This window comes from Panicum hallii, chromosome 8, assembly GCF_002211085.1.
Source record: "Panicum hallii strain FIL2 chromosome 8, PHallii_v3.1, whole genome shotgun sequence".
Lineage (NCBI taxonomy): Eukaryota > Viridiplantae > Streptophyta > Magnoliopsida > Poales > Poaceae > Panicum > Panicum hallii.
This window is the reverse complement of record NC_038049.1, coordinates 25456541-25528629: the sequence shown is the minus strand read 5'-3', so window position 1 is coordinate 25528629 and position 72089 is coordinate 25456541. Positions and strand designations below refer to the sequence as shown.

The window sequence follows — 72089 nt, the reverse complement described above, 5'->3', positions numbered from 1 at the left end:
CAACTTTACCCACAAGTCGTGAGCTACGCTAGTGGTTCATCACACTTCCTTAGGTGAGATGGCTAGCAAGCACACTACGAGACCGTTACAAAGGATCACGTTGGTAAGGCGTAACCGCTAAGGATTCTGGATCAGCGACGATGGGGCCCACCTCCGGGGGTACAAGACACACAGCACAGACCAAGCCGGAGGAGCAGGGACCATTGAAGCTTACCACCCCTCTTGCCCACGCAGGTAAGTTACTCCCGAACCAAAATGACCTAATTAGTAAGTCAAGACCGTCCCATACCAGCCTTGTGGTTGCGCGGTTGTCCCAGGTTGTCGCTCTATGAACCGGTCCTTATGGAGAGTGGCCAACCAAGCACTAAGCACCGTGCTGGCCCCCTAAACCATGTTTCTAACAAAAACATCTTTTAAGGACGCACAAACCACTCAAGCACACAGCACAGAGGGTTGGCTCCAGAATTAAGTTGCATAAGACCATTAATCAAATTAATTAAAAGGACCCAGATTTGTTATAGCGCAGCAACCTAGCACAATTAACCAAGAATGCAACCCAAGGGATATATATATAGGATATAAAGGTGGCTAGAAAAGTCCTTATAGGCATACAGAATTAAAATGCAGTATGAAATAGTATTTAAAAGTGATAGGAGGTTCATGTTATACTTGCCTTCCTCGTACTCTCCCGGCTGCTGCTCGAAGTGCTCGGAAGACGGCTGCTCCTGGTACTGGTCCAAAGGCTCCGCGTCTACTCACGATCATCAAACATAGCCCACACATACACACATGCATAACAAGAACAAACTATAAGAAAACAGTACAACATTACATAGAAACAGCACACAAAACTAGTCTAAAGCTATTCTACGCATTACAACGATCGCGTGCATATAAAGAACACCTAAAACGGAGCTAAAACGCGAAAACTGCGCTTAAAACGGGATCCAGGGACCTATTTGTAAGAAAAACAGAGAAACCAGGGGCTTCTGGGCAAAACTCGGGGACTAAAACGTAATTAAAGTCTAGATCTAGGGGCTAGCACGTGAAAAGGCATGGCTTGGACGGCGGGTTCAATTTCCGAGAAAGGCAGGGGCTTAAACGAGTAAAATCAGGGCTGAACTGCAATTACTTTTGACTTAAGATGGACCGCGGGTTGATTTCCAAGAAGGGCAAGGACTCTTTAGCAAAAAGACCACCGCTGACCGGTATCTCCTGTTCTGGGCCCTCGGATCTTGATCGTGCGGGTGAGATTAGCTCCACTAAGCGAAGGGGTACGCGTGGATTCTATCCGTTGGATCCAGATCCGGTGGTCCTGACTCGTGCCCAGCCCGATCTAATCCCGACTGCCCACTTTGGATCGGACGGCTGGAGAGGAAAGGGGATGGGATCAGGGCCGGTGGCGGCGATTGCTCGCCGGCGTTGCGTTCCCGTGACGGGGGCTCGCCGGACTTGGTCAAATCCGGTCGTCCGGGGGTCGAATCGACTCAGGCTCGGGTCTAGGATGGACTACACGACACGCGTAACCCTCATGGGGCATCGGCTGGGCTTGGCGGCTCTCTGGACGGCTGGAGCGGTGGCGGCGGCGGGTCGGTGCGGCAGAGGCAACCGGCGATGCGCGTTCCGAGCTTGAGAACGGTCTACGATCTACCAAAATCAGCGCAAGAGAAGGGGGAGGTGCCGTAGTGCTCACCGAGAGCTCAAATCGGGCTGTAATGCGACGGCGCGGAGGCTTCGACGGAGACTGGCGGGGGAGGAAGCCGGCGCTCGTGGAGGGTGAGCCTCGGCTGCGCTGCGGGGCTCCCGGCTGCTCGACCAGCGGCGCACGCAGACGAGGAAGGTGGTGCCGGGGCTAACAGACCCGAAGAGGTGGCGGCGAAGGCGAATTGCGGCGGCGGCGCAGAGCGGCTACGACGGCGGCGGTCCAAATCCGAGCGGCTACGAGCGGCGCCGGAGCTCGGTTGCGCTGGGGAAGGTTGCTACGGCCTAGGGCGACCCGAGAGCGCAGCTAGAGATAAGAGGGAGAGGGCCGGCAACCTCGGCGTGCGTACCCCGATCCAACGGGTGCCGCGGATTCCGCGGGTGGTTGCCACTCGGGCCTCACCCGAGCTCGGGTGACTTCCAGAGAGTTCTAGGCAGGGGGGTGGAGCGGGGGAGTGGGCCCAGAGGGGAAGGGAGCGGAGCGGGGCCACGCCCAGAGACGGCGGCAGAGTCGGCGGGGAGAAACAGGGGAGGCCGCGAGGGGGAAGAAGAAGCGCCTGACAGGCCGGGACCAGCGGTCAGTGAGAGAGAGAGGGGGTGGGAGGGGGAGCCAGCGCGCGGCTCGGGCCGGGAGAAAAGGAGATGGGCCTGCTTGGCCCACGCGGGGAAAGAGAAGGAAGGAGGGAAAAGAGGAGAGAGCTCGGGCTTGGCCCATGCGGGAAGGAAGGGAAGGCCCGGGATGGAAAGGAGAGAGAGAAGGGAAGGGGAAAAGAGATGGGCCGTGAGAGAGGAGCCGGCCCAAGAGCTTTTACTTCTTTTCCTTTTTCCTTTCCTATACTCAAACATTCCAACAAACTCATTTGAATTCAAATAATCTTTGAATTCAAAGCCACACCAATAAAACCATGCACCGGCATGAATGCACAAGCAAGTTGACTTATAGTAAATTTTAATTACTTGCATTATAAAATTACTTTAAATGCGACAAAAATTAAAGAAAAGCCTGAGAAATTTATTTAAGCCCGAATAAATTAATTAAAATTTGAGGAAATTACCTTAGGGTGTTACAGTCACGCTGTAGACATACGTCCTGCACAACGAATGTGCGTATGGACCTGTAGTCGCTTGTGGTGGCCCAATTCCATGACCTGGAATATGAGGGGAATGGTTGCCCGGAAAGTTAAGTTTCCGAGCGGGTGTGTTAGGATCCCTTGCAAGGTTATGAAATTCGATTCATTATCGTCCGTTTCTCGTGAAGATTGAGACTACTTGATACTTCTGCCAAATAGAGTAATAACAGTAACAATTAATAGAATAATTTTGATATGTGCTTAATATCTACTTTGCTTGACTAGTATAGGTGCTTACCTAGAATGGTTAAAAGAAACTAGAATCTGAAAGCTAAAATATGAAAGTAAGGATATACTCTTTGTTGCTTTTTAGCAAAAGAAAACTAGAGCCGTTCAACCTATCATGGTCTACTTATGGGCTAAGTATACCCAATGTCGGGTAAGCCTTGCTGAGTATTAGTATACTCAGCCTTGCTAGTAATATGGTTTTCAGGTATGTTGTTCGTGACGCAAGAGGATAGTCTGACTTGGCCCAGCAATGTTCCTCTTGGCTGGTCCGTGGAATAGGATCCGTCCCCGGCCGGCAATGACCCTTCGATGTAACGCCATGCTTTGGACTAAGTATGGAGCCTACCTCTGCGACGTATGTAGTCGCGTTGTTTTTCCACTGCTAACTCTGAACAGTGTCTGGTAAACTTGAATTTTTGAATAATACTTGTATAAATTTGTATTAGCTAGGATGAAACAAAACCTCTGTGTAATAATGTTTAATTATCCTATGGTGTAAAAGTTGCGAGCTGTTGTAAGGCTGGACTCCTCTTCGTACGAGGTAAACCTACATCGATCCTGTGTAACCGTGGTTGAATCGGGCGGTGACCCGACAGACCAATGAGTTGTTCCGTTTGAAGTGCGCTGAGCTTCTATCGTCTGCCTAAGCGAGGACTAGCGCACTTGAGGCGTAATAATTCAAGCGGTTCTGCCACAGCTGGTATCAGAGCTGTAGGTTTACGCTTACAGCCAATACCAGAGATATTAGGGAATCGAGGATTGCAGCAGCTCCTAAAAGTGCTTTTTGAATAAAAATTTGTTTAACAAAAGAGTTTATAAATTACGTTGGACTCGTTAAGGTTTGTGCTTAGATCGTAAAGCCCTAAAATTTTATATGGGATTTATCAGGTGGCTATTAATATATATGTATAGTACTATTCTAACTTCCAGCACTACGTTTCTATACAAAACTTACTTTCGAGCACAATCAACCTTATATTCTGTCACGATGCAATCGACGATGACGTAAGAGGGTAAGGATCCTCAGCCAACTGAGAGAGATTGGCCTTTGCGTTGGTGATGTGAATCGAACGCTGTTTCTCAAGCAGTGGCCTACTTGAGATGCTACCAATATACCAACGATAAGTTGATTATATTGGGAGTATATGGTTAGGCACAGGGTATGGTGATCGCTGTTCATACCCCCGTGTTATAGGGTACCCCGGTGAATACGTTGCAGATGTAACGTATATTAACGTCGTCCGTACAGCAGGAATTATATGGATATTGTTTCTATAGAGAACAGTAATGTTTGAGGACGCTTTCATGACGTGTTGGCATGAAAAGTTCGTGATATACAACTGTGGTTTTCTGCAGGTACATTAACCATGATTAATAGGTTAAGATGGATAGGATTTATCGACTAGTTATTATAGAGAGAGACGTATGTATTGTGCCACCGAAATTAACCACGTAAGTCCAAAGGTATTTGGCAGTTGTTTTTGGTTGTGAGGTCGAATAGAACGTGCATGCATGCTCATGATTAAACAAAATAAATTAAAAGGCTTCTTGTTATAAGGATAGCTAGAGTGTTATCCGCACCATGTTCAGAAGCAAATAAGGCACTTTTCGCAGCACAGCAGCTTCGCGGCACTGCTCGCATTTGGTTGGATCATTACTATGCCATGCAGACAGAAGGACATGTAGTCACATGGGAAGAGTTTCGGACCGCCTTTAGGACGCATCATATTCGTGAAGGACTTATTGAGCGAAAGCTCAATAAATTCTTAGCTCTTACCTAGGGAACCCGCACCGTAATGCAGTATGCACAGGCTTTCAATCACCTGTGTCAGTATGCGGGTTATCATGCAAATACCGATGCCAAGAAGCGAGATCGTTTCCGTCGAGGCCTGAACACCAAGCTCAAAGAACGATTGAATCTTGTGAGGGTAGACACTTTCAACGAGCTGGTCAACATGGCCATTACTCAAGAAGTGTAACATTCAGGTAGTTAGAAACCTAGATACTAAGTTTGGATATCTTAAATGTATGCTTACTTTGATGTATCTGAGTGGTACAGAGAACTAGGGGTATATTTGTAAATTATGAATTCTATAAGTCTCTATGTGCAATTGTGTAAAAATGCTATTAAATGTCAAAATCAAATGATCATAGAGAAGAAAAGCACAAATATTAAGTTAAAACCTAAGAGAAATAGACTTTGTATGAAACTAAGGACCTATGTGTAATTAACACAAAGGTATAAGGGTTTGCATGGGAAATGGTTGGAAGATAAAAGTCAAATTCAGTTTTACTTAAGGACTAATGAGTAAAAACATAAGTAATCATTACATTTCAGGAAAAACTTGTAAACATACCCAATGTTTGATCAAATTATTTGAATAAAGACAAAAGTAATTCAAATTCTACCTTTATTCATAAACTTAACTTAAAAAGTTGTAAACTTTGATTTTCTGAACCTAAGCCCTAAAGCAATGTTGTAGAGTTTGAAAAACTCTACAACTTTCATGTTGACCATTTTCTCATTTGACCTTTGTAGCAGTGGGTAATTTTAATTTACCGAGAGGTCCCTACATTTTCCGGAAATCACAAATTAGTCCCCCGGACCTCTCCCCTCTCTTCTTCCTCCTCGCGCACGTGGGTCCCTGCTCTGCTCGCCTACCGCCGGCAGCGCTGCCCCTCTGGCCGCCGCTTCACCGCCGCCGCAGAGCCACCTCCTGCTGAGAACTTCTCCACGCGTCGCCTCCTTCCTTTCCCGGTCCAAGTCCTCTCCCCTGGTGGCCCCTTGCGCGCGCGCCACGACGACCCCGAGCCTCCGCCGGCCGCCACCTCCTCGTCGCCGTGGACAGCCCACCGCCGCGCCTTAACTTCCTCTCTCTCGCACGCAACAGCATTCCCTTGACTCCTACATTCTATTCTTTCAGTACCAGTGCCCAATTCCGAGCGTCCGAGCCACATTCCTCCGCCGCCGTCCTCTTCTGCTCCGGCCACACACGGCACGCCCGTGGACAGCCAGCACCAGCCCTCCTCCGCTCCAATCCATCCTCGTGCAAGTTTCCCCGTTGCTTGCTCATGCTCGACGACCCTCTGTTGCCTCCCAATTTCCACCGGAGCTCCGCCTCCGACGAGCGCCACCGTCGCCGCCCTCGGCCTCACCGTGGGCAGCTCGCTCCGGGCACTCTTGCGCCACCACAACCCTCTAGCTAGCACTACATCATCCCTGTGAAGCTCCACGACCTGTCCGTTGGCTCTATAGTCTAGCACATCTCCCTCCCGACGATCGCCGGTATTCAACTTCGCCGCCGCCACCACTGTCCTCGTCGATTACCTTTGACCCGAGGCATATCCTTCCAATTAATTGCACCAACATCTTCCCCATGACTTACTGAAGCTTGGGCGCAGGTCCCTTGCCGACATTGATCACCGAAACCTCGTCGTCGACGGTGACCCCTCCGCCGCCACCTCGGGTCCTCGTCGAGATCCCTCTTTCCGGCCACCCCAGCCCTCGACAAGTGGCGCAACAGAACCACTGTAAGCCTCTGAGTACTCTCCTGCCCTCAGACCTCACCGCCGGTGACCACCGTCGCCGGAACAGGACCACCCCCGCTTTGCTCTGCTTCGGTTCACAGCCCAAGGACCTCGGGTTAGAGGGGGTTTTCTGTAAAGCTATAGACTCAGCTGAATAGTGCCGAAGGACCCCCTTGTGTAATTTTATGCTGTCAACTTAGAAATGCTATATCTATTCGAGGATAAATCATAAAAATGTAAACTAAATTTTATTGGAATCCTTAGATAAAGATCTACAACTTTACTTAAGGGATGAACTTCAGTTTCTAAATGTTTAATGATCTAATTTAAATATTAAGTTTAGTTATTTGTAGGCTTAGGAAATGCATAGTAATTCATAGAAAAATGATAAAATTTTGAAACCAGTTGTGTTAATTTTATTTTAACATGTAGAATTGAAGAAAAATAATTATCCCCATATTTAAGTATTATTTTCTTAATGTACAAGTTTAATTAGAAATAATGTATAGTTCATCTTATATAATTAAGTTTTATAGATATTAAATGCTCAAAAATCATGAAAATATGTTAGGGTACTGTTCTTTAATAGTGTAACATGTTATTAAATTTTCAACCAAGGATTAGGTGTCAAACAAATTGGACATAATATAATTAGTCCATAATATAATAATAACATAAGGTTCATGTAAATAATTAGTGTAGTCAATGAATGACGCTTTTTAATATAATTGTTAAGGACCACACCACCTATTGTTCCATGCCACTAGTTAGATACTTAGCATAATTAACTTTGCTGTTTAGTGTATCTAAGTAAGATAGTTAGTACTCGATAAATGACTGCCCAGTACAGGGTAGTTAGGTTGTTTGTTGAAATATAATATTCTATTAATTGGATTGCAACTTTATTGTGAAATAACATAAAAGTGTATGCATTCCATAATTTATACCTTTGCACGTCATGTAGACTCGACCACTCTCGCTGACGGAGATTATCAGCTAATCCCGGAACCAGAAGGAGGTTATTCTGAAGACCCCGGGAACCTCCTCACGGAATTCTCTGAAGCTCCGAACCAAGGTTCGGAAGATATTAATTTGACTAACCCCAACCCCACCAGCGAAGGCAAGCCCCGGACATAACCCCTACTTTATTACACTGCAACCTATACTATTTATATATATCTTTATGCATTACGTTCTAGGAGTTGTTTGGAAACCGTAATTGCATAATTCCAGGGACCTATGTATTGAATACTAGAACTTGAGTTCGAATAGCTGCTCTGCTTATAGGACCGGTAGAAGTCGAGTGATTTCCTGTCACTCGCGCGACATAGGAATTGTAATGTTTACATTCCTGTTATCATTATAAGGATGATGGACGGGAGTTTTATGAGGTATCATGGTTGAGATGATACCCCGTTCGTGTTGTGAAACTTGATAAGGTCGCAGTGTGTGGTAGCGGTGGTTAAGCGTTTGAAAGTACTAGCCACATGCCGTGAAATATGGTAAGCGGTAAGCCTAGTAACCAATCGGCCCGAAGAGTGGACATACCCCCCACCACATGTATTTGCTTCTTTTGGTTACTTTGTTCGACGTGTAGGAATACGTGTTGCTGGGCAACCAGGAGTACGGGTTTTGTAGTCGCGCTACAGACGTACGTCCTGCACTTTGGAAGTGCGTATGGTCCTGCAGTCGCTTGTGGTGGCCCTGATCCACGAGTCGGAATGAAAGGCAAACGGTTGCTTCGGAACGACCCTTTGGTGTTCCAAGCGTGTGTGTTAGGTTATCCTTGCAAGGTTTTGAAATTCGATTCAGGAATCGTCCGTTTCTCGTGGAGATTGAGACTGCTTAATCCCTTTGCCACATAGAGCAACAAGAGCAATCTTGTGATTATGAAAGATGATGTTTGATTAAAGATTCTACCATGTTTGAGTAGTTATAGGTGCTTACCTAGAATGGTAATCAACTAGAACCTGAAAGCTAAAAGTTGAAAATAAGGATCTACTCTTTGTTGCTTTTCAGCTGAAAACCTTACCCAAAACCTGAAAGCCTTCATAAGTCTAGTTATGGGCTAAAGTATACCCTATCACGGGTAAGTCTTGCTGAGTATTAGTATACTCAGCCTTGCTTTTGTTGATTTACTCCAGAAAATCCCCCTGATGAGCCAGCTTTCATTACACCGTGGCCCTACCCTATGCCTGATGGTTGGTCCGTCGAGTGGGATCCGTCCCCGGCCAACACAGATTCCGCCGAGTGATATTATGCCAGAGGTAGCATGATATCCGTAATAACGTCGTGTACAGTGTTCGTGTTTTCAAACTCCGCTGCTGCAACTTAAAACTTAAACCGTTTTGTAATAATGTCCCTCGTGGACACTGATGTTACTTTTATATGCATATGTAATATATCTGCCTGTAATGTAAAGTGTAATGGCTTTTATATCTCTGGACTCACCTTCGTGTGAGGTACCTTGTTGGATCCTGCGTTCGGTGGTTTATCGGGACGTTACCCGACAGGCCAATAGTTTTATACCGTTTGAAGCACGAGGTAGCCCTTGAGAGAGGACTCGCGTACTTGAGCCGGTGTAATTCAGGTTGGTTCTGCGACAAGAAGATTGCATTTCAGCCCATAGGGCTGAGAAGAAGCGGAAGGTACCCACTGGACCCTTGAGTGCTCAACCCCCGAGGTATCGGTTAGTCCAAAGTACATCTCCACGGGGTCCACCCCGAAATAATCAGTCAGGAAGATGGGTAGCTAGACCCCCTCAGCAGTCTAGATTCAACGGGCCACCAGTGCCTCAGCTTCAATAGCAGCAGCAGCAGCAAGGATTAAGGACGAACTTTCCGCAATTCAGCCAGGGAAACAATAACAATCGTTGTTTCAATTGCGGTAGTTCATCGCATTTCATCAAAAATTGCCCTCAACCTAGGAAATTATTCCAAGGGCAGACATCCAACCCGAGCAGCAAGGGCAGGGGCAAGAAGCAAGTTGTGCAAGTCCGCCAAGGGAGCTTGAATTTCACCACTCTCTCCGAACTTCCTGAGGATGCACCAATAATGACGGGTACTTTCACTATACACCATCAACCCGTAGTTATACTTTTTGATTTTGGTGCAACTCATAGTTTTATCAATTTAAAGTTTGGAACAAAAGTAGACTTGGATTACTATCCCACTAAAGGAGCATATATGATAGCGACTCCTGGCGGTAAAATTTCCTCAAATCAAATTTGTAGAAATGTGCCAATTCAGTTGGGTAGCAATCTGGTAAAGATAGATTTACTTGTGTTAGATCTAGAAGGAATGGATATCCTACTAGGCATGGATTGGATGACTAGGCACCAAGTATCACTAGATATCTCTTTCCGAGCAGTTGAGATAGACTCACCCTACCAAGGCACTACTATTCTCTATCTCTCACCACGGAAGTGCATCAACTCTTGTGCCTATGCTGTAGAAGGGATCAAGCTAAAGGACATCCCTGTTGTATGTGAGTACCCAAATGTTTTTCCAAATGATTTTCCTAGGATGCCTCCAGATAGGGACATTGAGTTTGTTATTGAACTACAGCCCGGCACAACCCCCATCTCTAAGAGGCCATATCGTATGCCACCCAATGAGCTGGTAGAATTAAAAATTCAGCTTCAGAACCTCCTTGATAAAAGTTTTATTCGTCCAAGTGCTTCACCAAGGGGATGCCCAGCCCTATTCGTGAAGAAAAAGGACAATAGTCTAAGGCTATGTGTAGACTATCGCCCTCTCAATGCGGTAACCATCAAAAATAAATATCCTCTTCCCCGCATTGACATCTTGTTCAATTAGTTAGCTGGAGCTAAGGTATTCTCTAAAATTGACCTTTGCTCTGGATATCACCAGATAAAGATTACGCCTAGTGACATTCCAAAAATGGCATTTTCCACCAGATATGGACTTTATGAATATCTGGTTATGTCTTTTGGTCTTACCAATGCACCAGCCTATTTCATGTATCTTATGAACTCAGTCTTAATGCGAGAGCTCAATAAATTCGTTGTGGTCTTTATCGATGATATTCTAATCTATTCCAAAAACTTAGGAGATATCTCCATGTCGTTCTTCAGAGATTGAGAGACCACCGTTTGTATGCCAAATTCTCCAAATGTGAGTTTTGGTTGGATACAGTTAAATTTCTAGGTCACACCATCTCCAGTAATGGTATATCCGTCGATCCGAGTAAAGTTCAGGAAGTACTGGATTGGAAGCCTCCTACTACAGTCCATCAAATCCGCAGTTTTCTTGGTCTAGCTAGCTATTATCATCGTTTCATCCCTGACTTTTCTAGAATAGCCAAGCCCATGACAGAACTACTGAAGAAAGGAGTTAAATTCTCATGGAATGAGAAATGTGAAGAAGCATTCCACACCCTAAGAGCACATCTCACTACTGCTCCAGTTTTAGCTCAACCAGATAATTCCAAACCTTTTGACATTTATTGTGATGCTTTGGGCATTGGACTTGGTTGTGTACTTATGCAAGACAACCGAGTAATTGCTTATGCATCCCGAGCACTCAGGACTCATGAACAGAACTATCTACACATGATCTTGAACTTGCAGCTATTATTCATGCACTTAAGATTTGGAGACATCATCTGATGGGTACTAAGTGCAACATTTATACTGACCATAAGAGCCTCAAGTACATTTTTACGCAAGCAGATCTAAATATGAGGCAAAGACGTTGGCTGGAACTTATAAAGAATTATGATCTAGAAGTGTACTATCATCCAGGCAAGGCCAATGTGGTTGCAGATGCACTTAGCCGCAAGGTGCACTGCTCTTGCTTATCTGTAGAAACTTTTAGTGAAACTCTCTACTGGGAAATGAGAAAACTCAACCTCGAGATCATTCCTCAAGGAAGTTTAAATCATATCGCAGTTGAGGCTACACTCAAGGATAGCATCGTCATGGCACAACAGCATGATGAAGGTGTAAAAATCATCAAGCAGATGCTAGCCCAAGGAGAAGAAAAGTACAAGTGTTTCCAATTGGATCACAAGGGGATTCAATGGTTTAATGGATGTATTGTTGTACCCAAGGAGCATCAGCTTTGCAAGCAGATATTGGACGAGGCACATCTGTCCAAGTTTTCCATGCACCCCGGCAGTACCAAGATGTAACAAGACTTGAGACAAAACTTCTGGTGGACTCGCATGAAAAGAGAAATTGCAAAGTATGTCTCAGAATGTGACATTTGCCAAAGAGTTAAGGCCAGTCACTTAAAGGTTGCTGGCGTTCTTCAACCTTTACCCATTCCTTCTTGGAATTGGGAAGATATCAGTATGGATTTTATTGTCGGTTTACCCAACACTTCCCAAAGGCATGATTCTATATGGGTAATAGTTGATCGATTAACCAAAACCGCCCATTTCCTTCCTGTGCATACTACTTACAATGCTAAAAAGTATGCCGAGATCTATTTAGACCAAATCATTCGTTTCCATGGAGTACCTAAGACGATCATTTCTGATCATGGAGCACAATTTATTGCTTGTTTCTAGGAGCAACTTCAGCATTCTCTTGGGACCAAGTTAATTCGAAGTTTCGCATATCATCCGCAGACTGACGGACAAACAGAAAGAGTAAATCAAATCCTGCAAGATATGCTTAGAGCCTGTGTAATTCAGTACGACAAGAATTGGGACAAATGCTTATCTTTGACGGAATTTTCCTACAATAACAGCTACCAATCGAGTCTCAAGATGGCTCCCTTTCAAGCATTGTACGGTCGTTGATGCCGAACTCCTTTGAGTTGGTCTCAAACCAGCGAACGTAAAATCTTTGGACCCGATCTTGTTACTGAAGCAGGAGAAAAAGTGAAGATCATTCAAAGTAATCTAAAGGCAGCCCAATCCCGACAAAAGAGCTACAACGGACAAACGAAAGAAACCATTACAGTTTGAAGTTGGTGATTTCTTATATCTCAGAGTATCTCCTATCAGAGGTATTCAATGGTTCGGCATAAAAGGAAAACTCGCTCCTCGATATGTTGGACCTTTTGAAATTCTTGAAGTGTGTAGACCCGTAGCTTATCGCCTTCAATTTCCTCCTCAACTAGCAGGCGTTCATAATGTCTTCCATGTGTCTCAACTTAGGAAGTGTATCAAAACCCCTACCGAGATCATTGATTCACAAGCCATCGAAATTGAATCAGATCTATCTTATACTGAGCATCCAATCGGAATATTGGATACCAAGGAAAGAAGCACAAGAAGAGAGACCGTCAGGATGTTTAAAATTCAGTGGAACCATCACACCGAAGAAGAAGCGACTTGGGAAACTAAGTCATATCATCAACGCAATTTTCCAGACTTTCTTAAAACCAATCCACATATCTAATCATCCGATTCCATCCTATTCCGGAATCTCGAGATGAGATTCTTTTTAGGGGGGAATGCTGTGACATTTAGGTATTTAGGAAAAAGGCATGCTAATTTTTAGTATAATTTGTGCTTGTTAGAATGAAGTGTGTATTGCTTTGATGAATGCTTTTAAAAAAATAATTGCAAGTTAAAGGGTATTTTTGTAATTATGGAAAAATTAGGGTTCTTTTGCCAAATGCGATTGAAGGTAGAGTAATTTCAAATTATATGAAGGTTAGTTTTGTAAAGGCAAGAATTAACTTTTAAACCACTGTAAGAAGTAAAATTATCCTAAGGTTTCATTTGGAGTGTGAATTTTAAATAGGTTTTATGTGGAATTTGATAGTTTGTCGGATTTTGACATAGTTTCAAAACCCTAACTCTTACTTTTGGGCATATTTTCATTTGGGCTATGGTTTGAAAGGAAATCTTACTTCACCATGAACCCCTTAAACTTTTGAAATCTTTTGAACAGGTCCCCGTCGTCTTCCTCTCTCCCCTTTCTCTCTGCTGCTCTGCTCCACCACCCGCCGCCCCTCGCCGGTGATTCCTCGCGCTGCCAGCTGCCCCTCGCCACTCTAACCCCACCACCTGGCCCTCCAGCTCACCCGCCGCCGCTCGCCCGACCCCGCTGACTTTTCCCCGCCCCGCCACGTCGCGCCGCCGTCGCCCACGGCCGCCACGCGTGCCGCCGGCCACCAGCAGCTGCTCCAGCTTGCCCGTGCCCCTTCCTGGGTCCGCAATACGTCCAGGAGCCTTCCTCGACTTCATTTACACTCTCACGCGCCCGCATTTTCGCCCCTCGGCATCTTCTCCGCTCGACACCGCCGCCAGACCACCGCCGCCAGCTCTACTCACCGTCATCAGCCACCTCCGCCGCCCCACGCCCGCAATTTCATGCTCCACTGGCACCACTACACCCCACTAAAGCTTCCCGACCAGGTCTTCTCCATACCCTCACGTTCACGCCACTAGAACGCCACGCCGGCAGTCCTGTCCACCGCCGCCGCTCGGCCTCGCCATCGTCCCGACGCTCCGCCCCTCTCGGCCTCACCGGGCTCACCAGCAGCACCACATCTACGCGTGGAAGCTTCCTAGCCACTTCTTCACTGCCTTCCTGCACTCCGGCTGCCAGAACGCTGCCGCCGCCTCGGGACCTCGCCGCGCCGGCTCGGTCCTCCGTCGAACCGCCGTCTCCGCACCTTCCTTCTCCGACTCCGGCCACCCCCAAGCCCATCGTGAGCTCCTGAACCTTTTCCCCCTCGCCGCTGGTGAACCTCCTCACTGGAATTTGATCGCCGCCGTGCTGTCCCTCGGTTCAAACCGACTAGGGACCCAATTGCAAGCTTTCTTTTCTTTTTAGGGTTTTCTCTGCAAAATATCTGTACCCCCCTCAATTAAAATCAGCCAGTTTTGAAAATTGATAGAAATTTGTAGAAAAATCCAAAAATGGTCAAATCTATTCCATTATACTCTAGGAGTCTAAATCTACAACTTTTGTTACTAAAGTTTTGTTTGAAACTTAGTATTTTAAGTTCTATTTTAAACTCTATCAAAAGTGAATCTTTTAAGTATCTTTTACATGTTAGCTTTATTTCATGCAATTTTTGGTATGCAACTTGTATGTGATATGAGTGAATTTGTGTGTAAATTTCACCATCAGTACTGCACTCTAACTTGAACTCATTTAAATATGTGCAAAGTAAGCTTGAAATGAAGTAAAAATTATTCAAGCATGTTACTGATGCTTTCATGCTTAAATCTTTTTACCATGAGTTTTTCTGATATTAAGTAATTCATAGTAAATTTTTGATAATTTTATAGCACCGTTTCACTTAAGATTTTGACTTAAACTTGAAATATGAATTTAATTCAAATAACTTAGTTTCTGCTTTCAAAAATTTATGAAAAATTTATGGCAAGCTCATCTGATAGTGGTAAACATACTTATAAAAATTCAAAGCTAAAGCCTCTGTAGATTTCAAACTTAAAATAAAACTTGTTGTCCTACCTTTGAATTTGCTCATTTTCATACTACTATTCTGTTAGGTTTAAAAATATGAAAAATTAACAAAAGTCTTGTATTAACTTCAAGTGTATGTAGTTAAATTTCTAACCTTAGTACTCCTATGCTTGAAGCTATATAAATTAATTATGATGTTAGTAAAGCTAATTGGTTTAATTTATAATAAGTAAATTTGAATTTTTAGGATTCAATTCTACTATTTTGTGATGTTTTGAATGTGGGTTTTGGATTGCAACTTTATCGTGAAGGAAAAATTTGGACTTAATAAGTCACTTAATTCAAATCGTTGCTTATCATGTAGAATCGACGACGCTTGAAGATGGAACCTACGAGTTGGTTCCGGAACCCGAGCAGGGTATATCTAAAGACCAAGTGAATATCGCCGAAGATCTTACTGAAGCCCCGAACCAAAATTCAGAAGTTATTGACATTCCTGACCCCAGCCCCACCCAAGAAGGCAAGCCCCGGTGCAAAACCCAGCTTTTCAAATTATGCACAGTATTATATTATATATCTATATTGTGCATTAAGTTTTTCAGAGTTGTAATGAAACCCTAGATGCATGAAACTTAGGAACCTATGTAATATTTTTCTTAGTTTTTACCGGATAGATGCTCTGCTACTAGGACCGGCAGAAGTCGAGTGATTTCTTGTCACTCGCGCGATATAGGAGTTGATTGTTACCATTCTGCAATCACTATAAGGATAACGGACGGGGTTATGTACGATATCATGACTTGAAAGAGTACCCCGTCTGGGTTGATTTAAGTTTGATAAGGTCGCAGTGTGTGGTAGTGGTGGTCAAGTGTTTGAAAGAACTAGCCACATACCGTAAATATGGTACGCGGTAATGCTAGTACCTGATTGGCCCAGCAAGTGGACTTACCCCACCACTCAAATTTTGGTTTTTGTCGCACACACGCACCGACGTGTGGGAGTACGTTCTGTCAGAACCGGGGCCACGGGACTGGGTACATAACGTAGTTTAAAGAGGTCTAAGAGATTAAGTCCGTCTTATCTCTTATTCATCTTGTTTATCTCTTATTTATTCCGTTTAAATAGGAGATAAGGCTAACCAATACAGGAGGAATCTACTCGAGATATGTTCTGATACAATTCCTCAGCTGGTGTTGGTTAGTATCTTTGTAACCCTGCCCTCTCGGATATATAAGGGAGGACAGGGACCCCTCTCAAAACACGATCTCTAGATCATTCTACACCAAAGGCAATACAAACCACCATACAGGACGTAGGGTGTTACGCATCTAGCGGCCCGAACCTGTCTAAACTTTGTGTTCCTTGCACCTTCGAGTTCCTGATCTCGGCGTCTCCTCACCTAAAACTTACCACCTTGGGCATATCCCTCGGTGGGCAGCCAGTTAAACACCAACAGCTGGCGCGCCAGGTAGGGGAGCGCGTTGAAGATCCACCGGCGAACTCGATGGCATCTTTCTAGTTCACCAGGTGGCGGATTGCTACCTTCACGCATGTACATCGACGGATCGATTCATCGAGTTCAAGATCGGATCATTCAGCGAACGGCTACATCGATCTCGACTACTCGGCTCGACTTCACCTCGCGCTGCAACGTCGATGCACCGCGGCTGTCGACCTCGACGACCTGGCTCAACTTCGGCTTGTGCCGCAATATCCGTGCGCGGCAGCAACAAGTTCGACTACTTCGACTTCGCGAGGACAATCGGCAGCTCGCCGATGACTACATCAACTACTCGTCTCGACTTGAAAACTAATCGGAATCGGTTCTGACTAGTCGAGCTTCATCAACAAATCGTCGCAGCTTCATCAACGAGCTCCACGGCTTCGTCGACATTCGTCCACGAATCAAGCTAAGTGATTTATACCTTTTCTGACTTGTTCTTCACAAGATCGGCTACCTTTTTGGGTACGCCTCTTGACGGGCATGAAACCCTCGGGGGCTACACCATGATCAACTACTTATCCGTGTACAACTCTCGATGGGCATGAAACCCTCCAGAGCTACACTTCGCCCCCTATCTTTGCGCACTGCGCATCCTCTTTGTCGCATGACGACTACTTTCTGCGCGTGTCTCCTCTTAATGGTCGCTAATCTACTCGGGTAGCACATGCCTTAATCCATGAAACCTCGGCTCTTCTGTCACGCCTAACGCCTCTACGCGTACACGAGACAAAGATCTCATACACGCTATGAGCAATGGCTAAAACAGGACCAAGTGCTTAAACGTAACAGGTGGACTGCTCGAGAGATTTAAATGGCCTAAAAAAGAGCTCGTCACAGCAATTTTTACACCGAATAAATTTTGGTGTCTTCACATTATTACTGAGTACTACTCGGTATCTTCGCATTATGCTACATAATGTGTGCATTGTCTTTTTTCAGGTCAAGCTTTGGCAACAACCCTCCAGGCAGCGCGGCGTGACATCGCAGTTCCGCTAGTTCCCAGGCTTAGGGGCTGGGCTATGCGCACTACTCGACATGGCTCCTTTGGCTCTCCTGGCTCGTAAGCTCGGGGGCTAGACGCCGCAAAACTATTCGAAGACGATTCATATGAAGACTGAGAGTGCAGAAGAAACCTTAAGTCACCGCGTGGTTAAATAAACCAGTGGGAGGCTTAATTTCACTATGCAGACGATGAAGAGTTTTTCTCAGGATTTCAGAGTAACACCAATGCCACGATTCTTGGATCCTTTTTCCCAAATTTGAGAGATTTGGATTCAAGGCTCGGGGGCTGCGGGATACGTGGCATCGACTACTTATTTTTTCGAATTTATTCGAAGAGTAAGTAAGGAAGATTTAAGCTTAATTTGACCCTCAGCCTGATTCTCCGATTCAACCTAAGACTCGGGGGCTACTCCATATGGAGTGCGATTTTTCAATCGCACACCATAGCAGAAATAAAATTCGGGGCATGAGCACCTCATAGCTTCGATGCAGCCAAGCAAGTACTCGAAGAAGGATTTCAAGATAAAGCTTCAGAAGAAGTCGAAGACTGCTTCGAAAGTACTCGATAAGCCTGCAGTACTCAGCTACGAAGAGCTCGGGGGCTTGTCAGACCCGGGGCCACGGGACTGGGTACATAACGTAGTTTAAAGAGGTCTAAGGCTGCGTTTGGTTCGACGTCGGGAGCCAGCGTTCGCGTTCGGAACGCAGAATCCGAACCAAACGCATCCGACGGAGGTCTCAGCTTATCGAACGCAGCTGCATTTGCTGTGTACAAAAACGAACGCGCGTCGGAGCTGCGTTTCGAGCGTTGTGGGCGAACGAAAACCTCCGAAAATTACCCGCATGCCATCGATTATAGGATACCGCTTCGATCTTCTCCTTTTCCCTTCTATTCTTTTCTCATCGGTCTCCTCCCGACTCGACTTGTTCCGCTCGTCGCTCAAAGCCCCGCTCCACACCACGCCGCGCGCGGGCTTGGAGCAGCCTCGCCGGTCGCCGGCGGCCATCCCTCGCCGGCCATCTAATCCAGGGCCCGCACCAGCAGAAGCTCCCAGGAATCCGGCAGCTCCCCACCTCCCCACCGTAGATGTCAGGCCGGCTAGGGTTTGTGAGTGGGAGGCGGCTCCCTAGCCGGCGGCTAGCCGTCCCTTGGATCTTCCACGACTCCGGCAGAAGCTCCCACGACGCCGGCAGCTCCCCACCTCCAGACCGTAGATCTCGGGCCGGCGGCGGCTCCCCAGGCGGCTGCGGCTCCCCAGGCGGTGGCGGCTCTCTATCCCAGGATCTTCCACAATGCCGGCAGTTGTTCCCTGGACCGCGCCCCTCACTCTCAGGTATCTCCGATGCTCACAAATAGAGTCAATATCCATCAGGAAGAATGTTATTTCTGCATGGAAGATAGCTTAGCCTAATATTAACATTAACCAGAGATGGGCATACCCTAATATTAACACCACTAACAGCAGTGACATCATTAAGTTGATCAATGCTTTGTTCCTGGAAGGCTCCAGATGTCTTCTGCTTTTTGCTGATGACAAAAGAGAACTTTGCTTAGGCATATCCACAAAATGTAAGTAGTATAGTACATTTAGACTGCAGTTAACATTTTTATTAAAAAAACCTTGAAGACTGCGTAGTGCCTGCTGCTTCTGATGATTTCTTCTGCCCACCCGATTTCTTATTACTCTTCGCACCTCCACTAGCATTCGATGTAGATGAGTTTGGGGGTCCCTGACAAGACAGAAAGATGAGTCATATACAAATTACATGCAAACTGGCATCAAACAATTGCATAGTTGTCATTAAGTATGAAAGACATGCAAAAATCTGTAGTCCTACATAAAAAAGGGAACAAATGTGATCACACAGAGGGGAAACAGTCCTACTACTATTTCATGTCTAAATAAATTATCAAATGTTTATCATTAAAAAAATTCATTTGGACTTCACCCCATCTGGATGAAGGCTGTAACGAGGCAAATGGAACTCATAGCTGGGAGTTTGGCTGACAACAGAACTAACAATTGGAATATTATATACGTGACTATATATCGAGTGATTCTGCATGGGTTCATTTGCTATTACAAAGCCTCTCATTTGCAACTACTGCAAAAGCAAATGCTCTCAGAAGTCAGAAGTTTTAACATACTACACTATACTGAAATTTGACCCAGAAAATATGACCTTATTAGATCTATTTACAAGGCAACATGCATGTTTTACTATCTAGACCCTTATTCCCTGCCAGTTCAACCAACACCAAGAAGCTTGCTTCATAACCATGTGCAAAATTTACAGTCCTGAAACTATCCTGCATGCAACAACTGGAACCTATGCAATAGATGCCCAACCAGCCAACAATGTCAAACTATATGGTGCTTAAATGTTGGCAAATGACCCAAATAATGGTGGTCTGGGGTTGGTATTTGTCTGAAATTCAGAATAAGAACAAAACTTAACTCCAGGACACTACAATGGGTCCAATATTCCAAACCTTGATTATAGCAAATATGCTAATAAACCAAAGTGCTGGGTATCCTAGGTGAGTCAATGCACAAACTTCTATTCGAAAAATAATGAGTGATCTAGCAAACATACATTTTGAATTACTATTTCTGTTTATTTTTGCATTAAATGGGAAATTCTAATGAGAGAAAAATATGGAGTATATAATACAAATTTCATAAATGAGATTTACCTGATGTCTCACTGTCTTAGATGACCTTTGATTTTTTGTATGTTCGTGTCTTGCACTGTCTTACACTGGAATCACCAGTTCATTTCTATTTTCTTAACATTTGGAATAATACATCGATTGCTTGTGAATGAAAAAATAGTTGATTGCGGTCCTCACATTAGTGATGGCTGAAAAGGCGGTGTGGGATAATGCCACTTTGAAGCACTTCATTGATATTTGCAAGGAGGAGCTTATTCTTGGGAATAGACCAAATGGTTGTTTCACTAGAACTAGTTGGAAGAACCTTGAGGATAAACTTCTTGCAAGAACCGGGTTGAAACTAGTGAGGTCACAATTGAAGAATAAATTGGACAACATGAAAAAAGATACACCGTGTTCATGGAACTGAAAAATGCTGCCACTGGGCTTGGATGGGATGATGCGAATCAAACTGTTGAGTGTTCTAGCATGTGGTGGGATGAACATCTTGCGGTGAGTTAAGTTTTCTTTTTTGAAGGGAATTCTATTTGCCTTTGTTATATTTCGTTCCTAACCTTGCTAAATTTATTTTACAGCGATGCAACAACCCAGAGAGAGGTATCAAGTGTGTCCATGTCAAGTTTCGAAAGCGGGGGCCGAAGTACCTTGATGATTTACATCTGCTGTTTTAGAAGGTGCATGTCACCGGTGCTTCTGCCTCATGTCCGGGAGATATTTCTTCAAGTGACTCGAGTGATGAGGAACCAGTGGAGATTACTCCCATTGAGAAACCAAAACCAGCAGGAAAGAAGCGCAAATAATTGTCTAGTCCGATTGAAGAGAAGGAGGAGAAGAGTCTATTTTTCCGGATGTACAAGAACACATGCATGAGGATTGAAAGTGCAGTTGATAAAATTGGGTCAAGTCTTGAAGCATCATCGGCTCCTCCGCAATCCAGCCGTGTTCCAACTATTGCAGAAGATATGAGAATGGTGAAGGATTGTGGGATTCAAGAAAAAACTGCTTTGATGCACACAGCTCACTTATACTCATGAAGCCTGAGTTTAGAGAGTTTTTTGGTGCGCTTGAAACAAACGAAGGAAGGTTTGATTTGATTCAGAGGGAGCAGAGATAAAGAAGGCCACATAGATCAATTTCTCTTGTGTTTCAACCATGTATTTGCTAACGTTCTCGTATGTTCGAACAATTGTCTTGTATGTTGGAACCAGTGTTGTTTTTTATCTTCGAACCAGTTTTGTTATGTATGTTGGAACCAGTTTTGTTATGTATCTTGGAACCATTTTTATCTTGCATTTTTTGAACAATTTACTTTGTTTATGTCGATGGATGCGAATATGGAAGAGCTGGCTAGAAAAGGGCAGCAGTCTCTTCTTTTACTAAATGAGTTATCTCAACATGCTGCGCTTCTTGGAAATCTGGCTGATCTTTACAATGAGCGATATGCTAATAAAGCTGAATATAGAGCAAAAGAAGATCCGGAATCTGGTTATGATTGGGTCATGAAGTGCTTCAAGCGTCCAAGATACTTTTACAAGATGTTTCGGATGAGTACAGAGGTTTTTATGGCTCTTCATGATTTATTGGTGTCTTCATATGGTTTGAAATCCTCTAGAAATGTTACATCAATAGAATCATTAGCAATGTTCTTATGGATTGTTGGAGGGCCTCAGTCATTTTTCCAAGCTAAAAACCGTTTTGTCCGGTCAACATGGACAGTTCATATGAAATTTAAGGAGGTATTGACGTGTTTACTTAAATTAGCAAAACACAACACCAAACCGAAGGATCCAACATTTAGCAATGAACATGAGAAGTTGAAAGAACCTCGTTTCTGGCCTCATTTCAACGGTGCTATTGGTGCAATAGATGGATCACATATTCCGGTTATTGTTCCGGTTGATGAGGTAATTAACTACACTTGTCGTCATAGATATACATCACAAAATGTACTTGCCATATGTGACTTTGATATGAGGTTCACATTTGTGGTTGCTGAATGGGCGGGTTCCGCACATGATACATGGATCCTTAATCATGCATTGGCAAACTTTCCTTCATTTCCTGTACCTCCTAAAGGTAAATTGTCCCTTATACACTTTGATCATCATTTTTTACAATGCTAACTTATTTTTCATTTTCAGATAAATTGTGGCAGAACCAACCTGAATTATACCGACTCAAGTACGCGAGTCCTCACCGAAGGGCTACCTCGTACTTCAAACGGTATAAAACCATTGGTCTGTCGGGTAACGTCCCGATAAACCACCGAACTCAGGATCCAACAAGGTACCTCATACGAAGGTGAGTCCAGAGATACAATGCCAAAATATCTTACACCACAGGTAGTTACATTACAAAAATGTACAAAGCATCATTAGCTCCCACAGAGGAGAGATTATTACAAGACAGGTTTTAGTTTTCAGTCAAAGCAGCGGAATTTGAAAAGCGTAGCCATTATACACGTCGTCATTACAGATATTATGCTAGCCCTGGCATAATATCACTCGGCGGGATCGGTGTTGGCCGGGGACGGATCCCATTCTACGGACCAACCATCAGGCAAAGGGTAGGGCCACGGTGTAATGAATGCTGGCTCATCAGAAAGATTACCTGAAGCAAATCAACGAAAGCAAGGCTGAGTATACTAATACTCAGCAAGACTTACCCGGAATTGGGTATATCTTAGCCCATAACTAGACTCATGACGGCTTTTAGCTTTGGGTAGGGTTTTCAGCTGAAAAGCAACAAAGAGTAGATCCTTATTTTCAACTTTTAGCTTTCAGGTTCTAGTTGATTAACCATTCTAGGTAAGCACCTATAACTATTCAAACATGGTAGAATCTTTACTCAAACATCATCTTTGATAATCACATAATTGCTCTTGTTACTCTATGTGGTAAAGGGAATAAGCAGTCTCATACATCGTGAGAGGCGGACGATTCTGAATCGAGATTCAACCCTTGCAAGGTAAACCTAACGCACACGCTTGGAACACCACAGGGTCGTTCCGAAGCAACCGTTTACCTTTCATTCCGACTCGTGGATCAGATCCACCACAAGCGACTGCAGGTCATACGCACTTCCAAAGTGCAGGACGTACGTCTGTAGCGCGACTACAAAACCCGTACTCCTGGTTGCCCAGCAACACATATGCCTACACGTCGAACAAAGTAACCAAAAGAAGCAAATACATGTGGTGGGGGGTATGTCCACTCCTCGGGCCGATCGGTTACTAAGCTTACCGCTTACCATATTTCACGGTATGTGGCTAGTACTTTCAAACGCTTAACCACCGCTACCACACACTACGACCTTATTAAATTCATCAAAACAGACGGGGTATCATCTTGACCATGATACCTCATAAAACTCCCGTCCGTCATCCTTATAATGATAACAGGAATGTAAACATCACAATTCCTATATCGCGCGAGTGACAGGAAATCACTCGACTTCTACCGGTCCTATAAGCAGAGCAGCTATTCGGACTCAAGTTCTAGTGTTCAATACATAGGTTCCTGGAATTATGCAACTAAGGTTTACAAACAACTCCTAAGAACTTAATGTATAAAGATATACATAAATAGTATAGGTTGCAGTGTAATAAAGTAGGGGTTATGTCCGGGGCTTGCCTTCGCTGGTAGGGTTGGGGTTAGTCAAACTATTTTCTTCCGAACCTTGGTTCGGGGCTTCAGAGAAATCCGCGACGAGATTCCCGGAGTCTTCAGAATAACCTCCTTCTTGATCCGGAATCAGCTGATAGTCCCCGTCAGCGAGAGTGGTTGAGTCTACATGATATGCAAGTTGAAGTTTAATGGATGTATCCATTTTCATTTCAATTTCCGATAAAGTTGCAATCCAAATAAAAGAAAACTATATTACAATAAATAACCAAACTACTCTCTACTGGGCAGTCATTTATCAAGTATTAACTAAACTAACTAGTCTCGTTAGGCAACAGGGTGGTTACCCTAAACATCCGATTAACTATAATAAGTAGTATATCAGTTTACTATAAGCAACACTAAATACACTTAACAAACTCTATTTATTTTATTAGCTAAATATTGTAATTAATCTTAGGTTATTACTTAATTATGGCTAACTTGGATTAATTAACCAAATCTTGAATTAATAAAAATAATTAGTACTTATGAAAATTATCATAGGTGGGTTTTATTGAAATTCTACTCTAAAGGAACTAAGCCACAAAATTAAACAAGATTATAATTGGAATTTTCAAGATATAATTATAATTGGAGTTTTACACTAAAACTAGAGTTCAGAATTTAAGAACATCATGAATTACTCAAGATTAAAAGTCCAGAAAAGTTTCAAAATTTTTCATGCATAACAATTATTATTTATGAATTACCTTTGAATTTAAGTTTGAAATTTATAACTCAAGTTATATTAGGTTTCTGTTTCTCAAATTTTTGTCTTAAATTACTCCTGTTGTAACAAAGCTAAGATAAATTTTTCAGCCCTAAATATGAAGGAACACATTTGGAATTAAATTAAGTAACTTTTATCAACATATAACAAAAAGTACTCGAAACCTAAGCAAATGAACAGTAAAGTACTCGAACTTTTTACACAGAGCTATACATAGCACCTACAATCTGTGATCCAAATTTCAGCTTTAACACATGCCTACAACATGAGATACAATTAAAACACTTATTTTCTAATATTTAATCTACATCAGAAAATATACACCTACAGCTCAAACTTCCTAAACAAAATAGTCGAATTTGACTTAAGGATTCCAACAAAATTTAGTTTGCATTTTTATGATTTTTCCTCGAATAGATACAGAATTTCTAAGTTGACAGCCTAATTTACACAAAAGGTCCTTCGGTCACTATTCCTTTGAGTCTAAGGCTACGCACTTAACCCCCTGGTTTTCTTTTCCTTCTAACCCGAGGTCCTTGGCTGTGAACCAGAACAGAGCAAGGCGGGGGCGGCCGTGTTCCGGCAACGGTGATCACCGGCGGTGAGGTCCAAGGGCAGGGAAAGGCTCAGGGTCTTACTGTGGTCTCGTTGCGCTACTTGTCGTGGACGGGGATGGCCGGAACAGTGGAGTTCGACTCGAGCCCGAAGTGACGGCGGAGGGGTCACCGTCGACGGCGGAGCTCTGGTGGTGAATGTTGGCCAAGATCCTGCGCACGAGAACCAGTGAGTCCTGGGGAACGTGTACGTGCAACTAATTGAATGAAAACACGTTGGATCAAGGGGAATCGACGGAGACCGATGCGGCGGCGGCGAGGAGAAACGCCGGCGAGCGTCGGGAAAGCTCTGTGGTGCACTAGAGAGCCAATGGATAGGTCGAACAGCTTCAGGGTGATGATGTGGTGCTGTTTATGGTGTTGTGGTGGCTCGGGACTGCTTGAGTGGTGCTGCCCACGGGCGTGCAGTGAGCGGCCGGAGCGGAGGAATGTAAACATCACAATTCCTATATCCCGTCCGTCATCCTTATAATGATAACAGGAATGTAAACATCACAATTCCTATATCGCGCGAGTGACAGGAAATCACTCGACTTCTACCGGTCCTATAAGCAGAGCAGCTATTCGGACTCAAGTTCTAGTGTTCAATACATAGGTTCCTGGAATTATGCAACTAAGGTTTACAAACAACTCCTAAGAACTTAATGTATAAAGATATACATAAATAGTATAGGTTGCAGTGTAATAAAGTAGGGGTTATGTCCGGAGCTTGCCTTCGCTGGTAGGGTTGGGGTTAGTCAAACTATTTTCTTCCGAACCTTGGTTCGGGGCTTCAGAGAAATCCGCGACGAGATTCCCGGAGTCTTCAGAATAACCTCCTTCTTAATCCGGAATCAGCTCAAAATCTCAAAGGGTACTATTTTATTTTGAACTTTTGAACACAACTTAAATTATAAACTTTATGTGTTAATTTAAACAAAATACTCTAATGTTTGGGGTCTCTTTGTAAGTTTTTCTGCAGTAATCATGACTAGCTCTTTTTACACTTTAGTCCTTAGGTAAAACTAAGTTTTACTTTTATCTTTTTACCATTTCACATGTAAGTCCTTATATCTTTGTATTAATCACATAAAGGTCCTTAATTTCATATAAAGTCTATTCCCCTTAGGTTTATTTAACTTTTGCTCTTTTCTTTTCTATAGCCATCTGAAATTTGACACTTAAGAACATTTTTACACACTTGCACATAAGAATTTATAAAACTCATAATTTACAAATATACCCTTATTGCTTTGTACAACTTGTATACATTATAACATGCTTACATATAATACACCCAAACTTAGTATCTAGTTGTCTAACTACCTGGATATTACAGCCTTCCCCCCTTAAAAAAAGAATCTCGTCCCGAGATTCCGAAGCTGAATAGAACCGAATGATTAGATTTGGGGATTGGCTGGAAGGAAGTCTGGAAAATTCCGTTGAAGATAGGACTCTGTTTCCCAAGTCGCTTCTTCTTCGGTGTGATGATCCCATAAGATCTTATACATCTTAACTGCCCTTCTTCTGGTGAATCTTTCCTTAGTATCCAGAATTTGAAAAGGTTGTTCGATGTACGATAGATCGGGTTCAATCTCAATGGCACATGTCTCAACGATTTCCGTGGGTACTTTGACACACTTCTTAAGTTGAGAGACATGGAAAACATCGTGAATAGCAGCCAATTGAGACGGAAGGCGAAGCTTGTAAGCCACTGGGCCACAAACATTAAGAATTTCAAAGGGTCCGACATACCGAGGTGCTAACTTCCCCTTTATGCCAAAACGTTGGACACCTTTGGTAGGAGATACTCGGAGATAGACAAAATCTCCTACTTGGAATTGCAGAGGTTTCCTCCGTTTATCTGCGTAGCTCTTCTGTCTGGACTGAGCAGTTTTAAGATTAGATTGGATAATCCTAACCTTATCTTCGGCTTCAATAACTAGGTCCGGTCCGAAGATTTTGCGTTCACCGGTCTCTGACCAACTCAAAGGAGTTCGACAGCGGCGACCATATAACGCTTCGAAAGGAGCCATTTGAAGACTAGCTTGATAACTGTTGTTATAAGCAAATTCAGCTAGAGCAAGGCACTTGTCCCAACTTGTACCATAGTGAATAATACAAGCTCGGAGCATGTCTTCAAGGATTTGGTTAACTCGCTCAGTCTGCCCATCAGTCTGGGGATGATACGCAGAGCTTCGAATTAGTTTGGTCCCTAGAGCTGATTGCAATTGCTCCCAGAACCGTGCGATAAATTGGGGTCCTCGATCAGATATGATGGTTTTTGGAACCCCATGCAATCGAATGATTTGTTCCAGATAGACTTCGGCATACTTCTTAGCAGAGTAAGTGGTATGCACAGGGAGGAAATGAGCTATTTTTGTGAGTCTATCAATGATTACCCATATGGAGTCATGTTTTTGAGATGTGTTGGGAAGACCGACAATGAAATCCATGCTAATGTCTTCCCATTTCCATGACGGAATGGTTAATGGCTGAAGTGTACCAGAAGCCTTGAGATGACTGGCTTTGACTCTCTGGCACGTATCACACTCGGATACATATTTGGCAATTTCTCTCTTCATTCTGGTCCACCAAAAATGTTGCCGAAGATCTTGATACATCTTGGTGCTACTAGGATGAATAGAGAATTTGGACAAATGTGCTTCGTCGAGGATTTGCTTACGAAGTTGATGATCCTTAGGCACAACAATCCGATCGTTGAACCATAGGACTCCTTGATGATCAGTGTGAAAACACTGATATTTAGCTTCTCCCTGGGATAGCTTGGATTTGATAATTTTGACACCCTCATCATGTAGTTGTGACATGACGATTTTATCCCGCAGAGTAGACTCAATGGAGATTAAGTTTAAACTACCTTGGGGAATAATCTCAAGATTGAGTCTTCTCATTTGATGGCAAAGAGTGTCATTAAAGGTGGATATGGTTAAGCAGTGACAATGTGACTTGCGGCTAAGTGCATCCGCAACCACATTAGCTTTGCCCGGATGATAGTGTACCTCAAGGTCATAATCTTTGATTAACTCCAACCAACGCCTTTGCCTCATATTTAGATCAGCTTGAGTAAAAATATACTTGAGGCTCTTATGGTCTGTGTAAATGTTACACTTAGCACTCATAAGATGATGTCTCCAGATCTTGAGAGCATGGATAACTGCTGCCAATTCAAGATCATGTGTTGGATAATTTTGCTCATGAGTCCGAAGTGCTCGGGATGCATATGCAATAACCCGGTTGTTTTGTATAAGAACACAACCAAGGCCAATTCCAGAAGCATCGCAATAGACATCAAAAGGTTGAGTACTATCTGGCTGAGCTAGTACTGGAGCAGTCGTCAGAAGTTTTCTCAAAGCGTGAAATGCTTCCTCACACTTATCATCCCAACGAAACTTAATTTCTTTCTTAAGTAGCTCAGTCATGGGTTTAGCTATCTTGGAGAAGTCTGGAATGAATCGGCGATAATATCCTGCCAATCCAAGGAAACTTCGTATTTGATGGACTGAAGTGGGAGGGTTCCAGTCCATAACCTCTTGAACTTTGGTTGGATCAACCGATATGCCTTGACTAGAAATAGTATGTCCCAAAAATTTCACACTATCCAGCCAGAATTCACATTTCGAAAATTTGGCATAAAGGCGATGATCCCGTAGTCGTTGAAGAACGACACGTAAATGATTAGCATGGTCTTCTTTGGTTCTGGAGTAGATCAGAATATCATCGATGAAGACCACAACAAATTTATCGAGCTCCGGCATAAATACAGAATTCATGAGATACATGAAATATGCCGGTGCATTGGTAAGTCCGAATGACATAACCAGATATTCATAAAGTCCATATCTGGTTGAGAAGGCCGTTTTTGGAATGTCACTAGGCCTGATCTTGATCTGATGATAACCAGAGCGTAAGTCAATCTTAGAGAAGACCTTAGCTCCGGCTAGCTGATCGAATAAAATGTCAATGCGGGGAAGAGGGTACTTATTTTTAATAGTAACCGCATTGAGTGGACGGTAGTCGACACATAGTCTCAGACTATCGTCTTTCTTCTTGACAAAAAGAGCAGAACAACCCCAAGGTGAAGCACTGGGGCGTATATAACCCTTATCAAGAAGATCTTGGAGCTGAATTTTTAGTTCTGCTAATTCGTTTGGAGGCATGCGATACGGCCTCTTGGAAATTGGAGCAGTGCCCGGTTGAAGTTCAATGATGAACTCGATGTCTCTATCTGGGGGCATTCCAGGCAAGTCGTCTGGAAAGACATCGGGGTATTCACATACTATAGGAATATCCTTGACTTGGATATTTGTGATGGTATAGGTGCAAGGATGCACACATTGCGGCTGAGGCAGATAAAGGGTGGTGATCCCATAGTATGGTGAATCAATTTCAACAACTCGGGAAGAAATATCTAGCCGGACTCGATGTTTAGTCATCCAGTCTGTCCCAAGTATAATATCAATACCCTCCAAACTTAGTAAAACCAAATCAGTTTTGATTTCTATACTACCAAACTGAATTGGCACACTTTTAACCATTTGGTTAGAGGTGATTTTTCCTCCAGGGGTAGAGATCATGTATGACCCCTGGATAGGACAAGAATCAAGTCCTAGTCGGGTACCACAGTTGTTACTAATAAAGCTATGTGTTGCTCTAGAATCAAATAAAGTAACAACTGGTTTGTGGTGAATAGAAAATGTACCCGACATGACAGGAGCTCCATCTGGAAGATCTGCAAGAGTGGTGAAGTTAATTCGTCCTTGCCGGACTTGCATCACCGACTTCTTGCCCTTGTTTTGGTTTCCCTGAGTAGAGCTTTGCCCGGGATTAGGCTTCTTGGGCCGCGGACAATCTCGGATGAAATGATCCGCACTCCCGCAATTGAAGCAGCGATAATTGCTACCTTTCTGTGGCACTTGTTGAATACTTGGCCGTTGGCCAGATTGTTGTGCTTGTTGCGGGGGCACAGGAGGTCTGTACCTTCCTTGCTGCTGGGGCGGCCTGAAAACCAATCTACCCGTTGGGGCATTGCGCTGTGGTGCTTTGGGCGGCGTATTGGGAACAACCCGACACCTCGGTGGTTGAGTGCTCGAGGGTCCAGCAGGGTTCTTCCGCTTTTTCTCGGCATAATGCGCCACAATGCAATCTTCTTGAGTTAAGGCCATATTAACCAACTCACTGAAAGTATTAGCCCTCACAAGATTCAGGCGTTCCTTGAGTTTGGTGTTAAGGCCCCGGCGGAAACGGTCTTGTTTCTTGGCATCATTATCCGCATGATACCCCGCATATTGGCACAGATGATTGAAATTCTGTGCGTACTGCAGAACTGTATTGGCACCTTGAGTAAGAGCCAGGAACTCATTAAGTTTTCGCTCCAATAGTCCTGCGGGAATATAATGCGCTCGAAAGGCGACCCGGAATTCATCCCATGTGATGACATGCCCTGCAGGTTGCATGGCATAAAAATTGTCCCACCAGATTCGAGCAGCACCACGAAGTTGTTGAGCAGCAAAGGAAGCTTTGCTAGAATCCGCACATGGTATGGTCAGGAGAGCGAACTTTGATTCAATAATATGGAGCCAGGCATCGGCATCTAATGGTTCTTCCGCCTTACTGAAGAAAGGCGGCTGGGTACTAAGAAAATCTTGGTAACTAGCCACAGGAGGATTGTGATCATCACGGCCTCCTCGGAATTGATGCTGCTGGTTTTGCTGGGCTTGTACCAGCAGGTTGAGCAGCTCCGTTTGCCGAGCCATGACTTCGGCAAGGTTGGGAGGAGGTGGTGGCGGTTGTTGGGAACCGCTGGCCTGATCAGCCCGGAAACCTTCCGGGGTTCCACGTGTGGCTCCAACCATCTGAAACAAAGGAGATGTCCATCATTAACCATATAGCCTTACTCCCAATTTCAGAAGATATAAACAAAGCACATACTCCATTCAATCATCTCATTTCAGAATCATAAGGATAATGAACAGGATGATAAAACAGGAAACTTATATTACAATATTGGTTCTTTTGTTTTCCACATCGTACATCCGAAAGATCTCTACGCAGGCCATCTATGTTACAACAATTGGCATGAGATTTAGCTAAGTTACATACTCCTTAAGCTATTACACTCCCCATAGGTTACATCTAGATAGTCGATGATTTGCTAAACTAAAAATCGTCAAAGTTGCCTACAGAAGATTGACTGCCAGAAGAAGAGTGATGGGGACTAAGAACTGGATCCTCATGCTCAGAGTCAATCTCTGAAACACCCTCAATCTCTTCTGGATCTTCTTCTTCTTCTTCAGGTACTATGGGTATAGCGGGAAGTATCGGTTGCTGCTGCAATTCCTCAAGGTGAGCCTGGGCATCATCAGCCACAAGTATCAGATCATGAATTTGTGCCTGTAGGAACGCAATAACAGTATCACGCTGAGTGATAATATGATCACTCTCATTGATCTGATCTTCACGATGGAGGATTGTCTCATCTCTTGCTGCAATAACTTCATCCTTCTGAGTCACCAAAGCTTGTAATTCTTCTATTTGGGTTACTTGATGGTCAGCATTCCGATAGTGACTTTGAGCCACACCAGTTATCTGACTCACCCCATGACGCAGTAGCATCTGGTAATGATATTGCACATCCATAAACCTAGTAACGATACGGATGGTTTCTTCAGCCAGATCTCCTAGCAGATGACCATGATGATCTGTCCGAAAATCCCAGTCCGAATTACCCGGGTCTATGGTAGGAAATAACCCAATAGGATATGCAGCAACTTCAATCGAATGTTGATTGCAAAAGAGTTTGATAGCTTCTAAAGCAGCAGTTTCAAGAGTATCCACTAGACGATATCCAACCACTTCCACTTCTATGGGAGGCCATAAGGAGCGGAAAGGATGTTGAGGAATTATCATCTTAACCCTGCAGCGGGGAACTCCTTCTTCACGATACTCTACCCCATCATACAGAGGAGGCTCTATATAATGAAACATACTCAAGGATTCCCACAAAAGACGAGGAAACCCTTCCCAATGTAAACCATTGGTGTGAAAGTGCCCCTCCTGATCCCAAAAGGTATTAGCAGGAGCAGCCATCTGCGACAACAATGCAAATGGTAAGATATTTTTACCCTATTGAGAAAATTTACAAGGTAAAATTGGATTAAGATAGCTGATTCTGATAACAGCAAAGGCTGGAAATCAGATGGATGCCTAAGATACTCAACTAAAGATTCTTACTTACTCAAACTAAGAAAAACCAATATGTTGCCTATTTCTTAGGAAACATTAATTTAAGCATTCGATTTAGTTGATTAATGGATTATGCATGCACGTACTAACCGATCTCACAAACAAAAATTAACTGCCAAGTAATCTTGGTCTTACGTGGTTAGTTACGGTGGCACAATATAAATACGTCTCTCACTATTAACTAGTCGATAAACCCTATCCGTCCTAGTTTCGGAATCGTGATTAGTGTACCTGCAGAAGACCACAATGCATATATATATATTCAATGGACCTTTCATGCCAGCATGTCATGAAAGCGTCCCCATTCATTACTGCTCACTATAGAAACAGTATCTGTACAATTACCGCCGTACAGACAACGTTAACATACGTTATTTGAATAACGTATTCACGGGGGTACCGCAAAATGCGGGGGTATGAACAGCGATCGCCATACCCTGCGCCGAACCATATACTCCCAATGTAGTCAACCGAGGTTGGTACATTGGCAGCATCTCAAGTAGGCCACTGCTTGAGAAACAGCGTTCGGTTCGCATCACCGACAGGAAGGCCAAGCTCCCTCAGTTGGCTGAGGATTCTTACCTTCTTACCTCCCGATCGAAGATGTCGTTACATAATTGTAAAGTTGAATTGTGCATGAAATTAAATTTCAACTAAAAAGTAATGCTGGGAGTTAGTCATATATATATATATATTACAGCCACCTTTAATTCCCATAATAGTATTACCCTAGGGCTTACGTACTATACATAATCCTTAACGAACCAACGTAGTTCGCAATTATTTGATTAATGAATTTTTATACTAAAAATTACTTTTTAAGGCTAATTATATCTCCAGGGTACACTTGTTAGCTCTGATATCAGCTGTGGCAGAACCAACCTGAATTATACCGACTCAAGTACGCGAGTCCTCACCGAAGGGCTACCTCGTACTTCAAACGGTATAAAACCATTGGTCTGTCGGGTAACGTCCCGATAAACCACCGAACTCAGGATCCAACAAGGTACCTCACACGAAGGTGAGTCCAGAGATACAATGCCAAAATATCTTACACCACAGGTAGTTACATTACAAAAATGTACAAAGCATCATTAGCTCCCACAGAGGAGAGATTATTACAAGACAGGTTTTAGTTTTCAGTCAAAGCAGCGGAATTTGAAAAGCGTAGCCATTATACACGTCGTCATTACAGATATTATGCTAGCCCTGGCATAATATCACTCGGCGGGATCGGTGTTGGCCGGGGACGGATCCCATTCCACGGACCAACATCAGGCAAAGGGTAGGGCCACGGTGTAATGAATGCTGGCTCATCAGAAAGATTACCTGAAGCAAATCAACGAAAGCAAGGCTGAGTATACTAATACTCAGCAAGACTTACCCGGAATTGGGTATATCTTAGCCCATAACTAGACTCATGACGGCTTTTAGCTTTGGGTAGGGTTTTCAGCTGAAAAGCAACAAAGAGTAGATCCTTATTTTCAACTTTTAGCTTTCAGGTTCTAGTTGATTAACCATTCTAGGTAAGCACCTATAACTATTCAAACATGGTAGAATCTTTACTCAAACATCATCTTTGATAATCACATAATTGCTCTTGTTACTCTATGTGGTAAAGGGAATAAGCAGTCTCATACATCGTGAGAGGCGGACGATTCTGAATCGAGATTCAACCCTTGCAAGGTAAACCTAACGCACACGCTTGGAACACCACAGGGTCGTTCCGAAGCAACCGTTTACCTTTCATTCCGACTCGTGGATCAGATCCACCACAAGCGACTGCAGGTCATACGCACTTCCAAAGTGCAGGACGTACGTCTGTAGCGCGACTACAAAACCCGTACTCCTGGTTGCCCAGCAACACATATGCCTACACGTCGAACAAAGTAACCAAAAGAAGCAAATACATGTGGTGGGGGGTATGTCCACTCCTCGGGCCGATCGGTTACTAGGCTTACCGTTTACCATATTTCACGGTATGTGGCTAGTACTTTCAAACGCTTAACCACCGCTACCACACACTGCGACCTTATTAAATTCATCAAAACAGACGGGGTATCATCTTGACCATGATACCTCATAAAACTCCCGTCCGTCATCCTTATAATGATAACAGGAATGTAAACATCACAATTCCTATATCGCGCGAGTGACAGGAAATCACTCGACTTCTACCGGTCCTATAAGCAGAGCAGCTATTCGGACTCAAGTTCTAGTGTTCAATACATAGGTTCCTGGAATTATGCAACTAAGGTTTACAAACAACTCCTAAGAACTTAATGTATAAAGATATACATAAATAGTATAGGTTGCAGTGTAATAAAGTAGGGGTTATGTCCGGAGCTTGCCTTCGCTGGTAGGGTTGGGGTTAGTCAAACTATTTTCTTCCGAACCTTGGTTCGGGGCTTCAGAGAAATCCGCGACGAGATTCCCGGAGTCTTCAGAATAACCTCCTTCTTAATCCGGAATCAGCTCAAAATCTCAAAGGGTACTATTTTATTTTGAACTTTTGAACACAACTTAAATTATAAACTTTATGTGTTAATTTAAACAAAATACTCTAATGTTTGGGGTCTCTTTGTAAGTTTTTCTGCAGTAATCATGACTAGCTCTTTTTACACTTTAGTCCTTAGGTAAAACTAAGTTTTACTTTTATCTTTTTACCATTTCACATGTAAGTCCTTATATCTTTGTATTAATCACATAAAGGTCCTTAATTTCATATAAAGTCTATTCCCCTTAGGTTTATTTAACTTTTGCTCTTTTCTTTTCTATAGCCATCTGAAATTTGACACTTAAGAACATTTTTACACACTTGCACATAAGAATTTATAAAACTCATAATTTACAAATATACCCTTATTGCTTTGTACAACTTGTATACATTATAACATGCTTACATATAATACACCCAAACTTAGTATCTAGTTGTCTAACTACCTGGATATTACATAAATACTATCTTGTTGACTCCGGTTATCCAAATCGAACTGGATACCTTGCACCTTTTAAGGGGACTACGTACCATATACCAGAATTTCGTCATCGTCGTGCACGTCCACCGCAAGGAAAGCATGAGTTATTCAACTTTTTGCACTCCTCTCTCCGCAATGTCATTGAGCGAGCATTTGGAGTTCTCAAGCAAAAATGGCGCATATTGAAAGCTATGCCGAGTTTCTCAGCTGACCGGCAGAAAGAGATCATTATAGTTTGTTTTGCGCTACACAATTTCATTCGTGATAGTCAGTTGCGTGATAAGGAGTTTGAGAGGTGTGACGCAGATGAGGAGTATATGCCAGGAGCATCAAATGTTGAGGAACAAACTCAAGATGATGGTCGTGAGATAGAGGGAGAGAATGAAGTTACTATGAACACAATTCGTGATAGGATAGCTGCTTCGATAGAAAATGCAAGGGGAACATGAGATTGCTATGTAGCTGACAACTCTTTTGAAATTAACAATGCACTTATTTATATATGTAATATAATTTCGTGAAAAACATGTCGCCAATGCAAAGTTTACATCATTACGCTCATTTTACATATAAACAACATATCAGGGTCTCAAGGGCATTACGGACATTTTACATCAATTCACAGTTTCACAGCAGGTTGAACCAAACGGCGTTCAGCTTTTTCACAGCAGCTTTCTCACAGCAGCTTTCTCACAGCAGTTTTTCCACAGCAGCTTTTTCACAGCTCACAGCTGAACCAAACGCACCCTAAGAGATTAAGTCCGTCTTATCTCTTATTCATCTTGTTTATCTCTTATTTATTCCGTTTAAATAGGAGATAAGGCTAACCAATACAGGGGGAATCTACTCGAGATATGTTCTGGTACGATTCTTTAACTGGTGTTGGTTAGTATCTTTGTAACCCTGCCCTCTTGGATATATAAGGGAGGACAGGGACCCCTCTCAAAACACGATCTCTAGATCATTCTACACCAAAGGCAATACAAACCATCATACAGGACGTAGAATGTTACACATCTTGCGGCCTGAACCTGTCTAAGCTTTGTGTTCCTTGCACCTTCGAGTTCCTGATCTCGGCGTCTCCTCACCCAAAACTTACCACCTTGGGCATATCCCTCGGTGGGCAGCCGGTTAAACACCGACACGTTCTGCATAGCAGACGGGAGTATGGTCGTACAGTCACGCTGTAGACGTACGTCCTGCACAATGAATGTGCGTATGGTCCTGTAGTCGCTTGTGGTGGCCCTGTTCCACGACCCGGAATATGAGGGGAATGATTGCCCGGAAAGTTAAGTTTCCGAGCGTGTGAGTTAGGATCCCTTGCAAGGTTATGAAATTCGATTCAGAATCGTCCGTTTCTCTCGGAGATTGAGACTACTTGATACTTCTGCCACATAGAGTAATAACAGTAACAATTAATGGAATAATTTTGATGTGTGCTTAATATCTACTTTTGTTGACTAGTATAGGTGCTTACCTAGAATGGTTAAAAGAAACTAGAATCTGAAAGCTAAAACATGAAAGTAAGGACATACTCTTTGTTGCTTTTCAGCAAAAGAAAACTAGAGTCGTTCAACCTATCATGGTCTAGTTATGGGCTAAGTATACCCAATGTCGGGTAAGCCTTGCTGAGTATTAGTATACTTAGCCTTACTAGTAATATGGTTTTCAGGTATGTCGTTCGTGACTCAAGAGGATAGTCTAACTTGGCCCAGTAATGTTCCTCTTGGCTAGTCCGTGGAATGGGATCCGTCCCCGGCCGGCAATGACCCTTCGATGTAACGCCATGCTTTGGGCTAAGTATGGAGCCTACCTCTGCGACGTATGTAGTCGCATTATTTTTCCGCTGCTAACTCTGAACAATGTCCGGTAAACTTGAAGTTTCGAATAATACTTGTATAAATTTGTATTAGCTAGGATGAAACAAAACCTCTATGTAATAATGTTTAATTAATCTGTGGTGTAAAAGTTGCAAGCTGTTTTAAGGCTGGACTCGTCTTCTTACGAGGTAAACCGATCCTGTGTAACCGTGGTTGAATCGGGCGGTGACCCAACAGACCAATGAGTTGTTCCGTTTGAAGTGCGCTGAGCTTCTATCGTGTGCTTAAGTGAGGACTAGCGCACTTGAGCCGGAATAATTCAAACGGTTCTGCCACAGATACAATGATCTCCATTGACACTATCATCTTTGAGGAGTACCCATCATCACCATTAGGAGTCTGCTTGGCACGACTTCGGCTGGCTACAGTGGCTGGAGCCGAAGCCAGCGGAGCCTAGCCAAACGGAGCCTAGGTGTTTAGGGATGATTACCCTTGATTCCCTTGTTCACCACTCGATGGATTTTCTAGAGAGAGCATCATCCGTGGTAAGGTAGATAGATTCTAAGTTTCATTTAAGGATCGTATATTTAAAGCCTCTCTGTATAGATTCTTATGAAAATGTAAGTTCGGATTGGCATATGATAGAAATAATGATGCCAATATGGCTCCATCTTGTGTGCTTATGATATTTATGAAGCGGCTCAAAAACAAATATGTATGGTATGTGTAAGATAATAAGATTTTTGCATCAACATGTTTTGTTATATGAGATTGGGAAATTAATAGGATGCCAGATCACATGGAATTCAAGGTTTTTTATGTTCACACATGTCGTTTGTGACGTTTGTGACAAGCAAATAAATTGCTTTGACGATAAATTTCATAGAATTGAAGTTTTTGTGTCCACGCTGATAACGCTACGTTATTTGTAGTTTTGTGCACAGAGTATATTTTCCTGCAAATAGGCTACTTCAGTTGTAAATAATGGAGAATTTTATGGTTCCCAAGCACGCTAAAATGATTTCACGCCGCTTAGGCTTACTCCAACCGAGTAGGCAAAAAACTGAGACCCATTTTGCTGTATAGGTCTCGTGGCCAGGAGATGGGCGACGGGCACCTGGGTAGGCAAAAACCCGAGCAGGTAAAAAGCGTAGTGGGCAGGTTGGACCCTGGTGGGCGAGGGTAGTTGGTCGTACAGTGACCCATGCGGGAGAGGGATGACCTATTTCTGCGTCTCCAGTACCCCTCAGCCTAAAATGCGTATCGCGTTTATCTATTCGGTTGGAGAGAGATAGGTCCTGCTACAGTGCACTTCCAGCACCTTTTTTTGGTTTGGGTACCCTACTGCCTACTCGGTTGGAGTAAGCCTTAACCCGCCAAGACTGCTAGCGTCGTTGTGCACGGCGCGGCCTCCGTGGAGTTGTTGTCGTGCACTGTTCGAACCGGGGCCACGGGGCTGTGTACATCAAGGAGTCCGTATTGGGCTAGGGGATAGGACGTGTCCTATACCTCGTTTATGTTGTATTCTACCCGCATGCGGAGTAGAACTAGTCGATATAGAAGGAAACAACTCGAGTTGTATTTGAGTACGATTCCTAAGCTAGTATCAGGCTAGGATTCATGTAACCCTGTCCTCCCGGATATATAAGGGCGGGCAGGGATCCCCTCAAAACAAAGATCACCAGATCAACATCAAGGCAATACAAACCATCATACAGGATGTAGGGCATTACGCATATTGCGGCCTGAACCTGTCTAAATCTTGTGTTGTCTGCACCTTCGAGTTCCTGATCTCGGCGCATCCCAACCTAAAAACTACCACCGTGGGTATACCCCTCGGAGGGCAGTCAGATAAAAGCCGACATGCACGGCCCGGCACATCGCAGACTCCGGCTAGGAAAAAAACAGTGGAGTTCTATCGCAGATTCCGGCTAGGAAAAAAAACAGCGCAGTTCCAGAACTGCACGCGAGATGTGCGCGGGGGGCGGAGAGGAGAGACGTGCGCGGGGGACGAAGAGGAAAACTGGCGTGAGTTGACGGGGAAAACGCGAAAAAAAACCGGGCGCGGGTGGAAAAAAACCTCGGGACGGCTCGGGCAAGCTCGGGTATGGAATAGGGGTGTCATATAAATATATATAGAATGCGCACAGGCGCGCGTCCACGCGCGATCACTGGGCGGGCTTCCAACCTGGTGGTCGCTTCCATGTGGGGCCACCAAAACGCCGTCACCACCCGCCCCGACGCCCCACCCTCCCCCAAATCGGCTGCAATTCCCGTTCAAAATCCGGCGTCCCACCCGTTCCTCAACCCCGACGCCCCCTTTCGCCGCCGATCCCCCGTCGCGCCGCTCGCCGTTCCCGCATTCCACCGCCGAATCCCATCTCCCACACCCAGACGCCCCTTCCGCCGCCGGTTCCTGTTGCGCCGCTCGCCATCCATCGCCGCCAGGGCCTGGTTGTCACGTGGTTCCCCGCGGGCGCCGCGGGGTACCTAGGTGCCGTGCGCCCCCCCTGGCGCCGCCGCCGGTGGCTGGTTGTCGCGCGGCCCCCCACGCGCCGCCGCCCGGAGCTGGTTGTCGCACGGTCGCCCGCGGCCTCCGGGGGTGAGGTGGCCACCGCTGCCGGGAAGGCTTTCGACCTCGACGGGCACCATTCACCGCCCCCGCGCGCCCTCCCCCGCTTGTTCGGTGGCACTGCTAGCCGACCGCCGCCGGGGACTGGCTTGCACGCACCTCCTGGTACGAGCCGCCCTCTCTGCAATTTTCTAGTGCTCTGCGCACCCGCATTTTTGCAGGGGAGACGTTGCTGATGCTATTCTAGTGATCTGCTTTTAGGGGAAGGCTGCCCGAGCTTTTTGCCGTTTGCTTGCAGTTCGTCGTTGGAGACGCGTAGCAAGCAAGGAATCGAGTCCCCTAGTGACTTCCTAGCGACACCGGCTGAAATTTGGTGAGACACGTTTTCCTGTTGATGGGGAATCTAGAGTTTGATAAGAAAAACTAGTTCTAGTGATTTGGAAATCTAGGCTGAAATTGGTACTGTTTTTTCCCTAGTGATGGATTGAACTTGCGTCCTGTTGGAGGAATAAAGTTGCATAGATGTTTTTTTTTTGCAACTCGTTTACATGTGGAGTTGCAACTGGGTCCCCCTTTTGAATTTAGTTATTCTTAGGTAGCCGTGGAATAGTTGCAAACAGTAGTGGTTTGTTAGTAATTGATTAGTGTTGCAGATGACAAGTGTAGTTGCAACTTGAATGCAATGCGGATGCAACTTGAACTTAGTAATTTACTAGGGCTGTCCTCGGTCCTTTTTTTTAAAAAAATAAGCAGGTGTGATTTAACAAACATAGCCCTCTCCCTCTTGTGCTAGTTAAGTTTTTTTATGCTACAACCTGCATGTGTGATGAATGCAAACTGTTGTTATTTCATTTGGTAACTGGTAGGGTAGATATATATGCAATTTCTTTTTATTCTCTGTTTGTTAAGTTGTATACTTTTTTTTCTTGTGTAGGCTGACTCTCGATCCAGCTTAGATGAGGACTGAAGGTGTGCTTCCAAATAAGATAATCAAAATCAGATTTGTTGGGCAGTCTACACAAGATCAACTTGAAATTCATTTGGAAGATTCTGTATCGGTGCTCGTGCCACTATGCGCACCACGAACCACGATAGGTGATACGGCAGCAGGTTCAGATGTTCTGCGTTCATCTCCTCGTCTTCAAGCTATGCGCAATGCCGCAGTTTCCAATCGCAATGGCCCTTTGGTGAAGAAACTTGCTACGAAGAAGAGGAAGATACCTTGGGGGGAGGGATTTGAGGCTCCCTGTTGATGATGACAGTGATGATTTTATGGAGATTCCATCACAAAGAAGGCACCGTTCAGTTGCAGGTGATGGCCCCAGTCATTATAGACAGCAACATGCTGCTGCAGATTATGTTCAGGTAATTTTATTTCCAGTCATTGCTGCATGTTCTTTGGTCTGCTAGAATCAATTTTAATTTATATATTGCGCCACATGGTTTCTTTTGCAACTGGGAGCTCAATATATTAGGCATGATTACTAGGGTGTTCTTTTTTTCATTTAATATACCTGAGATGGTCTATTTTTCCTTTCTTTTTCAGGACCAGCCCAATGAAGTTGTTGCAGCTCAAGTGGTTAAAGGTTGTCCAACGATTCGCTGTTCACCCAAAAAATGTAGAGAATTTGTTGACACTCTTAGTAGTGAACTGAAGCACATGATTGATCTTATGGGTTTGGTGGTTTGCTTTCTTTTAAGCCAAAATCTTTTGACAGGGATCTACTCATGTGGTTAATGGAGAAGCTTAACCAGAGATAATGAGATTGGAAATTGCTGGTGGCAAGGAAATAGAAGTAAACGAGCATGCTGTGGAGTGTGTCCTTGGTTTGCCAAGCAAGGGAGGTGATCCTCCTATAGTGAAGGACAAGGAAGGACACATTGCTCGCGAGCTAGTGGCAAGAGCCGTATTTGGTATTGATAGCGTAAAGGTTGCAGCTAAAGATTGAAAAAACATGGTTACTTCCAGGGAGTGTGATGATAATTTTGCCATCAGGGCCTTCTTCATTGTTGCTTTTAATCTGCTGTTATTTATAAATACTGACTCATATATCAGAGTTGTGGATGCCAAGTGGACCGAGAATTTGGATGTCATTGATGAGATAAACTGGTGTAAGGCTTTAATCGACAACTTGAGGTTTTCTGCACGTCTGTGGAGGAATGAAAGGGACAAGAAAGAGCATGCCAACATTAAAAAGATTGCTATCAATGGTTGTGGCATATTCTTGAATGTGAGTTACCTATTTCATTTTTTATGCCCCTCCTTTTTGTTAGTTGCTAATGTACATTCTATTTTTGAAACTTTTTCGATGTGTAGATATTATATATTGATAACCTGCAGCATGTGTAGATATTAATATACTAATTCTAATATACTTCAAAGGGGATATGTACGAAAAATTTCAAAAGCATCCCTATTTTTTTAAATATATCATGATTATATCTTATTACAAGTATATAAAAATGAGTATGTCCACATACTTCATGCATGGTCATATACTCAATGTATATACCATCGCAGATGGTCTAGTATGATCACATGCATCTTGTACATACCAATTATTAGGTTAAGATACGTCCTACATCATGAGATACACATGTAGGAGTAGGTATAAGGCTAAAATGCAACTGGGTGGAGACCCTCCATGGGTCTTGCGTACCAGCTGGTCCACCCCCTGCATGCAAAATTACGTGGAGGCAACTAACCATGTGTCACCCCTCCGCCATCCATCAGGAAGCATGCATGCAGAGAATCTTTTTTTTTATTCGGATAAAAAATGCAATATCTTCTAAACCGTAGCTCTAATTTCAAATCCGTTTGCATCAGGTTGTTGGAAAAAAAATATGCTTAACAAAACGAGATCCATGAAGACTATATTTGATGAACTTTTTTTTCCAAGTATGTAATTGCAACTAAGCTATACTATGAGTTGCCATCACAGCTACAACATGATTGCAACTTGGCTATAACGTAGTTAGTGCTTGTTGCAACCACTTAGAACCTAGTTTTTACCTAATTGCTACTAGTTACAACATAGTTGCAAGCCTAGTTAGTGAATGTTATAACCCGTTACTACCCAATTACCACTTGTGCAACTAGTTACTACTTATTTCAAGCCAGTTTCTATTAGTTGCAATCGGTTACTACTAGTTCCAATCATTTACTGCTCATTGCTCGTTTGCAACCCAGCTACTACTGGTTGCAATCAGTTACTAGTAGTTACTGTTCAGTTGCAACCTCTAATTACGACTAGTTACCGTTCCAGTTGCAACCTAATTATTACTAGTTGCAATCCAGTTACGTTGCAATTTGTTACTTAATTGCTACTTTGGTTGCATCCAAAATTACAGATGAACCTAATTATTGAGATCAGATGCAAATAGTATATAGTTATAACTAGATGCAACTAGATATAACCAGATGCAAATAGTATATATATAGTATAGATTTGGCTAGTTGGTTATCTCTCTTTGATGTTACTACCACATGGCACGTACTAATAATAGGATAGACGTGTGCTTCTCATCTTTTATCAGAGCCGGCACATCCTGCTAGCAGGGTTCTAATTAATATTAACTCTGTATGTTTAATGTTTTTGTTATTAAAATTTGTGCGGGTACAAATTAGAGATGTCACATGAACACTTTCAATGCATTGTTCAGAATATTGTCAGCAACTATCCGGTACGTCCGCTGGGACGGATGAACTGAATCGAAGAACACATACTTCTCCGCGTCTTGACACGTCAACGGTTCATCCACACCGCAAAGGACTGATGTCTCGATGAGTCCTGTGCCACAGCATCCTTGCACCACGTTCTCGAATCCTGGTCATCACAGACAAAACCGGTCAGTATGAAATTCTGGCAGACTCTCTGCTCCAGTCATCGATCCTATGTGGAGACAGATGCTTGGGACCACTAACCATAGTCGGACGGGTTGGCAACGATGGCAGACACCAAACTGTACGTCTCAGCGTACACCACCTGTGCGCCGGCGAGCTCACCATTGAGCTTCCTCATGGCCTCCTTCAGCTCGGCGTTGAACCTCCTCGCCAACTTGTTATACTCCTCATTGCACTCACCGGGCTTGTCATGGTTCAGCGTCCTCGCCACAGGTACACACCCGAACGGTGCAAGTCCCGTGAACTCGATCTTCCGCGCGCCAAGGTCGTAGGCGTCACGAACGGCTGTGTCAGCTAGGACAATTAGGTGCGCGACGTACTCCGGCGGGGTGTACTGGGTGGGCCGGAGAGGAAGGACAAGGTAGTTCACGATGAAGTCGTTGGTGCCGATGCTGAAGATGTACAGAGCCTCCGCGATGATCTCGTTGGCCACGGACTCCCCCTTTGCGACTTTCAGTCTCTCCTTGTACTCCACGAAGTACTCCAGCTGCTGGCTCAAGGGTATAACTGACTGGAATGAATTCAAACAGGTTCCAAACAACAAAATTAGTTCCGAATAGAAATTTGTTTGAGGTAAGTAACTGTGTGAGTTTTTGGAACAAGGAAACAGTAGTACTGTTCGGTACTCTACATTATTTTTCGGTAAAGAGCTAGCATTATTAAGGGCCTGTCAAACCAAATAATTTCTAGAGAGAAACCTAGAATCCTACCAAACGGTTTTGTTGACACTGAGAAGAGTCAGGACAGAAAGATCTGTTCTGCAGTTTTAATGCATTGCGGTTTTGGGCACCGCAGGCAGGAATATTCATCTGCCCCGGTAGGGTTCTGTGGAGAAGCTTGGCTTGGGTGTCCAAACAATCGTTGCATAGGACAGGAGCCATGCAAAATACCAAGTGACATCCTGCGCCAAGAGTCCAAATGAAGGAAAGCATCAGGGATCAACCTTGTGTATGACCGTGGCAACAGCAGAGGCACTGTATACGGCAATGTCACAGATAGATAAGGAATTGACTATTGAGGAAACACCACTAAGAAAGCTGAAGAGAGTGCCAACCTCCTCCTCACAGGCACGGTGATGGGGCGAGGACATAGAACAACGTTAAGGGAATCAAGGAGAGATCCGCAGCAACCAGATTGTTTCGGAGTGGAGTGACAAGGAGGCAGGGCAAAGGCTCTTGTTGATGCGAAAACGTGTCATGCGTCATATACCGAGCACCGAACATGCAGCGTGTCACGTGGAGCTTTCCAGCGCCTCTATGCGAACCAGTCAGACCGGTTTGGTAAGCTGGTCAAACCGGTTTTGTCGAGGCGACCTAACAAAAATCCAATGAATGCTCACCCGGGAGGGACCCCGTTGGGGGCAAGCGCACCTTAGGTTGCCAAAGGCAGTCTTTGATCAACTAAACTATACAATCTTGACTCCAACACCGATGCGGTTACAACTAGCTGACTCTCCTTAGTCTGGTACCCGATAGGGACAATCGAAGATATTCCAGTGAGAATCCAGGATTGCTTCGTTCCTGTTAACTTCGTGGTACTGGACATGGACAACTATAAGGAAACCACACACATCCTTGGTCGGCCATTCCTCAGCACAGCGGACGCACTCATTGATGTTGAAGCTGGAGAAATCCTACTCCACATTAATGGTAAGGAGGAAAAGTTTGACTTCTGGCCGAGAAAAGAGTAGTGTTAAGTGATCAGGATCAAATACAGGGCAACTCCTCAGAAAAACCAGAGAAGTCGAAGTAACACCCCTGAAGGATGATAGCCTCATAATTTTCATGAAGAACTTCATGAAAGAGGAACAATTATGGAGGAAAAGGTCGGATTATGGGTTAAACCCCCCAAACTCCAAAGTCCAAAGATCCTTAGCCCATACTAGCAAAACTAAAGAAGACCAAGAAGGTGTTGCGAGTGAAGAAGGCAAAGTCGTCCAAATCCTCCTCTCTTGGAACGGACACGCTGGCACCAAGCACCAAGCTGAACACGCAAGGAGAGGGTCCTGCTCGTCGCACCTTAAATGAAGAGCAAGCTTGGGGGAGGACATCCACCTAGGTAACATGTATCTTTCCTATTTTAAATAAAATAAAACAAAAAATTATAAAAATAATAAAAATATTTTATTTCTCAATGCGTGGTAAGAATGTTTTAGTTTCTCCAAAGTTGAAATGATGAATAGTTTCACTATATTATTTCTTTTATGCCTAGTTTACAGCTTAGTATTCTCCTAAGTTTTGAGTTTGTTGGCTTTAAAGTTTTAAAGTTTTACCATAAACCTAAAATCTTGTGGGTTGGAGTGTATGATTCCAGTCTAAGCTGTTCTAAGTATTAGATATGGTAAATAGAGCTACTATAGTCTTATTTCAAGTGAAACATAACATCCAGAGTTACATTTTCAAGACAAGAAAATGAGAAGTTCCTCAATGACAGTAATTTCCCACTAAAATCATATGTTGTGCATCCTAAAAACCTTCTACATATGTTGCTTGTTGTTTTATTGAGCTTTGTCACATTGTTGTGACCCTTTGTAAGATACTTCTCACACTTTCATTATCAATGTCACATACACTCCACCTTCTTATGCTAAACTTCTAAACTGAGAGTTAGCATCATTTCATCCATATGTTACACGGTCTCTCTCCAAATATCCTTGACAAAGGACATGACAATGCAAAATATAAAAGAAAGAAAAAGGATAGCCATGTCCAAAGGAAAATAAGAGAGAGAGAGAGATCATGCAAAAGGAGTTCTCTCATTACCATACACTTGCACATCTTGATCATGGTTGTATGGCTTGCTTCTCCTAGGATCCATTCTCTGACTTTGTAAAATATTAGATGCAAGTATGCCTTATCTTTTTCCTACCTTAAGCCCCACAAAAAACCTTATTAGAAGTAGGATTGAAAAAAGGTAAGAAAATGCCTTGGTGAGGATTATACACATTGAGTGATCGGAGGGTATCATTTGAGGAACTTGGTTTTAAGTGCAAAATTCAAATGAAAATCTCCGGATAGAAAGTTGAATAAGGAATGAGTAAGTAGTGATCTACAAACCATTGTGACTCTCAACCCGTAAGACAAGGAGAACCCAAAAGCCCCATAAAGGGCTAAGGTAAAAAGGTAAGTCAACCAGTGCCAGCTTATTCAATTTGAGGTAGAATAGTTTGCAGTAGGGTATGGCACAATGGAGGAGTAAGCACATCGCAATAACTTCTAATCAACAACCTAAGTCTGTCTTTGCTCGCTCAGGATGAGCAAGCTTGGGGTATTTGTTCACAGTCGTTTAGTATCTATTTCGCCCATCAATTTATATAGGAAACCAAGGAGAAGTGATATTTCTTACAAGTACATTAGTTTAGAATAATGTTATTTGCACATATCCCCTAGTTTTTATTGGCATGTAGGGATTAAAGCAATTTAGAGGGAGAAAACACACTCAAGATGGTAAGGAAACACAACTCTGACCAATCCGAAGTTGCCACCTATGTCTCACATGGATCAAAGGGCCCACCAACAAACTAAACAGACGTAAGACAACGCGGGGCTCGGACCATGGACAAGTGGACCCACTTACCAGTCACTTAGCCAATGGCGGTGGCGAATGGCAGTTAGAGGAGTTCGGCCCAACCAATCTTGCGTCGCTTCACCTACAGCCGCCATATGGAGGTCCCTGGCCACATTCCCATGTCAGTTATGCTGGTTTGGTGAGAGAGTAGTGGTCAGAAACGACCTAAAGAGGCTATAAATAGAAGAGAGTGTTCTCTCATTCAACACACACCAAGAAGCTCATTCTTTCTTCCTCATTTCATGTAGTCCTTAGGTAGTGGAGTTTAGGCTTGAAATAGCTTTTCTTTGGGGTCCCAAGTCCACTTGGAGAGTGTTGGTATTTCTTACGTCACAGATAAATCCGCAAGCGCACGGAATACCATTGTAGCATTTTACCCGTGAGCAATCTCGGGTGTCGTATTTATATTTCCATAGGGAAGACGATAATTATAGAATAGGTAAGTTGATGATTAATTCTTGGTTGAATATTCAATTGTACAAACAGGGGTAAGTGATATATTGATAATGAGGTAGTGTGACACACAAGTATACTCAAGCTCAAACTCATGGATCTGGATAGGCATAAGCAGGGAGAAAGGAAGAAGAAGCTACTCGGACCTTATGTACTTCTATCTAGATATACAACAAAAAGTATACACATAGACACATACACATGATTAGGATCCAGCACTAGGCATCTGACACTACCGAGAGAACCGCTCATGACTGGCAGAGGAGCCACCAGATATCTCGGCTACTTTATGGACCTCCTACCCCTCTATCCGAACTGGGAGGATTATGGAGGACGGACAAGTCTGTCACCACCTGCTGCCTACCTCAATAAAACATGGGATAGAGCGATATCTAGCAACACTGACTAACCCAGACACCATGACTGCATTAATAAGTGATACTCTAGTATCCCGTATGGAGCCCCCACCCTCCGAACGGACAGACGTCATGCTAGAGCAAACATTCCAATATTGGAACCGATGCCATAGCTCTAGAATTACTCGTCTAATCATGCAAGGTATGTATATGGTACAAGTATAAACTAATCATAGAGCATACATCTGACACCGTAGAATATAAATCTAAAAGATAACTCTATTAAAGATATCCGAGAATTACAAAGGAAGGTAAGAACTAAAGCCATACCGAAAACTCCTAAGCAACACCGGGAGCCCAAAGAAGAGCTACTTCAGCCTAAATTCCACTAGCCTATGGACTAAATAAGAGAGGAAAGAGAGAATGAGCAACTTGAGATGTGTCTTTATTTGGAGCCCCTCTTGCATTTATAGCCTTGGTAAGGCGGTGCTCGGCCGGCAAATAATGTGAATTCATGCAGAACCGACATTGGGAGGAACTAAGGGAGTGACAAGTGCCAGCAGGAGATGAGGGGTGCCAAGGTCGGTTCGGCCGACCCCTGGTTCAGCCGACCTAGCATGGCCCCCAGTCAACCTCTCCTTTGGCAGGGTCGCTGGTAGGTGGGCCCCTATGGCGGTTGTGCATGCCTCGGGGCTGTCCAAAGGCAGTTGCAGGCTCTGGTGGGTCCTTTGATCCATGGGAGGCTAAACGACACATTCTAATTGGTTCGTGGTTTTGGCCTTTGATTCAAGAGTGTGTTTTCCCTCCATTTCTACTCAAATTCCTGCATGGCTCTATTTTCTAAGGGATATGTGGTTTTGATATTATTTTAGATAAATATGCGTGTAAGAAATGTTAATTGCCCCAATTTTCTAATTAAATTGACAGTCGAAATTGGTGTGTAACAAGTGTGAACAGAGAATTAGGTATGGCTCTAGTATTTTTCTTTTTTCTAAAACTTGGATATACTCAATTAAGTTATCTTTTTATCTTTCCTTATGTGTGGTTCATATAATGCTTTCCTACTTATATATCCCTTTTATACTTTATACTCATACCATATACTTGCATGTTTAGATGAGTAAATCTATGCAGACATCGGTTCCAATATTCTTCATATTTGCTCTAATGCAATGTTTGTCAATCCGGATGGTCGGAGCTCCATGTGGGGGCCTATAAATTGCCCGCGCTACAATTTTCAGTCCATCACTTGAAGGACTGGCAGGTGGGCCGGTGGAATAAATCAGCGCAGCCCAATAGCAGACGTGCGAACATTAAAGTTGTTGAATATAGGACATGCTCTTTACATGCACATGGAAAAGTGTGTGAGGTATTTTTTCATGATCCGGCTGCTATTCTATGAAGTGGCCCTAATTATGGCTCATTACTCCGTCAACGAAGGCCCGACTTGCCCGCCCGCTTGATCCGCCTGTCGACCAGCCTGCTTGCGGCTTGAGGGAACGTGGAATCAGTGCCTGCCTGCATCGTCTCTGTCTCTCTTGCCTCGCGTCAGCCTGAGTGCATGACCATGACAAATTTGTAGCAGTACTAGTACTAGTACTAGCACTAGCAAGCAGCAAAGCAGGTTGTTTTAGTTGGTTCCTAATGTCAAATTTGGATATTTACTCAACGAAGACGTACTAGAGACGAATGTGGCTAATAATGGCTCTAGTGGGGATAAAAAATTTATGGCAGTTAATGACTTATTATCACAATTTGAAATATGGAATCTTCAATGATCTTTTAGTGTTAAATTGGGATATCTTTAAAGTTAAGCATCTTTTCTTTGATTCTATGAACTCTCAGTATGGAGGTCCATTATGGGATGGTTAGGCGCTTAGAGGATGGCCCTAGGCGTAGGAATTGGCCAGCTCCGCCACTGTGCATGGGCCTAGGTTGGCTAAGCATTGTTGGATGCGGGTGTACCCTATAGTGACAGCACTGTCTGTCATTCATTTGTAATCGTTCATCTCCGGGTATAACGTAAGAGTTTGTAAATTCCGTAATGGGCGCGGCTCGTGTCTCCTCCACCAGGCATAATCCGGTCTCTTAGCAGTGCCTGGGATCCTAAAGCTAGATCTTAAACATGTGTATGTATATATGTATAACATAGACTATGCATGCTTAGTTTAGAGGTAAATAAGGATCTAGTAGTTTTTTCCTTTCTTTTTGCCTTGTCCTTGAATTTGAGTTTGCACATTACCTTTATTCACATATGGTCATTTACATCTATTTTTTCCTTGGATATTCAAAAAGAGATACACGTGAACCTAGTATTTTTTAACCGGTGTCTTCCTTGAACAAATATGACATGCTTAATACTCACGGTTAAAATTCTACGACGATTTCCGTATACTTGCAGATTTATCTGTAATAGCAATAAAGTACTAAGCCACCACACTACCTAACGTTGAAACAAATAAGGAGTGCTTGGTCTTGAAACAAGATGACGATTGCCGAATTGGCCAATCAGTCATCATCTCAACTCCCGAACCAATCTAGTGCTTTGGCTTGACCATTAGGACATATATGATGACAGGCTCACCCAACGCAGTCCTTCAGAATCATATGTCTTTCATCAAGAACAGCGAAACCCATCCCGAAGCTAAAGTAGAAGCAACGATGCAATAGTGTGAAATTATATATAAAATAATGCCATACCAGAAGGGTACAACCAAGCCTACTTACTGCAATTTTTGCTGTTAAATAATCCAATCCGGTGCCTCCGGACGCAAAGCTGACACCCGTGGCGAGCTGATCGATCGTGTAGCTGGGGTCAAGGTAGGCTGGTACAGACGACGGCAACCCGAACTCCTCCGAAAGGAAGTCAGTGACGAGGCGGCCATTGGAGAACCTGCCGGTGGCGAGGCCGCCGTCGAAGTCGCGCCCATATGGTGGGAAGTTGCCCTTGGCGACGGTAGGGATGAAGTTGTTGTTGCCGGCATCGACCGTCGAGTCCCCGAACACGATGATCGCTGATACCTTGCCGGCGGCAGTGCTGCTGGCTGAGAGCGAGAAATGGCCGACGAGAAGTAGCAGACAGTAGCACAGGCTCTCCGAGGACATCTTGATTGGATCTCTAGATTGATGGCAAATCGGTGTAGATGTGATGACTCTAACGAAGCTTCAAGATACTATTTGAGAGTATCCATATATATATATATATATATATAATAGCTGGATCTGATCAAGCTACATGTTTAAAATCTGTGTAGTGTGTGCAGTTGAAGCTGTACAAGTTTCAGTCTCACATGGTCCGAATAGCTAGATAACGCTCCCGAGAGTGATAGCTGAGCTTCTCTCTCCTTTCATCTGTTTCTGAGGCGCTTAACTAAACTTAAATTTGTGGTGTATTTTTTTTTCACTTGAAATATTGGGACGTATTGAAAAGAACAGCTACCAGCAAATCTCAGTACTAGAGAGGAGCAGAATTTTTCGGCAACCGCTTCATTAATTTGCTTCTTTTTCCAATTCATTTCGCAGATCTTCATTCCGATATGACAAGATTTGCTGGTGGCTGGACTGTATTAGGCATTCGCCATACTATTTTTCTAGAAAAGTTATCTTTTAGGTCAAGCATCTATTAACTTATCTAACCTTTTCCTTTTCTTTAGTTTAAGACACTATAAAAAACGATTTGTAGAGACGTCTTATTTTTTTCTATGGGCGGATCAAAAGGTAACCCGCTCTTATAAATGGAGCATAGTTACTGTAGCAGCCGACCCGCCCATAGAAAAATATTTTTAGGGGTGTGTGATGCCATCACCCGCCCCTGCAAATGGGCATCATTTTCAAGGGCGGGTTCTAGGGGTGGGTGACGCCACCACCCGTCCTACGAATGGTGATATTTTTTGGAGCGGGTGATGACGTCACCCGTCCCTAAAATGCATTTTTAGAGACGGGTGATGGCATGACCTAACTCTAAAAATGGTTCCACACATAAAAATTCATAACGTTTTCATATAATTTCGGATGAAGTTAAACTTTGTGTCAAAATTGTAAGGAGTGACAAGATCTAAAACTTTGTAGTTGATAATATTTTCATTTAAGATCATTTAATGGTCCAAAAAATTATTATGATCCTACATATGGTTATGACTATATAGTATCTCTTACAACTCAAGTCATACTTTGAGGTCTAAACAATATTAATCTTTATATACACTGAAATATACTTGGCATATTTTTTTATCTGTAGTTCACAATAACCATAGTGTAGAAGTTTCACTTTTATTGATTTGTTTTGCTATATGGAAAGATTTAAATAAATGTTCGGAATAAAATTGAAAAATATTTTTACGGGCGGATGGTGGCATCACCTGCACTTAGAAACGGATTTCTAAGGGCAGGTGATAACGTCCCTGCAAATCAATTTCAGAGTTAATATAAAAGAATAGCATACTCCATAGAGTCACAAGTGACTGTGTAGTGTGGTGGATTAAAAAGTATGTGCAAGGCTTAAGATATGCAGTTCGAACTCTAGGTGATGCAAGTGTGCATATTTTATCAAAAAAATTGTAACTCGATAGTACAGGGGCTTGTGGTGGTGGCTGGTTGGCTGCAATACTTTTTATTTTTTATTTTGCTGTTTCTTATTTTTTTGATTTTTTTATTTTCTAAAAATCAATTTTTTGGGGCGGGACATGGCGTGACCCGCCCCTGCAAATCATTTTCATGGGCGGGCGCGTTACCCACCCCTAAAAATCGTATTTTAGCTGCGAGAACTAGATATGGATACTGCACCCACCCCTACAAATCATTTTAAAAGGCGGATGCGTTACCCGCCTCTAAAAATTATATTTTTAGCTGCGAGAACTAGGGACGGATACTGCACCAGCCCCTAAAAATACATTTTTTACCTGCCCCTCAGGGCTACAAATCTTTCAAGGGCGGGCGCGTTACCCGCTCCAAAAATCGCATTTTTAGCTGCGAGAACTAAGGACGGATACCGCATCCGCCCCTAAAAATACATTTTTACCCATCCCTAAAAATCCTTTTTGTAGTAGTGAGATTTTGTTATTTTAAAAGTTACATGAGATGAACTATAGAAATATAGGCCCACTAACTAAATAAAAGGAAAAATGTTACAGCCACATGTAGCTTAAATTTTTTTGCCATGCCCTCTTAAGTCGATCCTCATAGGGTTTTAATTTCATTATCAGAAAATATATTTGGAGAGCCCTCTCTAAATAAGTTTAACTAGAGAGTTCTTTTTTTTGTTGGAAAAGAATCATGCCACTATCCCCTGACGTACCAGAAATAGCAAGCACTAAATAGAATGCCGTCTGTGCAGCAGTGGCACCTATTGTAAAACACAATCACAAGAACACAATAGAACACAAAAACACAAGTATAAGGGATAAAAACGTTCATTGGAGAAAAGAGTACACATATACCGCAGTTGTTAGTTGCACTTTATATTGCCTCATTGAAACCTTATGAGAAACTATGAGAAAACTCGTAATAGGAAAAAAGAGTACAATTATTGTATAATCTTCAAGATTTTATTGAACGTTCTTCTAGAATAATCATTATCTTGTAGACATATTTATCCGGATTTAATCAAGGAGTTCTCCCCACGAATCTTGTATTTTCTCAAAGTCTTCTCATGCCAAGTACATGTATACATTTTTCAAAAATTGGTGGAGCTAATACTTTTGTGAATACATCCGCACGATTATCACAAGATTTGAAACTAGTAACCATTGTTTCTCCATTCTTTTGCATTTCATGCGTATAGAAGAATTTAGGTGAAATATATATGTTTCGTGATATTTGACTTTATATATCTAATTGTACTTGTGTAGCTGTGACATTTCAGATATTTGGGAGCAAGACACACTAGGTTTAGTTTAAAGTTGTGTTTGTTTTTATGAATGTGTTTAAAACATAAATGCAAGTTAAAGGGTGCTTTTGTAATGATGGAAAAATTAGGGTTCTTTTGCTAAATGTGTTTGAAGGTAGGGTAATTTCAAATTGTATGAAGGTTAGTTTTATAAAGACAAGTATTTACTTTTAAACCATTGTAAGAAGTAGAATTATCCTAAGGTTTCATTTGGTATGTGAATTTTAAATAGGTTTTATGTGAAATTTGATAGTTTGTCGGATTTTGAAATAGTTTTAAAACCCTAACTCTTTTGAAGCTGACCCTTAAAGCAAAGTTGTAGTTCTTTTTAAACTCTACACTTTTGCTTTTGGGCATATTTTTATTTGGGATATGGTTTGAAAGAAAATCTTACTTTACCATGAAACCCTTGAACTTTTAAAAAATTGCGAACAAGTCCCCATCGTCTTCCTCTCTCCCCTCCCTCTGTTTCACTGCTGCGCTGCCCGGCGCCCCCGTGCTGGCGATCTCCCAGGCTGCCAGCTGCCCCTCGCCACCCTAACCGCACCACCTGGCCCTCCAGCTCGCCCGCCCACCGCTCGCCCAACCCCTGCTGGCTTTTCCCCGCCCCGCCACGTCGCGCCGCCGTCGCCCGCAGCCGCCACGCGTGCCGCCGGCCGCCAGCCGCTGCTCCAGCTTGCCCGTGCCTCTTCTTGGTTCCGCAGCACGTCCAGGAGCCTTCTTCGACTTCTTTTATCCTCTCACACGCCCGCATTTCGCCCCTCTTCTTCTTCTTCGCTCGGCACTACCGCCAAACCTCCGCCGCAGTCTCTCCTCACCGCCGTCAGCCACATCCGCCGCCCCACACCCGCAATCCCATGCTCCACCGGCACCACTACATCCCATTAAAGCTTCCTGGCCAACTCTTCTCCATCCAGGAGCCTTCTTCGACTTCTTTTATCCTCTCACACGCCTGCATTTCGCCCCTCTTCTTCTTCTCCGCTCGGCACCGCTGCTAAACCTCCGCTGCAGTCTCTCCTCACCGCCGTCAGCCACCTCCGCCGCCCCACACCCGCAATCTCATGCTCCACCGGCACCACTACATCCCATTAAAGCTTCCTGGCCAACTCTTCTCCATCCCCTCGGCTCACACAACCAGAACGCCGCGCTGGCAGTCCTGTCCACCGCCGCCGCTCGGCCTCACCGTCGTCCCGGTGCTCCGCCCCCTCTTGACCCTCACCGAGCTTACCACCAGCACCACATCTACGCGTGGAAGCTTCCTGGCCACTTTTGCGTCACCTTCCTGCACTTCGGCCACCAGAACGCCGCCGCCGCCTCGGGACCTCGCCGCGCCGGCTCGGTCCTTCGTCAAACCGCCGTCTCTGCATCTTCCTTCTTCGATTCCTGCCACCCCCGATCCCGCCGTGAGCTCCTGAACCTTTTCCCCCACTTCCCCCTCGCCGCCGGTGAGCCTCCTCGTCGGAATTTGATCGCCGTCGTGCCGTCCCTCAGTTCAAACCCACCAGGGACCCAATTGCAGACCTTCTTTTCTTTCTAGGGTCTTCTTTGCAAAAATATTAGTACCCCCCTCAATTCAAATCAGCCAGCTTTGAAAATCAATAGAAATTTGTAGAAAAATTCAAAAATTGTCAAACCAGTTCTGTTATACTCTAGGAGTCTAGCTCTACAACTTTTGTTACTAAAGTTTAGTTTGAAACATAATATTTTAAGTTCTATTTTAAACTCCATCAAAAGTGAATTTTTTAAGTATCTTTTACATGTTAGATTTATTTCATGTAATTTTTGGTATGCAATTTATATGTGATATGCATGAAGTTGTGTGCAAATTTCACCATCAGTACTGCACTCTAACTTGAACTCATTTAAATTTGTGCAAAGTAAGCTTGAAATGAGGTAAATTTATTCGAGCATGTTACTGATGCTTTCATCTTAGATTCTTTTACCCTGTGTTATTCTAAGGTTGAGTAATTCATAGTAAATCTTGAATAATTCTTAGCACTGTTTAACTTAAGATTTTGATTTAAACTTGAAATTTGAATTTAATTCAAATAACTTAGTTTCTGCTTTCAAAAATTTATGAAAAATTTATGGCAAGCTCATCTGATAGAATTAAACACAATCACCAAAATTTAAAGCCAGAGCCTCTGTATATTTTAAACTCAAAATAAAACTTGTTATCTTAAGTTTAAATTTGTTCATTTTTATACCACTATTCTGCTAGGTTTAAAACTATGAAAAATCAACAGAAGTCTTGTATTAACTTCAGGTGTGTGTAGTTAAATTCCTAGCCTTAGTACTCCTATGCTTGAAGCTGTAGAAATTAATTATGATGCTAGTAAAGTTAATTGGTTTAATTTATAATAAGTAAATTTGAATTCTTGGAATTCAAATCCATTGTTTTGTGATGTATTGAATGGGAGTTTTTGGATTGCAACTTTATCGTGAAGAAAAATTATTGACTTAATAATACTTAATTCAAATCATTGCATATCATATAGAATCGACGACGCTTGAAGACGGAACCTATGAATTGGTCCCGGAACCCAAGCAGAGTATATCTGAAGACCAAGTGAACATCACCGAAGATCTTATTGAAGCCCCGAACCAAAGTTAGAAAGATATTGAAAGTCCTGACCCCAGCCCCACCCAATAAGGCAAGCCCCGGTGCATAACCTAGTTTTTCAAATTATGCACTTATTACGTTATATATCTATATTGTGCATTAAGTTTTAGGAGTTGTAATGAAACCCTAGATGCATGAAACCTAGGAACCTATGTAATGTTTTTCCGAGTCTTTACCAAATAGATGCTCTGCTAATAGGACCGGCAGAAGTCGAGTGATTTCCTGTCACTCGCGCGATATAGGAGTTGATTGTTTATCTTTCTGCAATCACTATAAGGATAACGGACGGGGTTATGTACGATATCATGACTTGAAAGAATACCCCGTCTGTGTTGATTTAAGTTTGATAAGGTCGCAGGGTGTGGTTGTGGTGGTCAAGTGTTTGAAAGTACTAACCACATATCGTAAATATAGTATGCGGTAAGCCTAGTACGTGATTGGCCCGGCAAGTGGACTTACTCAACCACTCGAATTTTGGTTTTTGTTACACACACGCACCGACGTGTGGGAGTACGTTCTGCATAGCAGATGAGAGTACAGTCATACAATCACGCTGTAGATGTACGTCCTACACATTGAATGTGTGTATAGTCCTGCAGTCGCTTGTGGTGGCCCTGTTCTATGACCCGGAATATGAGGGGAATGGTTGCCCGGAAAGGAATGTTTCTGAGCGTGTGATTTAAGATTCCTTGCAAGGTTATGAAATTCGATTCAGAATTGTCCATTTCTCATGGAGATTGAGACTGCTTGATACTTCTGCCACATAGAGTAATAACAGTAACAGTTAATGGAATAATTTTGATGTATGCTTAATATCTACCTTACTTGAGTAGTATAGGTGCTTACCTAGAATGGTTAAAAGAAACTAGAATCTGAAAGCTAATATATAAAAGTAAGGACATACTCTTTGTTGCTTTTCAGCGAAAGAAAACAGAGCCGTTCAATCTATCATGGTCTAATTAAGGGCTAAGTATACCCAATGTCGGGTAAGCCTTACTGAGTATTAGTATACTCAGCCTTGCTAGTAATATGGTTTTTAGGTATGTCATTCGTGACACAAGTGGATAGTCTGATTTGGCCTGGCACTGGTCCGCTTGGCTGGTCCGTGGAATGGGATCCATCCCCGGCCGGCAATGACCCTTCGGAGTAACGCCATACATTGCGCTGAGTGTGGTGCCTACCTTTGCGACGAATGTAGTCGCGTTGTTATTCTACTGCTAACTTTGAATACTATCTGGTAAACTTGAAGTTTCGAATAATACTTGTATAAATTTGTATTATCTAGGATGAAATAGAACCTCTATGTAATAATATTTAACTATCCTGTGGTGTAAAAGTTGCGAGCTGTTGTAAGGCTGGACTCATCTTCGTGCGAGGTAAATCTACATCAATTCTATGTAACCGTGGTTGAATTGGGCAGTGACCCGACAGACCAATGAGTTGTTCTGTTTGAAGTGCGCTGAGCTTCTATCACTAGCCTAAGTGATGACTAGCGCACTTGAGCCAGAATAATTCAAGCAGTTCTGCCACAGCTGGCATCAGAGCTATAAGTTTACGCTTACAGCCAGTACCAGAGATATAAGGGTACCCAGGAATGCAGCAACTCTTAAAAATGCTTTGAGAATAAAAATTTATTTAACAAAAGAGTTTATAAATTACGTTGGACTCGTTAAGGTTTGTGCTTAGATCGTAAAGCCCTAAGGGTTTATATGGGAGTTATCAGGTGGCTACTAATATATATAGTACTACTCTAACTTCCAGCACTACATTCTGTAAAAAAACTTACTTTCGAGCACAATCAACTTTATATTTTGTAACGAAGCATTCAACGATGAGGTAAGAGGGTAAGGATCCTTAGCCAACTGAGAGAGCTTGCCCTTCCCGTCGGTGATGCGAACCGAACGCTGATTCTCAAGCAGTGGCTTACTTGAGATGCTGCCAATATACTAACGATAAGTTGACTATATTGGGAGTATATGGTTAGGCACAGGGTATGGTGATCGCTGTTCATACCCCCGTTTCATACGGTACCCCCATGAATACGTTGCAGATGTAACGTATATTAACGTCATCTATACGGCGGGAATTGTACGGATACTGTTTCTATAGTGAACAGTAATATTTAGGGATGCTTTCATGACGTGCTAGCATGAAAGGTTCGTGATATACAACTGTGATTTTCTGCAGGTACATTAACCACGATTAATAGGGTAAGATAGATAGGATTTATCGACTAGTTATTATAGAGAGAGACGTATGTATTGTGTCACCGAAATTAACCACATAAGTCCAAAGATATTTGGTAGTTGTTTTTGATTGTGAGGTTGAATAGTACGTGTATGCATAATCCATGATCAAACAAAGTGAATGCATTGAATGTGTTGTTCTTTTAAGAACATCTAGAGTGTTGTCTATCCCCAGTACAGTCTCGATATGATCCTTGCAACAACCTTAGTTGAGGGTCTCGGTATCTATTGTTTCATTCTCCAGATCTATAACATCCATCTGATTTCCAGCCTTTACTGTTACCAGAATCGGTTGTCTCGTTTCATTTATCTTGTGAGTTCTCGGCAGGGTAGTTGCATTCCAGCCATCCCATGCATCTAACTCACCTTTATTGTCCCAGTCTATTCAACTATTTGTTGAAAACCTTCAATCTCACCATTTGAATTCTTGCTTCAGATGGCGGAATTTCCAAAGATCTTTTGGGACCACGAGGGACATGCTCATACCAATGCCTTGCATTGGGAGGGTTTTCCACATCTTTTGTGGGAGTCACTTCAGTTATTTTGTTACACCGAACCCCCGCAATATGATGGAGTTGAGTATAGTGAAGAGGGTGTTCCTCAGTGCAGAGTGAAGATGACCATCCCTCAACATCCTTTTCGTTCTCTGTGGCAGCCCATCGAAATTAATATGGTTGGTTATCGCCTCGTTGACACTATAGAAGCGGCATCCCTTGAAGCTATCCACATTTTCTGCGACCAACATCCAGAAGAAGTTGCTAGGTATCCTATTGGCCTATTCCCTGCTGTGGATTCTCGTGACCCCGAGTGGGTTTTTCGAGTATCACATTATGGCCATTTGATGGGAGATCTGGCCGAAGAGATGTTATGTGCTACAATCAGATTCATGAATGCACAGCACCACTATCAGATACTTCAACACCACAGTATGAACCAACCGACTAGCATAGCTCAAAGTCATCACAGAAATATTGACCAACAGGTTACTCAAATTGAAGAGCTCCAAGCCACGATCACTGCTAATGATGAGGTTATCGCACAGCGAGATGAAACCATCACCCATCGAGAGGATCAGATCCTTGAGACTGATACAGTGATTATCCAGCGCAACACCATTATTGAGTTCCTCCAGGAGCAAGTCCACGACCTCACCCTTGAGCTAGATGACGCCATCGCCCACATCAATGTGCTCCATGAGCAGCTGGCACCTCCTGATGTACCTGAGGAGCCTGAAAGTGAAGATGAAGAAGAAGATCCGGAAGAGATTGAAGGAGTTTCTGATCTTGATTCCGAGCATGGAGATCCCGAACCTAATCTTCATCCCAATCGTTCTTCTTCTAGCAGCCAGTCGTCTGTGGGCAACCTCGATGATTTCTAGCCTTTTTCAAATCATCGACCTTCTAGATGCACTCAGTGTAGGATAGTGTGACATAGGGAGTGAGTAGTCTAGTTTGACCTAAGGGCCACTTGTTGTATTATATGTGGCATGTCTAGGCATGGCTTGATTGTAAGACTACCGAGATGTAACATTATGACCACCAGTTATGATCTATAACCTGAGTTCCTGTCTAGTTATCTTTTGAGCTATCAATCTGTTGCACTATCTCCATATGTTTTATTTTTGTGCGATATTTCTGAAAATGGAAGCAAGTATTGGTGATTTCTAATGGATATCTTTCATTCTTCAGATGGTTGGCGCTACGCGTGGAACCCCTGAAGGTTTCAGGCCGAACCAGGCTAGCGGTTCCCAACAACCGCCTCCAGCACCACCAAATCTAGCAGAAGTGATGGCACATCAGACTGAACTACTTAATCAGCTAGTGCAGGCACAGATGAACCAATACCATCACCAGCATCGAGGTTGGGATGAACCTCCATCTGCTGGTTATCAAGACTTTTTCAGCACCCAGCCCCCACTTTTCCAGAAGACTGAAGAGCCTCTCGACGCCGATGCATGGCTCCGTACTATTGAGTCCAAGTTTGCGCTACTATCCGCACCATGTTCAGAAGCAAATAAGGCACTTTTCGCAGCACAGCAGCTTCGTGGCACTGCCCGCATTTGGTGGGATCATTATTATGCCATGCAGCAAGAAGGACATGTAGTCACATGGGAAGAGTTTCGGACCGCTTTTAGGGCGCATCATATTCCTGAAGGACTTATTGAGCGGCAGCTCAATGAATTCTTAGCTCTTACTCAGGGAACCCGCACCGTAATGCAGTATGCACAGGCTTTCAATCACCTGTATCAGTATGCGGGTTACCATGCAAACACTGATGCCAAGGAGCGAGATCGTTTCCATCGTGGCCTGAACACCAAGCTCAAGGAACGACTGAATCTTGTTAAGACAGACACCTTCAATGAGCTGGTCAACATGGCGATTACTCAAGAAGATTGCATTTAAGCCCATAGGGCTGAGAAGAAGTGAAAGATACCCACTGGACCCTCGCGTGTTCAACACCCGAGGTATCGGTTAGTCCAGAGTATAGCTACATGAGCCCCGCCCCGAAATAATCCGTCGGGAAGATGGATCGCTAGACCTCCTCAGCAGCCTAGAATCAACCGGCCGCCTGTACCGCAACCTCAACAATAGTTTAGTCCAAGGCCGAACTTACCGCAGTTCAACCAGGGAAACAACAACAATCGTTGTTTCAATTGCGGCAGCTCATCGCATTTTGTCAGGAATTGCCCTCAACCTAGAAAATCATTCCAAGGACAGACGTCCAACCCAAGCAGCAATGGCAAGGGCAAGAAGCAAGTTGTGCAAATCCGCCAAGGGAGGGTGAATTTCACAACTCACTCTGAACTTCCTGAGGGTGCACCAATAATGACGGGTACTTTCACTATACACCATCAACCCGCAGTTATACTTTTTGATTCCGGTGCAACTCATAGTTTTATCTGTTTAAAGTTTGGAACAAAAATAGGCTTGGATTTCCATCCTACTAAAGGAGCATATATGATAGCGACTCCTGGCAGTAAAATTGCCTTAAATCAAATCTGTAGAAATGTGCCAATTCAGTTGGGTAGCAATCTGGTAAAGACAGATTTACTTGTGTTAGATCTAGAAGGAATGGATATCCTACTAGATATGGATTGGATGACTAGACACCGAGTATCATTAGATATCTCTTCTCGAGCAGTTGAAATAGACTCACCCTACCAAGGCACTACTATTCTCTATCTTTTACAACGGGAGTGCATCAACTCTTGTGCCTATGTTGTAGAAGGGGTCAAGCTAGAGGACATCCCTATTGTATGTGAGTACCCAGATATTTTTCTGGACGATTTGTGTCGGATGCCTACGGATAGGGACATTGAGTTTGTTATAGAGCAACAGCCTGGCACAGCCCCCATCTCAAAGAGGCCATATCGTATGCCACCCAATGAGCTGGCAGAATTGAAAATTCAACTTCAAGAACTCCTTGATAAAGGTTTTATTCATCCAAATGCTTCACCATGGGGATGCCCAGCCCTATTCGTGAAGAAAAAGGACAATAGTCTAAGACTATGTGTAGACTATCGCCCTCTCAATGCGGTAACTATCAAAAATAAATATCCTCTTCCCGCATTGACATCCTGTTCGATCAATTAGCCGGAGCCAAGGTTTTCTCTAAAATTGACCTCCGCTCTAGATATCTTCAGATAAAGATTAAGCCTAGTGACATTCCAAAAATGGCATTTTCCACCAGATATGGACTTTATGAATATCTGGTTATGTCTTTTGGTCTTACCAATGCACCAGCATATTTCATGTATCTTATGAAATCAGTCTTCATGCCCGAGCTCGATAAATTCATTGTGGTATTTATTGATGATATTCTGATCTATTCCAAAAACCTAGAAGATCATACAAGACATCTCCATGTCGTTCTTCAGAGATTGAGAGACCACCATTTGTATGCCAAATTCTCTAAATGTGAGTTTTGGTTGGATACTGTCGGTGTTTTACCGGCTGTCCACCGAGGGATATGCCCAAGGTGGTAAGTTTTAGGTGAGGAGACGCCGAGATCTGAAACTCGAAGGTGCAAGGAACACAAAACTTCGATAGGTTCGGGTCGCGAGGTGCGTAATACCCTACGTCCTGTATGGTGGTTTGTATTGCCTTAGGTGTAGAATGATCTGATGATCTTGTTTTGAGAGGGTTCCTGTCCCCCCTTATATATCTAGGAGGCTAGGGTTACAAGAATCCTAACCGATACTAGCCAAGAAATCGTACCAGAACATATCTCAAGTAGATTCCCTCTGTACCGACTAGTTTTATCTCTTACTCATACGAGATAAATAAGAGATAAACGAGATGAATAAGAGATAAGACGGACTTAATCTAGGTCACAGTCTCGTGGCCCCGGTCTGACAGATACCGTTAAATTTCTAGGTCACACCATCTCCAGTGACGGCATATCCGTCGATCCGAGTAAAGTACAGGAAGTACTAGATTGGAAGCCCCCTACTTCAGTCCGTCAAGTCCGCAGTTTTCTTGGTCTAGCTGGCTATTATCATCGTTTCATCCCTGACTTCTCTAGAATAGCCAAGCCCATGGCAGAATTACTGAAGAAAGGAGTTAAATTCTCTTGGAATGAGAAATGTGAAGAAGCATTCCATACCCTAAGAGCACATCTCACTACTGCTCCAGTTTTGGCCCAACCAGATAATTCCAAACCTTTTGATGTTTATTGTGATGCTTTGGGCATCGGACTTGGTTGTGTACTTATGCAAGACAACCAAGCAATTGCTTATGCATCGCAAGCACTTAGGACTCATGAACAGAACTATCCTACACATGATCTTGAACTTGCAGCTGTTATTCATGCACTTAAGATTTGGAGACATCATCTGATGAGTACTAAGTGCAATATTTATACTGACCATAAGAGCCTCAAGTACATTTTTACGCAAGCAGATCTAAATATGAGGGAAAGATGTTGGCTAGAACTTATAAAAGATTATGATCTAGAAGTGCACTATCATCCAGGCAAGGCCAATGTGGTTGCGGATGCACTTAGCCGCAAGGCGCACTGCTCTTGCTTATCAGTAGAAACCTTTAGTGAAACTCTCTGCTGGGAAATGAGAAAACTCAATCTCGAGATCATTCCTCGAGGAAGTTTAAATCATATCGCAGTTGAGGCTACACTTAAGGATAGCATCGTCATGGCACAACAACATGATGAAGGTGTCAAAATCATCAAGCAGATGCTAGCCCAAGGAGAAGAGAAGTACAAGTGTTTCCAAGTGGATCACAAGGGGATTCTATGGTTCAATGGGCGTATTGTTGTACCCAAGGACCATCAGCTTCGCAAGCAGATATTGGACGAGGCAAATCTGTCCAAATTTTCCATGCACCCCGACAATACCAAGATGTACCAAGATTTGAGACAGAACTGTGGCAGAACCGCCTGAATTTTTCCGGTTCAAGTACGCAAACAATAGAGTCTCAACGCACTTCAAACGGAACAACTCATTGGTCTGTTGGGTCACCGCCCGATTCAACCACGGTTACACAGGATCGACGTAGGTTTACCTCGCACGAAGGCGAGTCCAGCATTACAACAGCTCACAAATTTTACACCACAGGATAATTACACATGATTACACAGAAGTTTTGTTTTACCCTAACTAATATAAATTTGTACAGATATTATTCGAAACTTTAAGTTTTAATAGCCATTGTTCAGAGGGGGCAGCGGAAAAGATATAACAACGCGACTACATACGTCGCAGAAGTAGGCACCATACTTAGCCCAAAGCATGGCGTCATTCCGATGGGTCATTGCCGGCCGGGGACGGATCTCATTCCACGGACCAGCCAAGCGGAACAGAAGAGGACCAAGGAGAACTAGCCACAGAGTCCTCGAATGGCATACCTAAAAATAATATTACTAGCAAGGCTGAGTATACTAATACTCAGCAAGGCTACCGTCAATTGGGTATACTTAGCCCATAACTAAATCATGAGAGGTTGAAAGGTTCTAGGTTTTCTTTTGCTGAAAAGCAACAAAGAGTATGTCCTTACTTTCATATTTTAGCTTTTAGATTATAGTTTCTTTTAACCCTTCTAGGTAAGCACCTATACTAGTTAAGCAAGGTAGATATTAGGCATCCATCCCAATTATTCCATTAACTGTTACTGTTCTTACTCTATGTGGCAGAAGTATCAAGTAGTCTCAACCTCCGCGAGAAACGGACGATTCCTGAATCGAATTTCATAACCTTGTAAGGGATCCTAACTCACACGCTCGGAAACTTTCCTTTCTGGGCAACCATTCCCCTCATATTCCGGGGCATGGGTCAGGGCCACCACAAGCGACTGTAGGACCGTACGCATATTCAATGTGCAGGACGTACGTCTACAGCGCCACTGTTTGACCGTACTCCTGTCTGCTATGCAGAACATACTCCCACACGTCGGTGCGTGTGTGCAATAAAAACCAAAATTCGAGTGGTGGGGTAAGTCCACTAGCCGGGCCAATCAGGTACTAGGCTTACCGCGTAGCATATTTACGGTATGTGGCTAGTACTTTCAAACACTTGACCACCAACTACCACACACAGCGACCTTATCAAACTTAATTCAACACAGATGGGTATCATTCCAAATCATGGTACTGCACATAATCCCGTCCGTGATCCATATAGTGATTGCGAAATAGTAAACAATCAACTCCTATATCGCGCGAGTGATAGGAAATCACTCGACTTCTGCTGGTCTTATTAGCAGAGCATCTACTCATCCAGGACTTGAAAACATTACATAGGTTCCTAAGTTTCATGCAACTAGGGTTTCATAACAACTCCTAATACTTAATGCACAAGATAGATATATAGTAACATAAGTGCATAATTTAAAATACTGGGTTATGCACCGGGGCTTGCCTTCTTGGGTGGGGCTGGGGTCAGGGATGTTAATAACTTCCGAACTTTGGTTCGGGGCTTCAGTTAAGTCTTCGGCGATGTTCACCTGGTCTTCAGATAAACCTTGCTCGTGTTCCGGGACCAGTGTATAGATTCCGTCGTCGAGTGTCGATGACTCTACATGATATGCAGTGATTTGAATTAGGTGGTTATTGATTTAAGAACTTTACTTCACGATAAAGTTGCAATCTAATAGCTTATATACAAAGCATCACAAAGCAAAGTTTTGAAATCCAAGAATTCAAATCTACTTCTTGTAAATTAAACCTATGATAACAAGTTTTATTTTTAGTTTGAAATCTACAGGGGCTCTGTGACACCCTAGGTGTCAAAATTGTAACACATTAGAAAAGAATGTGTAATGTAGGTATTGAATTGAGTGACATTGAGTGAATGTGTGGAAATAAGGACTTATGTGTAAGTTTTCAAAAATATGAGTCCTTTTATGCAAAATATTTGAATTACAAAGGTAACTTTCAAATTCTACTAGGGGTTAAAGTTTAAGAATAATAGTCACCGTTGCAGTACATAAAATTTGCAATTATGTCCAAAAATACATGAAATTTACCCTAATAAGGACAAGAACTTTATAAAGTTTGAATTAAGTCCAAGGTTTTAAAATAAAACTCTATCCTTTGAGTTTTTGAATTTGAACCCTAAATAAAAGTTGTAGGTTTTGAAAAGTTCTACAATTCTTCTTTTGACCATTTTCTCATTTGGGATATAAAACAGTGAGAAAATCTTATTTTACATCAAGGACCCTGGAATTTTTGAAATTTCACATCAGCCCCTAGCGCCCCCCCCCCCTTCTTCTTCCTCTGCTTCCCCCTCTGCCGTGTAGCAGCGCCGCCGCTGGCCGCTGCTGCAGCTCTGTCGGCGCCACCTCCTACCTCTAGCAGCTCCCACGCGGCGCCCCCAGGCCGGCCGCCGCCCTAGCCCTTCTCCTCTCGCCTTCTCCCGCCCGCGCCACGCCGCCCCGCCTCTGCCCGAGTATCGCCCGCGGCCGCCACGCACGCCGTCGGCCACCACCAGCTGCTACTGCTCGCTATGTCCTCTCCTGGTCTTGAAGCACGCTCCAGGACGCTCCTCGACTTCTTTTACCCCCTCACGCGCCCGCTGTTGCCTTCTTCTTTCTTCTGTTCGACTACTTTCGCCGGACCTCCTCCGCCCAACCGAGCCGCCACCTCGCCGTCGCCGTGGCCAGCACCCCAGCAGCCTATAAAGCCCATTCTTTTCTTGCCCCAACGCTTCCTGAGCTCACTCTTGTGCTATTTCACCATTTCATAAGCGCAGAGCAAGATCGCAGCCCCGGATCCACCATCGCCACCCGTTCTTCGTCTCCGGCAAGCTTTGCTCACTGTGGGCAGCCGCCATCAGTCTGCCCCTGCTCAAATTGATCCCTGAGCAAGCTTCCTCATCGCCTACCGGTGCTCCCTGAACCTACCCCGATGCCAATCCCCCACTAGATCGCCCTACCGACGCTCGCCATCGAGGTTCTTCTCCGCTGCCGTTCGGCTCACCGTCGATCCACCGCTCCAGTCGTTCCCCGCCCTCGACAAGTGTACCACCCGAACCACATCACCCGGCGTAGCTCATAGACCACACCCCCATCCCTCTCTGATCTCCAGCATGCCGGAACACCGCCGCCATAGTCGAGCTCTATCGCCGCCACCTCGGGTCATCGTTGTTCCACCCCCTCCGGTTGACCCTGACCTTCACATCACCCCCAGCAAGGTCCGCTCTAGCCCCCTGGTCCTTCCTGGCCGGTTCCCCCTCGCCGCCGATGACCACCGTCGCTGGAATTTGGCCGGCGAGTCTCGGCTCTCTTCTCCGATGAGTCAAGGACCTGATTGTAGTACTCTTAATCTTTCTGAGGGCCTGGCTGCAAGATTCGAGCCCCTCCCTTCAATTCAAATTCCTGATCTTTAAAAATTGGTAGGAAATGGTAGAAAATTCAGAAAAATGCCAAACCTGTTTTGTTTGAATCACTAAAATAAACTCTACAACTTTTGTGTTATAGCCTTGAGCTGAATGAGTGAGTATTTTGAATTACAATAAATATTAGGAAATAGGTGTGCCAATTAGATCTCTTGATCCATAGCTATTCTGTTGTTAAAATTTGAAACCTAGGATGTGTATCTCATGTATAGCTTTATGTAAAATTTGTAGACGCAGAATTATTCCCTAACTATGATGTTTAAGTGTCTTTGTTTAATATTGATGAAAGCTTTAGGATTTATTCCAAGGTGAATCTGTTAGTGTTTGTAGCTGACAATTTTACTCTAACTTTCTTTCAGCATGTGTAATCCATGATAGAATTTTGGATACCAGTAGCATAGGTTAGACTAAGATATAAATTTAAGCTTAGATTCAAGGATAAATCATGAATAATAGTTCTGGTTTATGAAAATTTATGAAATTAAATTAGAGTGTTACTTTTAAGTAGAGTAATATATTCACCAAATTGCAGCATAAGATCTTGTGTAGAACTTCTGATATAAATAGATCTTAATATCACAATGCTGTTTTTGTTTATTTTATAGCATAATTGCTATAAGGATAAAAATCTTGATAAAATCACAGTAGCTTAGATTTAGATTAACCTTTCTCCAGTAAAATCATTATCCTTAGGTTTGCAGTAGATCAAACTAGAAAAATAGTTTATGATCTAAATGTTGTTTGATTAAGGAAATAGTACATGATCTAAATAGTTCAGATCACATGTCATTTAATGCAATTAGATAATTATGTTTGTACTCGATAAATGATTGCCCAGTATGAGAATAGATGATATATTTGCTAAATAGGATGTTTGTTTATTAGATTGCAACTTTATCATGAAAAGAAATGGAAGTGTATGCATTTCCTCAACTGTGATGTTTGCATATCATATAGACTCGACAACTCTTGCTGACGGAGATTACCAGCTGATCCCAGAACCAGAAGAAGGAATGTCTGAAGACCCCGGGAACGTCACCAGAGGTCTAACAGAAGCCCCGAACCTCGGTTCGGAAACTTTTAGTGTTGATATCTTTGACCCCTGCCCCACCAGCGAAGGCAAGCCCCGGACATAAACTGCTATTTTTACTACACTGCAATTTATATATTCGTGTATATCTACTTGTGCATTTAAGTTTCCAGGAATTGTATTAAACCTTAGTTGCATATTTCTAGGAACCTATGTATGGAATACTAGAACCTGAGTCAGACTAGCTGCTAAGCTAATAGGACCGGTAGAAGTCGAGTGATTCCCTGTCACTCGCGAGCTTTATAGGAGTTGCAATGTTTACATTCCTGCAACCACTATAAGGATGACGGACGGGGTTGTGATTATGATTCATGACCTTGGCAAAAACTCCATCTGTGTTGATAAAAATTTGATAAGGTCGCAGTGTGTGGTAGCGGTGGTTAAGCGTTTGAAAGTACTAGCCACATGCCGTGAAATATGGTAAGCGGTAAGCATAGTAACCGATCGGCCCGAGGAGTGGACATACCCCCCACCTCTCGTAATTTGGTTTTTCGCACACGCACCAACGTGCGGGAGTACGTTTCGCAGCGGATGAGAGTACGTCCTACAGTCACACACACTGTAGGAGTACGTTTCGCACAACGGACAGGAGTACCGTCATGTAGTCGCGCTACAGGCGTACGTCTTGCACATTGGATGTGCGTATGGTCCTACAGTCGCTTGTGGTGGCACTAATCCACGAGTCGGAATGAAAGGCAAACGGTTGCTTCGGAACAACCGTTGGATGTTCCAAGCGTGTGAGTTAGGTTTACCCTTGCAAGGTTTGAAATTTGATTCAGAATCGTCTGTTTCTCGTGGAGATATAGACTGCTTGATCCCTTTGCCACATAGAGTAATAAGAGCAACCTTATGATGATCAAAGATGATGATTGTTTAAAAGTTCTACCATGCTTGATTAGTTTTAGTTGCTTACATAGAATGGATAACCAACTAGAACCAGAAAGCTAAAAGTTGAAATTAAGGATCTACTCTTTGTTGCTTTTCAGCTGAAACTATATCCAGAACCATTATAAGCCTTCATAGTCTAGCTACATGGCTAAGTATACTATGAAACGGGTAAGACTTGCTGAGTATTAGAATACTCGAACTTGCAAATTTAACTATATTTTAGGTAATCCCCCTGAGGACTCTGCTCTACCTGTGCCCTGGCCCTATGCCCTTTCTGATGGTTGGTCCGTGGAGTGGGATCCGTCCCCGGCCAACACAGATCCCTCCGAGTGATGTTGAGCTTGGGCTTAGCTCAATATCCGTTCCGCGACGTCTGGTAGTGTCGTGTGTTATTTTCCGCTGCAGATACTCTAACTTTGAACAGTTTTGTATAAATTCGTACTAGTTAGGTCTTGCTACTATATATGTATGAATACTAATGTAATATTATGCCTGCGATGTAAAATTTTTGGTGATTGCATCTATGGAGTCGCCTTCGTGCGAGGTACCTTGTTTTGATCCTGAGTTAGATGGTTTTATCAGGACTTTACTCGATAGACCACGGGGTTACACTGTTTGAAGTGCAGTTGAGTCCTTACTGCCTTCCAAAAAAGGATCAGCGCACTTGAGCCGATGTAATTCAGGTTGGTTCTGCCATAGGCTCTGGCTTTGAATTTTTGTGAGTGTGCTTATTTCTATCAGATGAGCTTACTGTAAATTTTTCATAAATTCTTGAAGACTAAAACTAAGGCATTTGAATTAAGTTCAAATTTCAAGTATAAATCAAAACCTAAGCAAAACAGTGCTTTTAAATTCTTGAAAATTTACTATGAGTCACTCAAAATTAGAACTACACATGGTAAAAGGATCTAAGCAGGAAAGCATTAGCATCATGCTTGAATATATTGATTTCATTTCAAACTTGAGTTGCACAAAATTTAAATGAGTTCAAGTTAGAGTGTAGTATTGAAGGTGAAATTTGCACACAATTTCACTTACACCTTAAACAGGTTGCATACCAAAAATCACATGAAACAAAGTTAGCATGCAAAAGTTATACACAAGATACCCTTTTGCTAAACTTTTAAATAACTCTAAAATCATTTAGTTTTAAACTAAATTCTTGTAACAAAAGTTGTAGAGCTAGACTTCTAGAGTTCAACAAAACTGGTTCAACAATTTTTGGATTTTTCTACAAATTCCTATCGATTTTCAAAGTTGACAGCTTTGAATTGGGGAGGGGTACTGATATTTCACAGAAAAGACCCTAGAAAGATTTAAAAGCTTGCAATCGGGTCCTTGGCCAGGTTTTATAGAGAAGCCAATCGACGGCGACCAAATTCCGGTGAGGGGGCTCACCGGCGGCAAGGGGAAAGTGGGGGAAAAGATTCAGGAGCTCACGGTGATCACCGAGGTGGCCGGAATCGAGGAAGGAAGGGGTTGAGGCGGCGGGTTGACGGTGAACCGAGCTGGTGTGGCGGGGCTCTGAGGACGGCGGCGGCGTTCCAGTAGCCGGAGTGCCGGAGAACAACGGGGAAGTGGCTAGGAAGCTTCTTCGAGTAGATGTAGTGCTGGTGGTGAGCTCGGTGAGGGCTAAGAGGTGGCGGAGCGGCGGGACGACGGCGAGCAGAAATGGCGGCGGTGGAAGAGTTCACCGGCACTGTGGTCCGGGCGGCGTGGATGCGAGGGAATGGAATTGAACTGGTCAGGGAGCTTCAGTGGGAGGTGGGGATGCTAGCAGAGCACTGGGTTGAGCGTGTGGGGCGACGGAGGCGGCTGACGACGGTGGGCAGGAGCAGCGACGGAGCTGTGGCGGCGGTGGTCGAGTGGAAAAGTAGTCGAGGGGGTGAAATGCAGCCGCGCGAGCGTATATATGAAATCGAGAAGGACTCCTAGTCATTCTGCGAGAAGAAGAAAGGGCGCGGGTGAGCTGAAGCAGCTGCTGTCAACCGGCGACATGCGTGGCGGGTTCGGGTACCGGCGGCGCGATGTGGAGGGGCGGGAAGAGGCCAGCACGGGTCGGGCGAGCGGCGGGCAGGTGACTTGGAGGGCCAGGTGGTGAGGTTAAAGTGGCGAGGGGCAGCTGGCAGCGCGGGAACTCGCCGGCAAGGGGCGGCGGGTGGTGGAGCAGAGCAGCAGAGAAAACACAGAGGGAGGGCAGAGAGGAAGACGATGAGGACCTGGTTGGAATTTTTCAAAAGTGCAAGGGCTCCACTGTAAAGTAAAATTTTCTTTCAAACCATAGCTCAAATGAAAATGTGCCCAAGAGAAAAAGTGTAGAGCTTAACAAGAACTACAACTTTGCTTTAAGGGCCAGCTTCAGAAGAGTTAGGTTTTTGAAACTATATTGAAATCTAACAAACTATCAAATTTCATATAAAACCTATTTAAAAATCACATTCCAAATGAAACCTTATGGTAGTTTCACTTCTAACTAT

General features: G+C 43.5%; 1 protein-coding gene, 1 long non-coding RNA gene and 1 pseudogene across 4 annotated transcripts; 2 read left to right on the top strand and 1 right to left on the bottom strand.

Moving 5' to 3' along the window:
* Window positions 1-20313: 20313 nt before the first annotated feature.
* Window positions 20314-20999, top strand: LOC112902227 (annotated as a pseudogene).
* Window positions 21000-39359: 18360 nt separating this feature from the next.
* On the top strand, window positions 39360-43667 carry LOC112903141. Of its 3 annotated transcripts, XR_003230734.1 has the most exons (5): window positions 39360-39918; window positions 40015-40126; window positions 40688-41118; window positions 41300-41984; window positions 43417-43667. It is a non-coding gene; the product is annotated as an uncharacterized LOC112903141 (long non-coding RNA). The 3 variants fall into 3 exon arrangements; XR_003230732.1 differs by lacking the exon at window positions 43417-43667 and having other exon boundaries at window positions 41300-42161; XR_003230733.1 differs by lacking the exon at window positions 43417-43667 and having other exon boundaries at window positions 40001-40126; window positions 41300-42161.
* LOC112903140 (GDSL esterase/lipase At2g42990-like) lies at window positions 43193-51259 on the bottom strand. Its single transcript, XM_025972358.1, has 3 exons — window positions 50761-51259; window positions 43679-44168; window positions 43193-43580 (listed from the first exon to the last, which is right to left on the bottom strand). Exons 1-3 carry the CDS (start codon window positions 51136-51138, stop codon window positions 43387-43389), a joined length of 1062 nt encoding a protein of 353 aa, XP_025828143.1. The 5' UTR covers window positions 51139-51259; the 3' UTR covers window positions 43193-43386.
* Between the last annotated feature and the right edge of the window lie 20830 nt (window positions 51260-72089).

Coding starts and splice junctions, on each gene's coding strand:
- LOC112903140 (XM_025972358.1), bottom strand. CDS start 51,138: ATGTCCTCGGAGAGCCTGTGCTACTGTCTGCTACTTCTCGTCGGCCAT. Junction 44,169..50,760: donor ATTTAACAGCAAAAATTGCA/GTAAGTAGGCTT, acceptor AATTCATTCCAG/TCAGTTATACCCTTGAGCCA. Junction 43,581..43,678: donor TGCCAACCCGTCCGACTATG/GTTAGTGGTCCC, acceptor TGTGATGACCAG/GATTCGAGAACGTGGTGCAA.